Here is a 72089-nt window from a genome sequence, read left to right on the forward strand (position 1 = left end):
CCCTGGTTAGGGTTTGAAAAATTCATTAAAAAAATGGAAAATTAATAAAGACAAGTTTTTTCTTTTGGCTGCACCCCTCCATATGACACAGATTATATGTACTAAGTTTGAGATGAATCCCCTGAATAGTTTAAGATAAATCGTGCGGACAAAGTTTTCGGACGGACGAACGGACAGACGGACGGACGGACGGACGGAATCTTGGTATAACTATATACCCCCGACAAAATGTCACGTGACTCTGTCAGCCTATGGCTGTTGCTCAGATGACTGATGTCGCGTCACTGATATGTACAAACAAACAGACGGACTATTTCAGCCACCAAGACGATTTGCAGTACGTGTGCATAATACAGGTAACTGTTCCTCTTTTAACATAGTGGTTTTAGTAACGACAAGCATTAAAATTTTCACGAGAAGAGATATAACCTCTAGTTTACATACATGTGCCTGTCCACCATTCCTGGGTTCTCCTTGGCTTTTGACATGTGACAGGTATATGATTTTAACCCCCTTTCACTTTGTTATTTAATGCGGTCGTCTACCTCTAGCGCCCTCTTGGGACACTCGTGCACAAGATATAGTTACCTAAGCTTACTGGTTGAGATTTTGAAACTCAACTTCAGGCAGTTATGGATTTCTGTCACAAGGATCATACCCATGATAGTGGATTTCTGACACAGGTAAAGTTCGAAGACCTGCCTTGTTTTGAAAAACGTCCAATCGCAACGACAATTGTTAAAAGCGTTAAACCCCTTGTCACTAAGACACGGTAAATTCCATGTTTGTTTTTTATGGTTCCGAACATGCATATGAATGAACATTGTGTGTTTGGTAAATGCGATCGGTAATGATTAACGCTGACCTTTGCGACAGAGGTACAGAACAACTGACAACCATGGGTGACTGTCCGGACCATCAAGAGCCTGCCTCGGAAGATCAAGAAGTGCAAGTGGAACAAAATATGGGTAACTGTCCGGACCACCAACAGCCCGCATCTGATATCAGCCACAGCAAGCTCCTCTACACCATAGACAAACCTCCATCCCCTGTGTTCTGGCCCATCTATGGATTACAGGTAAACAAACAAACCCCTTCCCCTGTGATCTGGGCCATCTATGGATTACAGGTAAACAAACAAACCCCTTCCCCTGTGATCTGAGCCATCTATGGATTACAGGTAAACAAACAAACCCCTTCCCCTGTGATCTGAGCCATCTATGGATTACAGGTAAACAAACAAAACCCTTCCCCTGTGATCTGAGCCATCTATGGATTACAGGTAAACAAACAAAACCCTTCCCCTGTGATCTGGGCCATCTATGGATTACAGGTAAACAAACAAACCCCTTCCCCTGTGATCTGGGCCATCTATGGATTACAGGTAAACAAACAAACCCTTCCCCTGTGATCTGGGCCATCTATGGATTGCAGGTAAACAAACAAACCCCTTCCCCTGTGATCTGGGCCATCTATGGATTGCAGGTAAACAAACAAACCCCTTCCCCTGTGATCTGGGCCATCTATGGATTGCAGGTAAACAAACAAAACCCTTCCCCTGTGATCTGGGCCATCTATGGATTACAGGTAAACAAACAAAACCCTTCCCCTGTGATCTGGGCCATCTATGGATTACAGGTAAACAAACAAACCCCTTCCCCTGTGATCTGGGCCATCTATGGATTACAGGTAAACAAACAAAACCCTTCCCCTGTGATCTGGGCCATCTATGGATTACAGGTAAACAAACAAACCCCTTCCCCTGTGATCTGGGCCATCTATGGATTACAGGTAAACAAACAAACCCCTTCCCCTGTGATCTGGGCCATCTATGGATTACAGGTAAACAAACAAACCCTTTCCCCTGTGATCTGGGCCATCTATGGATTACAGGTAAACAAACAAACCCCTTCCCCTGTGATCTGGACCATCTATGGATTACAGGTAAACAAACAAACCCCTTCCCCTGTGATCTGGGCCATCTATGGATTGCAGGTAAACAAACAAAACCCTTCCCCTGTGATCTGGGCCATCTATGGATTACAGGTAAACAAACAAAACCCTTCCCCTGTGATCTGGGCCATCTATGGATTACAGGTAAACAAACAAACCCCTTCCCCTGTGATCTGGACCATCTGTGGATTACAGGTAAACAAACAAACCCCTTCCCCTGTGATCTGGGCCATCTATGGATTACAGGTAAACAAACAAACCCCTTCCCCTGTGATCTGGGCCATCTGTGGATTATTGTTTTACACCGCAGTCAGCAATATTCCAGCTATATTGCTGCAGTCTGTAAATAATCTAGTTACGTCCAGGGAAACAAGTGATATATAACATTATGTAACAATGACACACATTACGCCAGGTCACAGAGTCTTTGCAATCGTCCTGATAAGTCAGCACTGTGAATCATTCTGCTCAAGAATGTCAACTGGGCATCGTTTACCCACTCTGCATATTTCAGGAAACATTTTACCCGTGAAGATCCGGGGTAGAATAGGTCTTCGGCAACCCATGCCTGTCGTAAGAGACGACTAACGGGATCGGGTGGTCAGGCTTGCTGACTTGGTTTGATGCATGTCATCGTATCCTAATTGCTTGGATCTGTGTTTATGATGTCAATCACTGGATTGTCTTGTCCAGACTCGATTATTTACAGACCGCCATCAAATAGCTTGAATATTGCTTAGTGTGGCGTTAAACAACAAACAAACAAAAACAATCCTGAAACATTTAGGAATTTTCTAACACAATGTAGCTCTTTTGGTCACTAGTTTCTATCAATGTCAGTTTTTATTTCACATGTCAGCAAGCGCTTCTGGGAATAACCGGGGCTTTGTCAGCTGCTGTGTTGATAACCAATCAAATTGGAGCTGGCGAACTACCGGAAGTGAGGTCAGAGATCCTGAGTCTGTGCCTCTTCACCTCCGGCCTGGCAAGCTTGCTGCAGATATGCTTTGGGTGTAGGTAGGTATATCTGTTGTTATTAACTACAGATAATAAGAAACACATATAGATGAATCACTAAACGCGCTCCCGTACAGCTGACGTCATGAAAAATGTGTAAACCGTGTTTTCCGCTTGAAGCATGAAATGCTCGTGCTGAAATCGGGTATAAATTGGCGTAACTGAAGCTTTAGTATCACAGCTATGAAAGGAACATAAAATATGGTCAGACTGACTTCGGTGCAGATTTCGGCTATTTGTATGACACAAATGGGTGCTATTTATTTATATATTTCCCGAACGTTTGGATGAACCCCACTGACGGTAGCGACATTGTTACCACGACATAGCCTGTCTCAAGACGCAAAGTGGTAGACCACGTGTGTGTGTGTCCCAACAGCCCAGGAAAGCCGCAATATTTGAAAGATACATCTCCGGAACAGATTCGTGACCTTTTACCTTTGAGTGTACAGGCATAGTCGACCTAGAGAAATTATAGTTCCCGTTCCGAAATCCTCTCCAGGACCTTATAAAGTTCTGCAAACAACAACAGGACTATAAACAAACACAATTACTGGACGCATCATTAACTCATAGCCACTACTAGGCTACCTTGGATGTGTGTCCAAGTGGAGAGATATTCTAAAGCCCAACTACAGTTTTGTCGTAACTAACTGGAGTAAATAAATCGGTTAGTAATTATAATGGTGATTGGAGAATGTGGAGTGAGTGAGTGAGTATGATTTTACGCCGCGTTTCGCAATGTTCCAGCAATAGCACGGCTGGGGACATCAGACGTCACACATTGCACCCATGTGGGGAATCGAACCCGGGTCTCCGGCGTGACGAGCGAACGCTTTAACCACTAGGCTAACCCTAGAAAATGTGGAATGAAAACATTGTTTGCAGTGTATAATGCTAAGATGCATACAGTTTTGGTGTAAATTATTACCATTGCCTTCAGAGAGATACCCAAAACAGTATTTTTTAATGTTAAAATCTATGGCAGACAATGTTAAAGAAACGTGGGCTTTAAAGATTAAGAATATGCTGTAGATGTATGGATTAGGGTATGCTTGGCTATCACAAGAGATAGGCAACGAGAAAATGTCTTTGTTTGTCTTTAAACAAAGGTGAAGTGATGTGGCACAATAAAATTGGTGCTTTCTCTCTCTCTCTCTCTCTACCATGCTGCAGTTTAACATGAATACCCCACTCAGAAAGAAACCTGTGAGCAGGTGTAAGACAAGACTGTTAGGGTCATCCAAGCAGAGTGTGACCGGCTGATGTATGTTTTTAAACTGATACCTGCACTGGGGCTGTCCTCTTGTTCAGGTGCGCTCAGGCAGTACCTTCTTTTGTAAGTGGGTTACAGGTCCGATTTCACAGTCAATGATAAGAGGCAAAAAATTAAATCTAAAAAGCACTATGGTATGAATGCACATTTAGGTGTTGACCTAAAAAAGAACACGCATCCAATCATACAACAAGCTGACCTGCAAGAGTCCCTAATCTAACATGGTGCACATGAGATGGTTTTGGGGTGTTCAAGTCCCCTCAATTCTTCTGTCCCAATACGTATAAATAGAAAATCCCAAAGTCCAAGTGTGCATGAGCTAGCCATAATGTTTGACTAACACTAGTCTCTGTAAATATATATTTTTGATAGAAACAAGCAGCTACATTTAAGTGAAAAGGAGCCCCAGTGAGATGGGGGATTCAGAACCTGAACCTGTGGGAAATATAGACTTGCAAAGCATGTGTATTGCCAGTTGGGCGTTAACATGTTTTTAATCAAGATGCTCAAGTGATTTGATGCACTTACAATATAGATCTTGATTAGCGATCAGATCGTCTTGACTGGGCGCCGCCTTTTTGTTTGAAGCAATTGCAAGTGGTATGAGAGGTTGGTTGGTTTGTTGTTTAACGCCGCACTCAGCAATATTCCAGCTATATGACGGTGATCTGTAAATAATCGAGTCAGGACCAGACAATCCAGTGATTTACATAATGAGCATCGATCCACGCAATTGGGATCGATGACATGCATCAACCAAGTCAGCGAGCCTGACCACCCGATCCCGTTAGTTGCCTTTTACGACATGCATAGTCGCCTTTTACGACAAGGATGGGTGGCTGAAGACCTATTCTAACCCGGATCTCAACTTTCACAACAGTTTCCTCATCTTAGATGTAGTGCCGTGTTATATATCAAACATATCAAAGTAGTGAATACCTATTTGTCCATGTAAAATGACGTCATATTTAACACGGCTAACTTAAACACTTATTAAAATCAACATGAAAACATAAACCATATACAGCCAGTCATGTAATTGTGTTTTTTTCACTTGGTCCTATTAAACAATATAAGATAGCTATGCCACAAATCGCAAAGAACAATGAGGTGAGGTGAAATGGGTTTTAACGTCGCGTCCAAGATTATTGCACTTATATAGCGACGTGCATGTACGTGTGTGTGGCTGTTGTACTAGTCCGGACAGATGCCGATTTATAGTGCCAGCCCACTGAGATACCATGCCGCAGCTTAACATGAATACCCCACTCAGACACAGAATACTGACTCCGAGCCGACCAGTCCTTGTTTTAGCCCCTTAATACCAAGCGCCAGACAGTGTAACAACAAGTACCATCTTTCAACGTCTTTTAGTATGACGCGGCCGGGGATCGAACCCCGGACCTTCCGCTCTCCGGGCGGGCGCCCTACCACAAGACCACGGAGGCGTTCTGTGAAATGTAGATACCAAGGGCTTGTGTTGCAGGAATATTGCTCGACATAAAGGGATCTTCCACTATTGGAAAGTTGAAACCATCCATCTTGTAAGACAGTCTTGTGGATAGTGTTTTGTCCCTCTGAATCTGTATTCATTGATCTTAATATGACAGATGAGACCGTCTCACTGCTCTCCTTTATTTCTTGTTCAGGAGGGTAAATCAGTGGAAGGGTTTTGGAACATCAGATCATCGATCTACCTGAGGCTTATCAGTTTGCTTGCCCTAGTTACCTTGTTTTCACTTTGCCAATCCGAGTCTGATTCTTATGCATTAAAAAACAGATCAGCACAAATCGTAAAATGCCTAAATGCCTCACGTATATACGTAATATAGTTCCGTGTGAGTCGCCCACATGGGCCTTCAACAATATATCATAGTCTGATTACTTTAATTAAAAGCATATGACTGGAATATACCTGTGCATTGATATCGCTTATCACAGCAGTGAAGTTCAGCAACATGACGTTCAACAAATACCCCCGTGCAACAATATTTACCAGGGAAGACGCCATTAAATGACTGACCTATATTTTACATTCCCATAAATAACAATAATACGTAATGCGAGCATTTTATGACAACATAACATATTTATTCAGAACTAGGGTGAGATTTAATGTTTCTCAAATAGTCCTTCAATACCTTGTATCCAATACCTTGAGTCCATGTCACTTGATGGCACAGAGTTACCACCTCAAAATAAGAAAAGCACTCAGTAATATTCCTGCCATATGACGGTGGTCTGTAAATAATCGAGTCCGGACCAGACAATCCAGTGATTGACATCGATCCATGCAATTTGGATATGATGACATTCATCAACCAAGTCAGCGAGCCTGACCACCTGATCCCGTTCGTCGCTTCTTATGACAAGCATAGTAGCCTTTTACGGCAAGCATGGGTTGCTGAAGACCTATTCTACCCGAGTCACTGACCATTTGTTGTTGGGAGGGCCTATGATTTTGTCTAATATCCCAAATTCCACTAGGCGACGCTCTACTGCGCTCTACGCACTCTGAGGGAGCCTCATAGGTCTCCTAATTTTCCGCGATCTAGGGGCACTTACGATCTGATTCCGATCAGATAGCGCTCCTGTTGCGATCCAAAAGTGATCTGTGCGATCCGATAGCAACTTGAAGACCCTAGATCATAACCAAACAACCCAAAATGTGTCGATCTTGCACGATCAGTTCCCGCTCCTTTTGCGACCCAAGGCGATCAGGATAAGATCCAATGGCGCTCTATCTATGCTCTGATGGCGAACATTGTGATCTAATGCACTCCACTCCGACCAGATAGTGCTCTAGGCGACCTATGGAGATCCATTAGCACTCAATTAGCACTCTATGGGATTCCATTGCGACACGATCGCTGAATTTTGGGTCTGATCCTATAAAAAACTCGTAGCGTTGTGAGGCGCTCATCAGTTCTACGCTTGGTAGCAGAGGGGTAGGTCCTAGTCAGTCATGAACCCCAGAGACGCTGCCATGTTTCAAGTGCTCTTTAATTTCCTGAACCATGCTATCGTGATCCTACAGCTTTCTGTTTTGGCCCAACAACCTCAGGGAGTGCTTAGAAGATTGCTCCATCAACCTTCCTCATCCAGAAAGTCTGCCAAATGGTGACAGGGACGTCCCATATTTCATTCTTGCTGATGATGCCTTCGCCGTCAGGACGTACTCCCACAGAGGTATAACAAGGTCCCAGCAGATTGCAACTACAGAATCTCCAGGGGCAGGCGGGTGGTGGAGAACGCATTCGGCATCTTGGCCAGCAAATGGCAGTGTTTACTGATCTCGATGCAGCAGGGTCCTGATGTGGTCCGAGACATCGTCAAGACTGCCTGCCATCTCCCTGCACAACGTCATGAGAAACAGATATCCTGCTCTGCAGAATGCGGATCTGGGCAGAGAGGATGTGCAGCAAAATCTGATCCTGGTGAGTGGAGGCAGCACGCCAACATGCAAGAGGTGTACCAGAGAGTGGGGCCAGACAGGGCCACTACGAAGGCCAAACAGATGCGAGAGTACCTCAGACTGTACTTCAACAGTGAAGCTGGCTCGGTACCATGGCAGGATAGGATGGTGGCACCTGAACAACCTTACAGCAGTGCAATAACTGACTGTGATAGCGAGAGTGATGCTTTGAAATACAATAATACAGTGTATTGGAAGTTTAAAAAAGTTTTATTTTGCTACCAGTACATTTCTGTTCTATTTATTAAACACTAAAAGGATCAAAGTTTGTTTTTATATTCATTAAAAAAAATATTCAAATGCAAAGTGGACACTACTAGACTACTCCCAAATGTTACTATCAATGGGTACAGCTTGAACAAAATTACACACAAATGAAACACAATACCCCAAAGCATCGATCACTGTAATCTTCACTCTGGCTAGTTTCAGCCTGTCCCTGCTGTGGCTGCTGTTGGCCCTACTGTTGCTGCTGTTGGCCCTGCTGTTGCTGCTGTCTCTTCGGTGATGACGGGCCCAGTACCATGGTGACAAGGGGCGTGCCTGGTTACCTGGATCATCAAGCAAGGAGCTGCGGCCCCTGGAGGGGTTCAGAATGCTGGTATCCTGGACAGGCATGCTGAAGAGAGAGCAGCTGGATGAGCGACTGTACTGTTGGGGCATGGCCTGTTGCATGTATGTCGACTCCATGGACCCCAACACGGAGACTGGTGGCATCTGTCTGGCCACTTGGAGGAGTGAGGCTGCCACTGTTGGTCCAACTGAGAAGAAGAAGCTGGTTGCTGGTTCCAGCTTGATTCTGGAATCTGGTTCTGGCTTGTGGTTGCTAGTAGCTTGTCCCTGCTGTGTACAGCTGTACTTAAGGATCTGCAGCTGGGACCATGCAGAGGAAGAGCACGCTGGTTATCTCCCTCTGCGCTGCCCTGTAGTTGTCAGACTCCATCTCCTGGAGGACTCTGCTGACCCAGTCACAAAAACTGCCAGGGGTAGCCTGGGACTGGGATGGCACTTGAAGCACCTTCTTCATCACTATCATCACCTTCCATCTCCTAAGGCATAGGGGCTGAAGCCTGGGCCCTGGTCCTGTCACGAACGGCGACAATGGGCCTCCTTTGGACTTGCTGAACTATGTGCCGGCGGAGGAAGCCCAGGTTGTCAATGATCCATCGGTCCCTGTCTGAGTCGGCTTGTCTTCAGGGACCTCAGCATTTTGACCGCTTTTCTTCCAGAGAAGACGCCTGAGGCGGGTCCTGAGGTCACGGTACCACCGCTTGTTGCTTCAAAGGGGACCCCCATCTTCTCAGCTTGCTGTCGCCACACAACATCTTTTTGGGCGGTGTCCTTCCATCCTTCTTTGCCCTTATCATACGGCGCACTTGGTTTTCCTGAATAAATCCTGCCAGCTCATGTCCTGCTTTTAGGTTGACCCTGATGCGTTTGCTTGCTGGCTGGGGATGGACTCTCCTCATCATGATACTCTTCCTGTGACCCAGGCGGGGCTGTCTCTTCATCGCCATGCTGGGATGTCTCCTCTTGTCTGCTGGGACTGGGGTCTCTCGCCACTGCTACGGTCATCTGGCCCCCAGTCTAGTGGTCTATCCCTTGACACCTCTTTTACTATTGCCCTTGGGTGGCATCGTGCCACTTGAGACCAATTCAAGATCACTCATTGGTCTCGAACAGCGAAATGATGATTGCCAAAGGTAGTGGCACTCTTTTATAGGCCTTTGGGAAAGCCATCAGAGCACCATCAGATCATAAACATGGTGCGAACGGATCTCACTGGAGCGCCATCAGAGCGCCACAGAGGGGCAATCTAAATCGCTTACCAATCTGTGAAGCACCATCCGAGCGCAATCAGATCGCCACACAGCACCTAGGAACGCGTTTGATTGGAATATTCTACCCCAATTCCACTAGGCAGCGATCCACGGTGATCTACGCGATCTGAAGGAGCGCCATAGATCGCCATATAATGAGGCGATATAGGGGTACTTGTGATCCGATTGCGATCAGATACCGATCCAATAGCGATCCAATAGCGATCTGTGTGATCCGATAGATCAGTTCCCGCTCCATTCGCGATCCAATGTGATCAGGATGCGCTCCAATGACGCTCTATTGGCGATCCGATGGCGATCATTGTGATCTATGGCGCTCTTCTCTGATCCGATAGCGATCGAGTGCGATCTATAAAGATCTGTTAGAGCTCAAGTAGTGCTCTAGGCGATCCGATTGCGACCTGATCGCCGCAAAGGGGCCCGATCATATAAAAACCTGTGGCGTTCAGCCGCGCTCTTCAGTTCTGTGCTTAGCAGCAGACGGGTATCACCATGAACCATAGAGATGCTGCCATATTACAAGTGATTTACAATCTCGTGAACCATGCCATCGTGAACCAGCAGATTGCTATTCTGGCCCAGCAGCCTCCAAGAAGAAGGAGAAGGAAGGCTTTTTGGGTGAGACCCTGGAGCGCCATTGGAGCGCCATTGGAGCGCCACAGAGCGCCACAGGGTGGCGCTCCAAATCGTGAACCAAACAGTGAAGCACAATCGGAGCGCCATCGGAGCGCAATCGGAGCGCCAATGCATCTCCGAGGAGCGCCATCAGATCGCCATGGAGCGCCGAAGATCGGTAGGCCAGCTTTTGTGGCGATCGGCGGCGCTCTATGGTGATCCGATAGCGCTCCGATGGCGATCTAGGCAATCAATTAGCGATCTGATGGCGCTCTGGGCGGAGCGCCACGGAACTTTGTGCAGGGGAGTCAACCGGCGGCGACCTTGGCGATCATGGAGATCAGTTAGCGATCTGTTAGCGATCCGTTATCGCTTTTGGCGCTTTTGGCGATCTTGGTGCTCTATATGGCGCTCTATGGCACTCTCACGGAGCGCCGTGGATCGCCGCCTAGTGGAATGGGGGTATAAATCGCTTACCAATCTGTGAAGCACAATCCGAGCACAATCAGATTGCCACACAGCACCTAGGAACACGTTTGATCGGAAGGCCGGATTTCGTGGCGATCGCCGGCGCTCTAAGGTGATACAATAGCACTCTGATTACGAGCTTGGCGATCAAGTAGCACTGTGATGGCGATCTCGGCGATCTCGGCGATCAAGTAGCGATCTGACGGCATTCTGGGCGGAGCACCGCGGATCTTTGTGCAGGGGAGTCGACAGGCGACGATCATGTAGATCCGTTAGAGATCAGATAGCGATCCATTAAAGCTTTTGAAGATCTTAGTGCTTTGTTAGAGCGCCTCAGAGCGCTGCTTAGTGGAATGGGGTATAAGAAAAAATTATTTGTTCCAGAAAATACAGGACAAAATAATTTTGCCTCGGATTTTACCACAAATTGTTCCGTGGACGTGCTGGACGACTTGAAGAAACTGTGTTGTTTAAAGAATCATTCTGCTCCTGGTTTCAGAGAAATATGTGTTTCTCACAAAAATAACAACCTCTCCACCAGAATAATAAGTGGTCGGTCCCTTGTCCGCCAAGACCCTACAGCCACGTTTTCCTTGTCGCATTCTTGACATCAAGAACAATATCTCCTTAACAAAGAATTGGTCTAATAATTCAGCCATTTTGTTTTAACTTGCAAGCAAGGCAGGTACATTCTCATTCGGCGTTTCCTGAACACACCTCCATCGTGGAACGTCCTTCCTTAAGGAAGGAATGTGCTCCACGTCCTACGATCATTCCTAATCAAGACTAAATGAGTGTTCTTTGTTTGTTTACGCTGCTTTGTATTTCAGTTGTATAAAGGCGTGTCAGCTTCATGTGAAGAAAGTCTAAAGTGATGCAGGTCATAAACGTTTACTACTTTGGAGACAACCACGAACGTGGGTATAGATAGTGCTGACTAACATAATTAGTGCCAATCTGGGATTCGAACCCACGATCATAGGTTTTGGGCATGTCTTAGCAATGCAAATATGTACAGTGAATTGCAGCTCTTTAGACTACTTTGCGTTGGGTTACCCGAATTCCAATGGAACTGCACAGTTGTCTCGAGAATATAAGTTCGGGAATAGTTATCTTTAAGTATTTAAGGGATGTTAGGATTTTGAAGACAACAGGACATGTACAGACTGTGTCTCCATCATCCTTTAATAATGTTCACACTGATCTTCTCGCTGCTTCAGACTGCCACTTGTCCAGGGATCCAACAGTGCATTTATCATAGCTATCGCTGCCACCCTGAGTGACCCCAAGTGGTCAGATGGTAAACGTTCATACAGTATATTGATAAAACGGGATATTATCGCCTACCATCAAAGGACAAATACCATTTTAATAACCTGGAGGAGGTGGATATTGTGCATAAAACAATAGTTTGATTAGTGATTAGTTCCGTAACAGAACGTTTTACTCGCGCAAAGTAACCCATTTAATTTCAAATCAGAAACAAGTTTGTTTTTTCAAGAATCTTGTTTTACCAGATGATACCGAAGGAAACTTCAGAATAAATTTGTATGATGTTATAAATCAATTATCGAGTGCAGAATTTGAGATATGTTTCCTGGTCGTGTTTATTTCCACAGAGTCACTCCGGGAACATGCTGAAGGAAATGGGACATCGCCATGGAAGATACGGCTGAGAGAGGTTGTTAAAAATGTCACTAATACCACTGTGATATGAGAAATATTTAATTCGCTACTAGCTACATCGTTATTAGATCATGTACAACATTTGAGCCCGTGTGCGACATACGCTTTTAGTCGGAAAGCGCACGTTAAATCCCCAACTCCATCCATCCATCAACATTTGAGTAAAATACAGAATATGACTACTAAATATGCATTTATGTATATATGTGTATTGGAAAGTGTACAGGATTCTTACTATCTCCATCTCTCTTCCAACCTCCTTGAATATCACACACTCCATGAACACATTGTCGTATTTAGATCCAGGGCAACCTGATGCTGGCTTCTGGAACTCAGTTTCTTCTTGGAGTCTCGGGGATCCTTGGTTTCATCATGAAGTTCATTGGGCCTCTGACAGTTGCGCCAGGTGTAACCACCCTTGGGGTGACACTCTGTGGGTACATGATACCTCTGTGTGAACAACACTGGGGCATAGCAAGCATGTAAGTAGTCAGGGGGGTGCGCGCGCGCGCGCGCGCGCGCGTGTGTGTGTGTGTGTGCGCGTGTGTGCGCGTGTGTGTTAGCGCGTGTGTGTGTGTGTGTGTGCGTGTGTGTGTGCGTGTGTGTGTGGGTTAGCGTGTATGTGTGTGCGTGTGCGTGTGCGGGTGTGTTGGGAGGATGACATTTTCCCAAAGTGCCCGAATGTTTGGCAAATCAAGATGTGTTACAGTATGCAAAACGTGTAAAAATGGGACAAGTACCCTCAAATGGAAGGGGTTGCAATGAGACCTAAGAAAGGCAGTAGGCCCAAGAAAGGACACCTAGACAAGACCGTCACATTACATTATTTGCACTACGGAATAGATCCAAATCTGCTCCTGGTATCAATAGAGAATTCCTTACAATAACAGGAAGGCGAATTTCCCCATCTACCGTTAAAAACCTGATCTATGCATCCCGCCTAAAAATTAGGCGTAAAGTGAAGGATGTGACCCTAACAGTTTACTATAGGTGGCAAAGATTGGCTGTGCGTCAATTGCGTAAACCATATTTAAAGACGAATCAAGTCAGAAAGTGTTGTTAACGACGTAGTGGCGAGCGGTATGAAAGGGCGACAAATCAAGACCATGATAGGTATGGTGGACGGTAGTGTCATGTTGTGGGGTGGTATCACAAATGACAGACGGACTGATTTGGTTATTGGGATTCCAAAGTGAGTTAGGTCATACTCTTTTTCCACTTTGGTGAAACCAACGATCATGGGTATGGTTGCTGACAATCTAAGGATCATAACATGGACGTGCCTTGGATTCGAACCCACTATCACTGAATCCTGACACTCCTGGGAGATGCATCTCTGCACAGCAAATAACGGTGCATAAGACCATTCACAAAAACACTCATCATTTGACAAGCGTGACCTTTTATTAATTAAAACATTTTCATCTATTTCAATCCAGCAATGGTGCCATTAACCATCCCTGTTCTCCGCATTCCCTGAGGGTTGGTTTCGGACAGGAGTACAAAGCGACTAAAATCAAATCAGTTGTCCACAATTGCATTTGTGCATCTTAAACATCTGTTATTGTATTATTGTTTTCCCGTAACCAGTGTTTTTATCATTCCACAGGTCAACGTTTCTGATCATAGTGTTCTCACTTTTTCTCGTCAAAGTGAAACTTCCGTTTCCAGCTTATAATGGAGAGAAGTGCCACGCTACGTGGTACCCTTTGTTTCAGCTCAACGCTGTAAGTATTCGACAAATAGTGTGTACACAGTAAATACATCACCACATCATTAGACCCGTGAAGATCCGGGTTGGAATAGGTCCACAGCAACCCATGCTTGTCGTAAGAGGCGACTAACGGGATCGGGTGGTCAGGCTCGCTGACTTGGTTGATGCATGGCATCGATCCCAGTTGCGTGGATGCTCGATGCTCATGATGTCAATCACTGGATTGTCTGGTCCAGACTCGATTATTTACAGACCGCCGTCATATAGCTTGAATATTGCTGAGTGCGGCGTTAAACAACAAACAAACAAACAAACAAACACTACATCATTGCTTAATGCCATTTCATTCACTTTGTAGATTTTTTAAAAAAAGTTGATGAAATAATTACTCACTATCCATCTGATTCGGGTACACTGTACACTTTGGATACAATTCTTCAAAATAATGTTATTAGTTACAGTATACTTATTCTTATAATCACAATAATCAAAGCTTTTGAAACTGATCTCTCTTTGCAAAACGAATTGCTTCAAGATTCTATGATTGTCTGCCAGAAATGAAAGTTCAGTTTTCTTCGGGTCTTACAGATGTTTCATTAACAGATGTTTCATTAACAGATGTTTCATTAACAGATGTTTCATTAACAGATGCTTTTAGCACTGGCTGGATCCTTCCTGGTATGCCACGTTTTGACTGTGACAGACACATTGCCTAGCAACTCGACCATGCATGGTCACATGGCCAGAACAGATGTCAGAATGAGCGCCCTGTACGATGCAGGGTGGTTTTACTTCCCTTTACCATGTAGGTAAAACTGATGAGAACAAATCGCGTTCCTCAAAGTTAAAAACAAACATATGGTTAATTGTTGAGTTTCAAACTAAATCATCCACTTAATTTTATATATAATGTGATTTTCGTTACTTAACATTACTTGCATGTCAATTCGAGATAGAAAAAGGGGCGGTCGGGTAGCCTAGTGGTTAAAACGTTCGCTCGTCACGCCTAAGACCCGGGTTCGATTCCCGACAAGGATACAATGTGTGAAGCCCATTTGTGGTGTCCCCCGCCGTGATATTCCTGGGATATTGCTAAAAGCGGCGTAAAAACAAACTCACTCACTCAACCTGAATTGTTATTAATACATTACATATTCTTGAAATTATTAGCTTTAAATTTTCTTAGCTTTAAATGGCGTATCATTTGTATACTGGATGTGTTATTGCATTTGCAGTTCACTATGGCCCACCAACCATCAGTGGCTCAGGCTATGTGTCCATGTTAACCATCACTATGACAATGGTGATTCAAATTCCTGGCGTCTATCAAACTGTTGCTCGTGGAGCAGAGATGCCTCCCCCACCCTCCCACGCCATCAACAGAGGTATGGCAGTGGACGGGTTGTCTGGCGCTGTCAGCGGCATGCTGGGGGGCGTGTGTGCAAGTGTTGTTTTCGTGCAGAGCCTGGGCCTTATCGCTGTCACAAAGGTAAACACACGAAACTGAGGTCTGTTGCAAAGTTGGGTAGTCAGGATATCGCATCCCTCACAAGGATAAAACTCATGGAACTGTGGCCAATCACAAGAGTGGGTATTCATGATCTCGTAGCCGCCTCAAAGGTAAAAGGAAAGACTTTTTGATCATTCTGTGAGGAAATATTTCTTTTTGCAATTCCAGTTACTTCAATCAGAATTCTTTCTCCCCTCTTTACGTTTGGATTTCTAATTCTCTCAATGTTTTCAAACTTTGGGATTTTTCGTCAAAGATTAATCACACAAACGTTCCTTCTCAAACACATGTTCCACAACAAGTTTCGGAGAAAGGGTATTCCATCCGCACTTGGAAAGAAGATGAGATGCAGGTCCTAAGAGGCCTCGAAATGCCTTCATGTCAATCTAAATATAGGTACAGCCAGCCTTCTAGAAACTGTCCCATCCCGAAACTTCTCAAGCGATGAAGTTTGTCATGTTCATAAATACGTTTGTAAATAAACTCACAGCAGCAAACTATATACAACAAGCTACAACAAGCATAGATGTTCATGGTCAGGGGATCGTTACAAGGGTAGATACAATGTATTCCTGATCTCTGACCCATCATAATTTTTGGTATTCATAATTATTTGAGCTGCCACAAAGGATAGAAATGCATAATTAAGTAGCGGTCACTAGGATGTACCTTCATATTCAGGTGGCAACCCAATGGGAAGGTTTTCATGATCTGGTAGCTGCCATAAGGATTGGTAGTAAGGGTGTTGCTAGAGGGGTCGGTCTTCCCGATCTTAGAGTCGTTACAAGGATAACCCTTCATGATCTGGGAGCTACAACAAGGCTAGCTATTCACCATCTTGGATTTGTTTGTTTGTTTGTTGTTTAACGCCGCACCCAGCAATATTCCAACTATATGACGGCGGTCTGTAAATAATCGAGTCTGGACCAGACAATCCAGTGATTTACATCATGAACATCGATCCACGCAATTGGAATCGATGGCATGCATCAACCAAGTCAGCGAGCCTGACCACCCGATCCCGTTAGTCGCCTTTTACGACAAGCATAGTCGCCTTTTACGGCAAGTGTGGGTTGCTGAAGACCTATTCTATCCCGGGTCTTCACGGGTCACCATCTTGGAGGCACAGCAAGGGTAGATTTTCCTGGTGCGGGAACTGACACACGGTTAGGTCTTCATGATCTGGAAGCTGTTACAAGGATAGGTCCTTATGATCAAGAATCCTTGACGAAAGTACTTGTAGGAACCATACATTCTTTGCCCTTCCTTCCGAGGGCAACAGAGGTACCACATATAGGGAAGTGTTTCTTGGACACTGATCTTAGAATTTAATTTGTCATCAGGTTGTGTTCTGTTACACCGGAGTAGGGCAAAATATTTTCACCCCAGAACATAACTTCCGGGCAAAACTAAGTATACACCCATGTTTGATGGTGACTAAAAACGAAACAAACACGAAATTGTTATTCGATGGTGACGTATTCTTTCTTTTACCCTCAGTTTATGTAGGTGGAAAACTTAAAATACCTTGATCTCACTAGCCTAACTGCAACGGAATCAATTTCATAATACTTGGTATTGTGTAAGTACCAGATGGTAGAATTCCAGTTGCCCCAAGCCCCAGTCCTAGTAATGAAGCGACCATTTCAAAAAAAATTTGTGAGAAGATGTTTTCTAAAAACATTTAATAGTGTCATTAATTATAAGAAAATAAAGTATGTCTGCAATGGAAAAAGTAACACACACACACACACACACACACACACACACACACACACACACACACACCACCACCATCACCACCACCACCAATCACAATGGTTACTCCCTACAGCACTATGTATCGCCTCCAGGTGGCCAGCCGTGCTGTGTTCATGACAGCTGCCATCATCACCCTCCTCGGGGGCGTCATTGGCAAGTTCGGAGCTGTCTTTGTTCTTATTCCTGACCCTGTGATTGGTGGACTCGGATTGGTGACTCTTGGAATGGTTATTGCCATGGGCGTGTCCATGTTCCGGTTAGTGAACCTAGCATCCTCCCGGAACCTGATGATCATAGGGTTCTCCCTGGCTCAGGGCCTGCTGCTGCCGAGGTGGGTGGACAACAACAGTGACTCCATCAATACAGGTACACACCATACAACGTCCCGTGGGGGGTAATTTTGTCATTGTTGGATCCAAGCAAAATATACTTATTGTAAGTGGAGACTGGGTGCAATTCGCTGTTCCTTAGACATACCAGAAATCTTGAGTCGTTGGTCGATTCTGAAATTCGGCCTGATGTTTCTAGAGTTGTTAGCACCTTTACTATGCTCGTGGTAAACGTCCAAGAACTACATTACTTCGGGCCTCCTCCAACATCAAGATGACACGCCCTGATATAAATAAAATACACTCATTCACACATTTGTCATCATGCTCTTTTCACATCAGGAAATAAAGGACTTGACCAGGTGATCGTCATTCTGCTGTCCACCCCTATGTTTGTGTCAAGTTTTGTTGGCTGCACCCTTGATAATCTAGCTCCAGGTGAGACAATATTTTGCTGTCTTGTTATTATTTGATTTAAGGGGCGGTCGGGTAGCCTAGTGGTTAAAGCGTTCGCTCGTCACGCCGAAGACCCGGGTTCGATTCCCGACATGGGTAAAATGTGTGAAGCCCATTTCTGGTGTCCCCCGCCGCGATATTGCTGGAATATTGCTAAAAGCGGCGTAAAACCATACTCACTCACTCGGTGAGTTGGTTGAAGTCGTGTTGTCGTACCATGACGGCGTGGAATGTTGCTCATAATATCAATCACCAAATGACAACAGTCACTACTATTAGATCTGATCTCAAAATGATATATGAGTACATTGTCCAATGCTTAATAACGTTAAAGGGTAATTAAGGACGCATGGTTAATAATTATGAATTTATGAAATATATGTCTTCCGTCGCCTATTTCCTCACGCCACATTGGTCCAAGACTGTTTGCAAATTTGTATACTACGGTTATAACGAACACGCTTATAACGAACTGACGGATATAACGAAGTTACTTTTTTGGTCCCGACTATTTGCTGTAGTTATGCTGTATATATGCTTATAACGAACTACGGTTATAACGAACTAAAATTAGTAGTCCTTTTGAGTTCGTTATAACCGTAGTTTACTGTACTTGAATGCATTGCAGGTACTCCAGAAGAACGAGGCCTGTCAGGGTGGCGTGACAGTATATCAGGACAAGCAACTCAAGATCTGTGTAAAGATGACCCCTACAAGCTGCCATATATCACCTCGCTCCTAAGCAGACTCAGCTGTTGTAGTTTCTTCCCAATATCTCCTTCATACGACACTGACATATCAAGCAGACTTTGTCAGAGGAAGGAACGGAAGCCCTCTCGGTATGCCCTGGACAATCCCGTGGTGTTGAATAACATAGATGCGGGTACTGTTGACCAATAGAGTATTATATAAACCTTTGGTAATGATATTAAGTTTACGTATATAAATACATGCTGTCAGCAAAAGCAAAGGGATGTACTGTTTGTTGTTCGACGTTGTGAGTGGGCGAGTGAGTTTGGTTTAACGCCGCTTTTAACAGTATTCCAGTTATATCACGGCGTGTCAGCTTAATGTGGGAGGAAAGCCCGAAGTGATGCAGGTCTCAGACGTTTACCACATCGGTGAAACCCACGAGCAAGGTTATGGTGCTGACAAACCTAGAAACATAATCGAGCCATAATGGACCGGGATTTGAACCCACAATCATAGGTTTCTGGCGTGCCCAAGGGACGCGACTCTGCATAGCTAATCGCGGCGCCTTAGACGACTGGGCCACCCGTGCCCCCTATTCTGTGTTGTGAAGACAACGGCAAAACAAATGGAGTTGTGTATATGACCTCCCTGTGTGCGTCTTACCAACTAATAATAGCATGTGTAGAGAAAGCATTTAGATAATTCGAAACCTATCGCTGATGAAGAGTTTTGAAGAAGATGAAATGAAGATGTACTTTGACATAGTGGATTGCTGTTGTTTGTTTGTTTGTTTTGTTTAACGCCGCACTCAGCAATATTCCAGGTACATGACGCCGATCAGTAAATAATGGAGGCTTGACCAGACAGTGATTGATATCATGAACATCGATCAGGGACACGGTGACATGAATCAACAAAGTCAGCGAGCCTGACCGACCGATCCCGTTAGTCGCCTCTTACGACAAGTATGGGTTGCTGAAGACCTTTTCTCAACCCGGATTGAGTCTGGATTGCGATAATAGCCCACTGCAACTGAAGGCAGTTTTGCAAGACGTTAAGTCGGCAGTTATGAAGTAGGACGGACCTATTATTATTAAATTCCCAGTTAGAAAAAGGCACTAACACAACAATTGTCTCATATGTTCACACTGTTTCACAAGAATAGTAAACAGTTTATGTGTAGTGCTACTGAAAAGAATCCTACCCTAACGTTTGTGTGACCCGTGAAGATCCGGGGTAGAATAGGTCTTCAGCAACCCATACTTGCCGTAAAAGGTGACTATGCTTGTCGTAAAAGGCGACTAACGGGATCGGGTGGCCAGGCTCGCTGACTTGGTTGATGCATGTCATCGATCCCAATTGCGTGGATCGATTGTCATGATGTCAATCACTGGATTGTCTGGTCCAGACTCGATTATTTACAGACCTCCGTCATATAGCTTGAATATTGCTGAGTGCGGCGTTAAACAACAAACAAACAAATAAAGTTTGTGTTCACACAAGACGGCGAGCTTCATCCCATCTTATTATAAGAAGTATGTGGAAAGAAAAACGACAAAACCCTTTCTTTAATCATAAGAAATGCGGCGTTAAACAACGAACAAACAAACAAACAAAGACAAGAAATCTCTGTCAAGAGTCAGTTATACGATTCCAACTATAACATAAGCATCTGTTAAGAATCACTATCAATCAGTGATAACACCAGGTGTTCTCGAAAGTGTAAGCGTAACCTGCCCAAACGGTGGCATGTAACAAACACATGCAACGACAAGTCAAGTATTCATCTGAACAAATACGGCAACATATAGTACATGTAAAAAAAAGCGAATTGCAGTCATAACAATATTTCATATAATTGGAACATAGCAGAGTGCGGCGTTGAATAATATTCATTCATAATTTTCGCTTCTACATGTTTATTTTTACCACAAAACAATCGTCTTGTACATATCTCCTGTATCTACATAGCGGTACACCCGTGAATATCCGGGTCAGAATCGGTCTTCAGCCATCCATGCTTGACGTAGAAGGCGACTAACAGAATCGGCTGGTCAGTCTCGTAGACTTGGTTGATGCATGTAATCGAATCCCCAAATTTTTTAGACCGATGCCCATGATCAATCAATCACTGGTGTTCCGTCGAAATGATGGGACAGTAAAATGCCAACTGTGACGTTACATCGCAGCACGACATGCACGTGCAGCATGCTGCCCGTGAAAACATGGCCCTACTTCTGCTGGTACGTCGGCCTACAAATGCAACATCTGTTCTGAAGCGCCAGTGGTCAGTCAATAGTCGAATGTCAACCAGAACAGTGAGGAATCGACTGAAATCGGCAGGAATGAAGTCAGAAGCGACATCAAACGTCCCCTCCTTGCCGACCATAGTCGGAGAATTCGTTTAGCATGGTGTTTGGCCCATATATATCGGAATCTGAGGACTTGAGGAAGAATCCATTGGTCCTACTCTATGTTACAGATAGCCGATTGAGCGTTGTGAGCCATAATGATACACGCCCTCGAACATAAGACCTACAACCCCGTATGGGTGAGGTTCAGTAAAGGTTTGGGGTTGCCTGTCACACGATTGTAAGCGGGGTCTTGTCACCATCCAGTGAAATCTCAATGTGATCGGTACATCCGTAACGTCCTGCAACCAGATGTAATTCAAAATTTCTACAACCACCCACTCGTCACCCGAGCTGTGTACATGGATGACGAAGCAGGGCCACATCTTTCCTGAGCAGTAACAGCTTATCCCCAGAATGACACCGTGACGACACTGCCGTTGACTGCAATCAGCCCTGACCTGAACCCATTGGAGCATATTTGGGACATCTTGGGGCGTCGAGTACTGGCACTGGACCTACCAATACAGAGTCTGGTTCAATTGGAGGCACCCTTCACCGGGAACGGCTGCAGTTGCCTATTTAGCAAATCAGAGGACTTACTTGAGGGATGAGATAAAGGCTGGCAGTTGTCATCCGGGCAGCTTGTGGGTTTACCCGCTATTGATGGTTTGTGTCATGAATGTCATCTTTGGACTGAAAATGACATTTTTCATCATTAATCATGATTTGGAAGTGTGTTCCTGACTCCATCCCGCCATACTTATTGTGGTAACATTGCACAAATACACTGCCTCTGAGTTTTTGTTCGTATCATGATTAAAATCTCTAAACAGGATAATGATTTATTTTTCTTATTGTCAGAGATGCCTTCTTGCAAACCACATAAGTCTTTCCTACCTTGTGTTACCAGGGTTTTAAAACTAACGCTCGTAGGGCCAGTCAATCTAATCTTTGTGTATAGTAATGTACGTTGGTTTGGTATAAGTGTATGGTGAGGCAAGTGTATGCAGATATGTGTATATATAACAGTGTATGCAGTGACATGTAGGCTGGTCTATATAATCCGCATTTGATGGGTGCAAGGCCATGTGGGAGCTGCGGGTCAGAAAGGATCTCGAGTGTATCATGCGAGTGAACTGAGGATAGTTTTACCTGGATTTGTCACGTGCCTGCATAGTGGCTTGGATCATTTGTGCAGGCTTTTATTCACTGAGTCGTTCCACATTCGAATATTTAGAGGTCGAGCTGATAAAAGTTGAATTTTGTTGACAATGGCGTTACAAACCCTCTGACGCATTCTTACCTCAAGCCTCAGTGGTGTAATTGTGAATGCTTCCCCGGTCAAGATAACATTGTACGCGACGGTAAACCACATTTCACCTCACCCCTTACAGTGACAGGAAGAAGGCATTGTCGGGTTGTGAGGCCGGTGGGAATCACGTGATGTGCTTCTCCTTAAATGTTTGATATCTCTTTGGGATTGAAGTTAAAAATACATTATGTGATTTGTTGCTTTTCAGATTGTAAGGGAGGATCGTCATGGTATTACAGATAGACGATGTTACTTAGGATAATAAATACATTTATCATCTGGTGGTTATATCCAGATTGGTGAAACAATCTGATATTACTTGTTTGAGACTTTACTATGGTGAGCTGTGCGTTCATATGAGTCATTGAGGAAGGTAGAAACCACGATAAATGACTATTATTAATGATGATGACTTTTTTTTACAGTCCCATGTCAACAACGCCTTCCCTCCACAACCACATATCCCAAATCATCATCTATCCGAAACTAATCACTAATCATTATTACACACAGATAATATCTCAGCCAGGGCCTTGACTCCGACGTATATACTTGGATTGTAAATAGGCACCACACAGTTTTTTTTATTATTCCTCATTTAAGGCGATTATTCTAAGCATCTTTCGAAACCTACAATTGTTTTCTTTGAAAGGAGGAGAAATGTATTTTCTCTGAAAGGAGACAACACAGGAGAATTTCACAATCCTGTCAGAACATTCAGCATGTCCCGTGATGGTCTGAGGATAAATTATTCATTTCCAGAAATTTCTGGAATAGGTGACTTCTTTTTATAAATCCCAAGTCCGTTTATAAACAAATACTGCAAAGTCAGGCTAGTCAATGGTAAGGATGAAACATGAAGCGTTCATATCAAGGTGGTGCGTCATTTACAGTATGTTAATCCTTTTTGAAAATGGTATCTTGGACACTTTGGGAAATGATACACTTGCACGCATAAATATGCAAGCGCATGCATGAATCGAACGGGGCGTTGAGGTTAAACTCGTGCCATTGTGACTTGATCGGACAAGGCATTTGAAAGACACGGGGAGACTAGGCCATGCACCTTGGGTCAGGACCTGACGCGATATATCTTCAGGACAAAGAAGCTATTTTTATGTGTGTCGCACTTTAGCAAATTATTTGTACTGGAGAAAAAGTTTACTTTTCACCACTGTGAAGTAACTTGAAATGTCTAAATTATGATTTCAGCTATAAATATGAGACTTTTAACTCCAGGGCGATTTCAGTTAACATTTTGAGTGAGTGAGTGAGTTGGTTTTACGCCGCCTTTAGCAATATTCCAGCAATATCATGGGGGGGGGGGGGGGGGGGGGGGGGGCACCAGAAATGGGCTTCACACATTGTACCCATGTCGGGAATCGAACACGGGTCTTCGGCGTGACGAGCGAACGCTTTAATCACTAGGCTACCCGACCGCCCCTGTTAACATTTTGTGGATAAGGTGTTGGGATGAGTCCATTGGTCGTGTCAGGATTCGCTGATTCTATATTTCTATCCAAGTTTTGGTTCTCGGTTCGTCAGAACCCTTCCCGATCTCGCGGATTCACCAAAGGGGTAAACGTCTTTGAGCAGAGTCACCTTGAACTTTCCAAATGCTGCTGACAGTGACAATTTGCAACCGTCGCAACATGATTTCAACTTTTCCAAATGATTAATTTACGAAATGATTAATACTTTCACCCTATAAATTTGTCAACGAAGGTGACTTGCATTAGATGTTCTTAAGAAAATATCACAGGAATGTTCGGAAGTATTAGATATTTGGTCTAAATTCAAACAAGAACACATTCTTTTCAGTTTCATCACAACCCGGGGACAGGGCGCCGCGATTCGCTGTGCAGGGTTGCGTCCCTTCGGAACGCCAGAAACCAATGATTGTAGGTTCGAATCCCGGTTCGCCCCAATAATGTTTCTAGGTTTGTCGGCACCTTACCCGTGCTCGTAGGTTTCGCCGAAGTGGACGTCTGAGACCTGCATCACTTCGGGCTTTCTTCCCACATTAAGCTGACAAGAATAATGTTAAAAGCGGCGTTAAACCCAACTCAAACATCACAACCCAGCTCAAGTTGTGTTTACTTATTTGTTTGTTGTTGCTGCATTCAGCAATGTTCCAGTTATATGACGGTGGTTTGCAAATAATCGTGTTTAAACCAGATCCGGTGATTCACATCTTGAGCATAGGTCTACGCAATTGGGATTCGATGACATGCATCAATTGAGCCAACAAGCCTGATCACCGAATTCCGTTAGTCGCCTCTTACGGCAAACATGTTTTTTCAGTTTTTGAAGATCAATTCGAACCCGGGTCTTCACGGGTACTCAACAAGTGACCGAGGCAATCTTATACACGCACATATGTCCTAGTTTTGATGAGCCCAAAGGTTTAGAAAATATATGACAAGTCATGCAAATTTTTTATTCATTCATCATCAGTCTATCGCTTATACAACAATGTAGAACTACTTTTACTTAAAAGTTTGAATAACGTGATCAAACAGCTAGAAAACGACGCACTCAGAAGCTTAACAATATACATTACAAAAAGACAATAACAGATATATAATAGGAAGTCAAATATATGTTGGATTATTTGAAAACATTCATAAACATCTTGCAGCGCACTCACAGTTTCTACTGAAAGTCAAGATCTGATAGCTTCCGCCACATTGCCCCAGAAAACGTCCTTCCCAACGGGGTCTTCTGGATATTCCAGATAATTGTTGTTTCGTATCATCACCGAGATATCCTTCCATAAACACCTGATTGGTGCATATTTATACATAACAACAACCAATGTGTTATGGCGACGATCATTCCCTTCTATGCGGGCCATATTGAAGACGAACTCCCCCCAGTGGCTATCCAGGAAAGACGGTGACAAAACGATCAGCGTCTTCTGGCTCCTTCTTATGACGTCAACAATGGTGTCAGCTATTTGATCACCTGGAGTGGAGTCTCTGTCGTGTATCCACACTCGCAGTTCCCGATTCGTTTCAAGCTCTGGGAGCAAGGAGCCAGTGACAAATACCCTATCTTTGGACGCATACGAAACAAAAACATCGTACTGGAACGCACCCCTACCATCATCGTCTACAGCGTGTTGAACTCGATACTTGCTTCTACTTACATAGTAGAGGTACCTTATCTTCCATCTGTGGCGATAACCAATGGTAACGCCAATGGTTCCAAGGATAAATATGAAAAGGGACAACGAGGTGGCCACTGCTATCACGTTTCCAAGGTTACACCTTTTGCTGAGGGTTTGAATAATAGCATCAAAATTGGACAAAGGAATCTCATGGCCAGGTTCAAGTTCACAAGTCATATGTTCGAGGCCATGTATACGATGTTTGTTTTCACTCAACCATTTTAAGAAGTCCACCCCCTGACATGTGCATGATATTGGATTGAACTGTAGGTACAATTTTAACTTGGGTAAATTGTCCAAATTTCTCAGAACATCTGGAGACAACATTTGTATTTTGTTCCCTGACAGGTGAAGCTGTTTCAGAGTGATGGGGAGGTCAACTTCAAATGACTGCAGATAGTTATCATTCAGGTTTATCACCTCAACGCTCCTCAGTCCTGTGAATATGTGTCTTGGTAGGAATGCAATTCTATTCATTGAAAGGTCAATGATACGGGCTTTGGTTAGCCTGAGAAACATATACCCCTTTGTATCTTTTGCTAGAGCTCCTCCAAGGATGTTGTTTGTAAGGTTCAGTTTGGAAACTGAATTGTTTTCAGAGAAGTAATTCATTCCAATTTCTTCAAGGATGTTGTTCGAGAAGTCATAAAACTCGACTTTTTCAAGACCAGCGATGGGTCCGTGCAGGGCTGTAAAGAAGTTATTATCAACAATTATTTGTTTGATGTTATTGCGCATAAGGCCCCCTGGAGTGATTTCACCTCTGAAATAACATTCTGACGCAATAAGAATTTCAAGCTTTGGAGGAACGGATATATATGCCGAGAGAAAGTATGGAACTGACTTGGCACTTCGCTTAAAAAATGGCATTGGTTTCATTTTGTTAATTTCAGAAACATCTAGAACCTTCAAGTTCTCAAGTTCATTCCCTAACATCATGTACTGTCCATACTGAAATTTATTAGCACGAACTGATAATGTCTCAATACTTTTCGGCAAAGAAGAAACAGCTTCAGATTGTACTACAATGATTCCATTTCCGTCCATGTAGAGCTCCTTCAGCGTTGTGTTTGCAAGGTGCTTAATGTGGTTGGCTTCCAAGTGCGTGCATACATCATACACACGGTATATGCGGTTAATTTTCAGTTTTTCTAAAGACGAATGTTGTAGTCCATAGGTAGCATTGGTGAAGTTGGTGAAGCCAAGATTGTCATTGTCTGACATGTCTATTGATTTAAGAAGTTTCATTGGTTGAAATGTAAGGAGGTCTGAGTTACGGATGCGACAGTTGCTGATGTTAAGATGTTGAACTGTTGGTACATTTGTGAATGTGGTGTTCTGCAGCACGGGTAGATAACAGTACGTCATATACCCTGATAAAGTCAGATTCCTCAGATTCCTCAATTGACCAAATCCAGGACCAAAGTCAGTCGGAAGTCCATCAAGATACAGCACCTTCAAGGATGTCAAGTGTTGAAAACTCTGGTCTGGGTATGTGTCGTGAGGGTGGACTCTGTTGTCAACGTTATCCACGATACTTAATTCTTCTAATTCCGTGAGATCCTTGAACACGTTCGGGTGATACGTTTGCGAGTCCAGCACCAACTGATTGAACTGTAGGTTTAGCTTCTTCAGCTTTGAGATTCCTTTAAAGCCATTTTCATGGATCGTGACGATCGAATTATGAGAGAGGTCAAGAGCTCGAAGATGAGGGAAACGTTGAAACATCTGTTCTGTCAGATTCGTCACCTCGTTGTTGCTGAGAAGTAATGTCGTGGTATTGACGGGAAGCTGAACAGGAAGGCCCTTTAAGCGCAGTCCCATGCAGTTGACCATTACCCCTTTGTAACTTATGTCTGTGTCACACGTGCATAGGGAACACACGTGAGGGGTCTTCATTCCATCAGCGAAAAGCAAACATGCCAAGGATACGTACATGCATGTAGCTATACATGCAAGGGAACCCATCTGTAACCGGAACAAACATGTGTTTGAAAACGCTTGAAACACTGGAAAAGTGTTTGCAAGTACTAGCTGCAATAGACACAACGCTTTCAATGCCATATAAGGCCCCATCAAGAATTACATACCGCCACCTATTCACAGTGTGGTAAATATGTTTAAAGGATTTCAAATGTTGAAGGGGGACACGGGTGGCCCAGTCGTCTTAGGCGCCGCAATTCGCTGTGCAGAGTTGCGTCCCTTGAGCACGCCAGAAACCTATGATTGTTGGTTCGAATACCGGTTCGCCCCGATTATGTTTCTAGGATTGTCAGCACCATACCCGTGCTCGTGGGTTTTACAGAAGCGGTAAACGTCTAGGACCTGCATCTCTTCGGGCTTTCGTTCCAAATTAAGCTGACACGTCGTGATATAACTGGAATACTGTTAAAAGCGTCGTTAAACACAACTAACTCACTCACTCAGGTGTTGAAGATTGTGTGGGAATTACGACTGGGTGTGTTCTCATTGCTACGTGTACTCCAATGACTAACAATGACTTGAGACGTGTGACTATGTTTCGTTGGTATTATGCAGAATCCAACACAAGGTGGTTGGACTGTAAAAATGTGAAGTCCAAACAATTTAATCATGTCAAGTATTAGAGCGTATCACCTAGATTGTGGGTCATAGTATGTTCAGCCTGTTTACTGCACAAGCGGCGTGGTGTGTGAACTGGAGTTATAGTTGATCAGATGGATAGAGGTATAGATTATCAGATGAATAGTCTAATAGTTGATCGGCTGGAAAGTTATAGTTGATCAGATGAATTGTGGTATAGTTGATCAGATGGATAGAGGTATAGATTATCAGATGAATAGTGTAATAGTTGATCGGCTGGAAAGTTATAGTTGATCAGATGAATTGAGGTATAGTTGATCAGATGGATAGAGGTATAGATTATCAGATGAATAGTGTAATAGTTGATCGGCTGGAAAGTTATAGTTGATCAAATGAATTGAGGTATAGTTGAGCAGATGGATAAAGGCATAATTGAGCAGAGGGATTGAGGTTTGGGGGAGTGTGATGGGAAGGACATGGGTCAAAATAGAGACATTTTGGGTTAGCTTGGGTTTAGAGGCTCCGGCTTCTAAAATATTTTTCCTAAATCCACTTAAACTCTTATTTGAACAAAGGGGATTTTCTGATTGTTTGTTTGTTTGTTTGTTGTTTAACGCCGCACTTGGCAATATTCCAGCTATATGATGGCGGTCTGTAAATAATCGAGACTGGATCAGACAATCCAGTGATTGATATCATGAGCATCGATCTACGCCACTGGGATACGATCACATGTATCAACCAAGTCAGCGAACCTGACCACCCGATCCCGTTAGTCGCCTCTTACGACAAGCGTAGCTACCTCTTACGGCACCAAAGACCTATTCTACCCCGGATATTCACGAGTTGATTTTCTGATTGAAAAAATTTATGTTCCAGATAATGACAAAACAATCAATCTGTTTTTTTATGTTTTATAAAAAATCGGCTTCTCCTTTAGAACGGTTACTCAAATCGACGTTCTTTGTGTCTGTATCTAATCTTACTAACCCCTAGCAAGAAGGCAACTCGTCTCAACGCCGATGCGATTGCCTTTATCAGAGTTCAGAATCATTTTATGTATATATGCAAGACACTGGACACATAGTAATCATTCAACAACACATATTATGAACAATTGTAAATTAAGAACGTAGCATACGGAGAAAACACACCAACCTTGCACCCTTGAAGACGCTGCAGATAAATAGGCCAGGCGTAATCTTTCTAACCACAGTCCTGTTAGAAAAACCCTATCGTCTGTCGATTTTGTAGCCAAAAAACTTTGTTTTGCATTGAGTGCGTGACGTGAGGATGGTCACGGCTATATGTCACTGTGCTCCGACCACATTTAGTAAATCAAATGCTCAAAGGACCCGTGTGGATTACAGGTGCGAATATAGGTCCCCAGCAGCCTATGCTTGTCGTAAATGGCACTTAAATGGTTCGGCTTGTCAGGTTCGGCGACTTGGCTGTCTTGTCATGTCATCGTGTCTCCTTGCGTTGATCGATGTTCAGGTCAATCACTGGTCCGGATTTGATCATTTACAGATCGCTGTCCGATAGCTGGAATATTGCTGAGCGCGGTGTAGCGATATGATTGCTTTGAGGGACAGTGGCATGAAAGGAAGGGAATATGTGAGGATGGGTTTAAGCCACTTTTATTCATAAATATCACTGTTGCGATGCTCGTGGTAAACGTCTAAGGTATGTATCACTTCCGGCATAATTCCCACATCAAGCGGGGGACACGGGGGTAAATCCAAGGCGCCGCGATTCGCTGTGCAGAGTTGCATCCATTTGGCACGCCAGAAACCTATGATTGTGGGTTCGAATCCCGGTTCGCCCCAATTATGTTTGTAGGTTTTGTCAGCATCATTACCGTGCTTGTGGGTTTCTCCGAAGTGGTAAACGTCTGGGACCTGCATTACTTCGGGCTTTCCTCCCATATTAAGCTGACACGCCGTGATATAACTGGAACATTATTAAAAGCGGCGTTAAGCCGAACTCACTCACTCACTCACTCCCAGATCAAGCTGACACGTCCTGATTAAACTGTTCAAAGCGGTGATATACTGCCTCACTCACATGTACACAATATAATAAAACTATGCTTGATACAGATGCAGTTCGAAAGCAAAAATCACAAAACTGTTCAAAATGTTCTTTTTGAAATTTCCTAACGACTATTCGACATGAGTCATGGATGTGAAACGTCTCTTCGCAGAGTCAGCTACGGCGATATAGACAGGGGCCTACATCGAAGGCCACAAGCGCTGGTAAAATACCTGTGGGGTGCCGTTTTTGACAGATTGTCAAACGTGGGAGACAGTTCACGTATTTTTAATCCCGGATTCACATTATTTGTATCCGTTTCTAAATACGATTTTTTCACTCTCCTTTTGAACGTATAGGTGCAATCTTATCGCAGCATCTCTATTCGCAATCTATGTGTCTTTCCTGCCAGCGTGTTGTCTTGACAGAATGTACATTGTCGTATTTCAGAACGTCTGATTGATAGGAAAGATAATAAAAAATAGTTAGATATTGTCAGCCCATTTATTACCTCACTTTTCATTTTTCTTCAATGGTTTATAGTTACAATCTTGCAACAAAAGTTTATGTCCTCGTTTCACTGTCCTTTCAAGCTTCAACACACACACACACACACACACGCACGCACGCACGCACGCACGCGCACACGCACACACACACTGTGTTGCTGCATTACTGTGTTGCCGCGCTTCTGTGTTGTGTTGCTGCATTACTGTGTTGCTGTGCGACTGTGTTGCTGCATTACGGTGTTGCTGTATTAATGTGTTGCTGCATTACTGTGTTGCTGTGCGACTGTGTTGCTGCGTAACGGTGTTGCTAAATTACTGTGTTGCTCATTACTGTGTTGCTGCATTACTGTGTTGCTGCATTACTCTGTTGCTGCATTACTGTGTTGCTCATTACTGTGTTGCTCATTACTGTGTTGCTCATTACTGTGTTGCTGCATTACTGTGTTGCTCATTACTGTGTTGCTGCATTACTGTGTTGCTGCATTACTGTGTTGCTGCATTTCTGTGTTGCTCATTACTGTGTTGCTGCATTACTGTGTTGCTGCGTTACTGTGTTGCTGCATTACTCTGTTGCTGCATTACTGTGTTGCTCATTACTGTGTTGCTCATTACTGTGTTGCTCATTACTGTGTTGCTGCATTACTGTGTTGCTGCATTACTGTGTTGCTCATTACTGTGTTGCTCATTACTGTGTTGCTCATTACTGTGTTGCTGCATTACTGTGTTGCTGCGTTACTGTGTTGCTGCATTACTCTGTTGCTGCATTACTGTGTTGCTCATTACTGTGTTGCTCATTACTGTGTTGCTGCATTACTGTGTTGCTGCGTTACTGTGTTGCTGCATTACTCTGTTGCTGCATTACTGTGTTGCTCATTACTGTGTTGCTCATTACTGTGTTGCTCATTACTGTGTTGCTCATTACTGTGTTGCTGCATTACTGTGTTGTTGCGCTACTTTGTTGTTGCGCTACTGTGTTGCTGCGCTACTGTGTTGCTGCATTACTGTGTTTCTGCATAGCCTGTGCCTTTAGTTGCATTAGCAAATGAAGAGTTTTCTTTAAACTTTATTGTCTCTTTGAATATTGGTGATAGGAAATTTGATTTTTTTCTAAAAATAGATTGAGATGGTATACCCATTCTATTCGTTTATTCTCAAAAGATGTACTTGAGCAAAAGCCTTCTAAAGTATTATGGGTTTTTTAATCTTCCCGAAGCAAGGGCGTTAACTGACTATAAAAGTCCAGTTTCCATCCTTGCCGAACAAGGCTGGGATTTACATGGCTCGATCGTAGCGACACCCTTCTATGTCCCTCCTACTGACCAATCAAATTCCACCTCTCACATCACTTGCAATTGTTTCAAACAAAATGGCAGCGCCAAGTCAAGACGATCTGATCGATAATGCATAGTTCAGACCAGGAGCCATTGAACCAATCAGAGCTCTGCTCTCCTTCACTGCCGATTAGCTTGACACAAGGGCGCCATCTTGTCCCCTAAGCGCTAATGTTATCCAAGGCCTATCAGCCGCTTGTTATAGTGTGGTCATTGCACAAAGGCGACTTTTTAATTAATTTAGTGAATCACGATATATTACAAACAGTGCCTTTCTTTTGACCGCGTTGGTACAAGCAAACCATTTGAAGTCTTTAATATGGACGGACATTTTGGCGTACGTTTATACGCGCGCCAATTGGAACCCGCCATGGCTGCTTTCATCTATATTTTAATTTAATTTACGGTAGTTGTTTGCGTCGGATTCGAGATTTCGTTCCACGAACCGAGGCAGGAGAGGTTTATTGTATTGGAGATGCGGAAAAAAACTACGAAACACTGAAAAGAAACCTTGAGAACTGTCAGTGACTTACCGACGCAAGTTGGAGCAAGCAGTGTTACTTATTCCTCCTGACTGCTGTTATTGTACGTGTATGGGTGAGCAGTCTTTTGCGTGTTATGGTAATATTATGTAACAGGATCTATATTGTAATAAAACGGGACCTACCTCGCGAAGTGCATCAGATCACTTGAGAACTATGATTAAGAATACGAAAAGATTTGCAAAACACCTGTCGACGCTCAGTTGGCGGCCCACATGCATTGCAAATCCTTCAGTCATGGATGTAAAAATTCTGAGCTGCAGTTTCTCGAGGATGAATGAATCAGAGTTGTTCAGGAGGATTGATTCTATACCCCAGATTTGACAATCTTATAGGTTTACTGGCTTGATGAATGTTTTGGATAATTTGGAAGCAGGAGTTATATGTATATCTTGGTTAAAAATGGAGACTGAAGCTTGTGGTAGGCCTAAGGGCCTTTTTAGGGAGAGGTTTAGCACTATTTTTAAGTTTACTATTTGCTTCAAATGTAATTCCTAAGAAATTATAACTATCAATAACTGGTATTTTGTATCACCAACGGTCAAAGTATTTTTGTAATTTTACTTGAATTGTCAAACACAACATTTTTTATTTTGTCTCTATTAATCTTTAGGTTATTTGTTACAGAAAATACACGCCCATCAAGTAACGAGGGGCGTTCAATAAGTTTTGCAACTTCAATATAAGACCCAGTCGCAGAATATCTTTTGCACTTTTATTTTTCAATATAATCTCCATTCACCTCAATACACTTATTCCATTTGTCCTTCAAGCTTTTAATACCACTTTTATAGAAATCCGCAGATTGGCCCTCTAACCACGCCTCTGTGGCAGCCTTTATGTCCTTGTCATCCTGGAAGCGACTTCCATGTACGGCAGATTTCATTTGCCGGAACAGGAAATAGTCACTGGGGGCTAAGTCTGGACTGTACAGTTAAATCACCCACCCTACAGCCCAGACGTAGCAAGTTCAACACATATGTGACTAAATGCTAGCGTCTTCTACCTCTGGGGCGGTCGTGTAGCCTAGTGGTTAAAGCGTTCGCTCGTCACGCCGAAGACCCGGGTTCGATTCCCGACATGGGTACAATGTGTGAAGCCCATTTCTGGTGTCCCCCGCCGTGATATTGCTGGAATATTGCTAAAAGCGGCGTAAAACCAAACTCACTCACTCACTACCTCTGTATTTGGTAAAGGTTATATTTGTGGCCTTATATTATGATTGTACTGTTAATAGACATTTTAACGTTTGATATGTGTCTTTCACTTTGTGATTTTATCCTATAACTACCATCCTTTCATCTACTGACTTCGCTTGAAAAGGGGAAATCCAACTCACTCAGCCAACAATCTGCATACATTTAAACCACGTGGTCTAATGTAGACTGAGAGGCACTGGTGCTCTACATGGTCCGGCTATGCAGTGTGGGTAATATGTCAGAAGGTATCTGATTACCTGATTTTGATGGCATCTCTTCATTTTGCCCATGAGTATTAATAGATCACACTGTAATCTAACTAAATTACTGTCCAGGGTCGTATCAAACCAAACCCAACCACTCATGAATTGACGCTTGTTCTTGGTATATTACCAGTATGTTTCTTAGCGTTCCGGATCCGTGAAGAACCGGGGTAGAATAGGCCTTCAAACACCCATGCTTGTCGTAAGAGGTGACTGACGTGAAAAGGTGGTCAGGCTTGCTGACTTGGTTGACGCATGTCATCGATCCCAATTGTGTGGATCGATGCTCATGCTATTAATCACTAGATTGTCGCCTCTTACGACAAGCACAGTCGCCTTTTACGGCAGGCATGGGTTGCTGAAGACCGATTCTACCCCGGATATAATTAGATATATGACGTCATTATAGTGACGTATGGCGTAGAACGAACATTGCATGACTTACTTTGTTTCTTCAGGATTGCCCACGTCATGTTAGCTTATGAAGTTGCTGTGCTATATGCTTCCAATGGATGCCATGTGATCGTGAAGTACCATGGTATAAAACAACTGCTCGAGCATATAGTGTCAGACGAAGAGAAAAACACACCCACGTTCATAAAAAACAATGAACAAAACACAAACACTTTCCTCTGAAACACGTGTTATTCAAAATGGCGGACCGGAATTAAGAAACACAAACGCTGTTTTTTAACAGAGCGATGTAGCTGAAGATTGACACTTTTTTAACAAGAGTATATCCATCTATGTATCGACAGGACTCAGTGATAAACATGCTTAAACACAGTCATAACTTTTGTTGAATTTAGCTGGTAGGAAATTGCTAATAAGGGAAAGGAAACTACCATTATCCAAAGCCAATTTACCATCATATTTGTAATTCACTCGATGATAATTAATATTCGTGTATGATATTCTGTGATATTTTCAAACATTCGATAGTGTATGGCATAAAGGCATATTATTCAACACTATGGTATTACTGATACATTATTAGCTTGATGTCGTGGTTGTCTTTCAGATAATTGCCAGAAAGTATTTAATAATGGTAGCTTATAGTAATCAGTTCATCATAGCAGGGGTCCCACAAGGCTCTGTCCTGGGGCCGTTCCTATTTCTAGTTTACATGAATCACATTACTGATCAGCTTCAAAATATTTCTTGGTTATTCGCCGGTGATACATGTATAGGAACTTCCTCTACTGATAGGGGTTTAATTGAAGATGTTTTAAATCAAGACTCACTCTCCCTTCATCAGTTGGCAAGGACATGGCTTGTAAATTTTAATCCAACTTAGACAAAATATACGCTTTTTAGTCACAAACAGGTACGGAATTATCCAACTATTTGTTATACTAACAGTGTCATTGAACATGTAGAAACTCACTAACACCTATGTCACTTTATCTCAAGATACGAAATGAACTTAACATGTTTCAATTATTGCTAGGTCAAACAGGACAAATTGTTTCAGCTATGGTAAACTTAAATACAAATTAAGTAGATACAAATCTGTCAAAATTCTGTCTGACGTTTATATGACTTTTCATGAATACTCATCTGAGGTGTGGGCCAACGGTCTGCCTATAATGAAAATACGCTTGAATTAGTACTTTTTGGTGCTGCTAGGGCTGTTACAGGTTTGACCAAATTTGCCTCAAGAGAACGTTAAATATTTCGAAATGGACTGGCTGCCATTAAATGAGAGACGAACAATGACGACAGTATACAAAATAATACTGAACGAATATCCCTCATGCCTGACTGATTTGTTACCTCACAAGTGATCAACTGCTTCAAATTATAACCTGCGTAACAAACATCAATAATGACATCAGTGTTCCTTTTGCCAGACCAAGTACGTTTCAAAAGTTATTTATATTAGATTAAATAAAACAGTGGAATTCACATAATGAAAATGTTAAAAATAGTTCTTCTATTCTTCTATCTAATAGTTGAATTAAAAAATATCTCAATGTTATTTGAGCTGCATATTGTTTCAGTTATGGTGTCATGGAATGATTGTGATAATGATGATGTGATGTTGATGATGATGGTGATGATGGTGTAATAGAATGGTGATGATAATGATGGTGTAATGGAATGACGACGATGATGATGATGACGGTGTAATTGAATGATGATGATGATGATGGTGTACTGGAATGATGATGATGATGATGGTGTACAGGAATGATGATGATGATGATGATGATGATGATGATGATGATGGTGATGATGACGGTTTAATGGACTAATGATGATGATCTAATGGAATGATGATGATGTAATAGAATGATGATGGTGATGTAATGAAATGATGATGATGATGATGGTATGATGATGATGATGATGATGATGATAATGATGACGGTGTGATGGAATGATGATGATGATGATGTAATGGAATGATGATGATGATGATGATGATGATGATGATGATGATGATGATGGCATGATGATGATGATGATGATGTAATGGAATGATGACGATGGTGATGATGATGATAACGACGACGATGATGATTGTGTAATGGTGACGATGATGATGATGATAGTGTAGGGATGATGATGATGATGATGATGATGATGATGATGATGATGATAGTGCAATGGAATGATGATGATTGTGTAATGGCATAATGAATTAAACCGGGATGTTTCAGATCAGAGAATGACAAGTTTTATCACACATCTGCCCATTAGAAAAATGAATGTACATTAATTTTAAGCTTACAATGCCTGATATATTTAAGGCATTATCAAAAATAATTGGTTTACATTCCATGGATTTGAAATTGAGATATTTACTGCCGTTATCTCCTGACAGATGGGCGTGGAGTATTGATGAGTAATAAATGCAGGCTGTTGAATAACAGTAGGATAATCTTGTAATCCCCACGACAGGCGGACATGAAGTTTTAATGCGTGTTGAATTGGAGTTGTTGCATCCCACAAGGTAAGAATAAAATCTTTCGTCATCATGAATTAAATGTATGGTTAGGAAAATCTGTTTTGACACCACTCACCCTGCCCAGATTAAATTAAATTATGTATAATATAGGTGTGAAACATAACTGTGTCTTTTACGGTACAGCTTATTATAATGTCTCATACTTGATAACCATGATAACGTAATACATATGTTCATTTTAGAACACATTTATTTCAGGAACAGCTTTCTTTTTTAACTCTTTTAAAACTACGTTTTGCCGATCAAGAAGACATAGACAGTGTCATGTGTTTGTTCCCAAATTGAAACAATATGTTTACCAAGAAATCTGTACGTAAAAGAACTTAGTGTGAAACCAACAAAAAACAAACAAATGGTATAACGGGGATAAGATATCAGTTCGCTATATCCGTTAGTTCGGTGTAGAGAGTTCGTTATGTACGTAAATTATATATGATAATATATAGGACATAAATCAGGGATTTTGTAACAGTTCGTTGTATCCGTTTGTTCACTATCCGAGTTCGTTATATCCGTGTTCCACTGTACAATGTATTACAAAATTCAATAGATTTACAAATCAATATAAATTACTGCACAACAATTACAATGGCAGTACACAATAGAGTGGCATCCGTCACCACTCTCGCCCCTTTTCGTAACCTGCAAGAAGACTCGTCCCCCTATCGATGAATGTTATGTGCGAAAATACGACAAACCAATCAGAATGCGCATCTGATTTCAAGTTCTTAGTCAAAGAATCCCTCAGAAATATTTTTTGATTTTACATATGTCCTGCATCTAAAAATATACCCAAGACACATTTAAATGTGTTCAATCATACTGTAGAATTCCGCACGTTCCGATGTGTTTAAATTGCTTCTGAAATATATATATATATAATCTATGGGGAAATATATGTGAGCCATTACACAACGAGTTGACAATGCGCACGTTTGCGCTAAGACGGAACCCGGTCGCAAAAATTGCCATGAGAGGGGCACGAGTCGCTATTCGGCTTGTCCCGGATTAACACGAGTTGGTCACGAATGAATAGAGTGGTAGTAATATGATGACGGTGATGAGTGTCAAATACAAAAATACAGTAGTGACAGGAAAAGTCAGAGATATTAATGTATTCACCCACCGGCGATAGTGGTCAATCTTCCGAGAAAGGACAAAGCAGGGAATCCGGGGTTGCAAGTGATCTTCACACGAAAACTTGTGTTGGTGTAACGAATTGTGTGATAGATACGTGAGGCACGCTCTTGTCCCCTTACATGCAGTCTAACTAGCTTCAGGAAATTTCTACACAGTGCCAACACATCACAAAATATTCCACATGTTTCTATAACTTTCAGTCCACGGTTTTCCGGATGTTTACACATCACACTAGCATTCGTGACAAAAACTCCGTGTTATTCCGGGACAAGCCGAATAGCGACTCGTGCCCCTCTCATGGCCATTTTTTACGACCGGGTTCCGTCTAAGCGCAAACGGGCATACCTAATACAATTGTCAACTCGTTGCGTAATGGTTAACATATATTTCCCCATAGATTATATGTATTTCAAATGCAATTTAAAGCACATCGGGACATGCGAAGTTATGTAGTATGATTGAACACCTTTAACTGTGTCTATATTGCTAGATGCAAGACATATGTAAAATCAAAAGTTATTTCTGAGGGATTCTTTGACGAAGAATTTGAACTCATACGCGCATTCTGATTGGTTTGTCGTATTTTCGCACATAACATTCATCGATAGGGGGACGAGTCTTCTTGCAGGTTACGGAAAGGGGCGAGTGGTGACGAATGATCACACTAGCATATAAATATAGTAACTTCCTCACAAGTACTTACTTTAAAAAGTACTACATTCTTGACAACTAATCATTGTCCCAATACAATGTAATATAGTTAGGATAATTGTTTAACAATGAAATATACTGCCATATGTCCACATGTCTTTCATAAAATGTTTTGAAAGCTTTATAAGGGACTTGAAATGTGAACCCCTAATGAAACGACATTTAAGCAAAAGTCTCGTGACGCTATTTGAATATACGCAGAAAGGGCATGCTCGAACGTTTCGAAATGTAGACAACAACGGCTAGAGCTGCTGGGCGTAAAATTAAATATTGGAAAGTTAACGAAATTGAAGTCCCGCTTGTCATACAATATTTAGAACTATCACTCGAATTCAAGCAAACCCTTTGAGTTTTTGAGAATCTATATGTATTAATTCCGCTTGTTCTAAATATTCTGTGTGAATATAAAAAAGAAACGTTAGAAATAAATCAATCAAATTCATCATATAAAAACATATAAAATGATATCTGCTAAGCAGGAGAGTGAATGAGTGAGCTGGCTTTAACTCCGCTTTGAACACTATTCAAGGTATCACGGGGAAAGCCCAAAGTGATTCAGGTCTCAAATATTTACCACTTCGGTGAATCCCACGAGCAGGGGTATAGTGCTGACAAACCTAGAAACATAATGGGTTTCGAACCCACGATCATATAGGCGAATTGCTCAGCGAATTGCGTTTCGACTAGGACACACGTGTCCCCTTAGAAGAACAGATAGCATTAAACAAGATACTAAATAATTACACATGCGCAGACGAAAACCAGGCAGACGGTTAACTGGTTTGCGGTGGTCCAAACAGATTTGTGGCTTTGAAAGATATTACAACACGCAATCAACCATAAAGAAGACAGCGCAGATGATTGGTGAATTCAGAAAGGGGTGTGTAGAGGGATATTTGGAGTGAGTGTATATACGTTATCGGAGATCAGTTGGACATCAGTTTCCACTGGCAACCTGCATAGAAGACAACAGACCAAGAAGAAATCCCCTAGACACCGGTGACACGATGACCAAGGTAGGCTTCGTGAAATCTTTTTCTCGTTCAGGTATTTTCCTGCACTCGCCTGCATATTCTTTTAAGTGCAGCTATCAAATTAGCGAGGGCTACCTCGGCAATATCTCGGTAGTGGTATATATGAAATATGGAACTGTTTGTCCTCTCGTCACTTCTTTGTTGTAAAGGCTCTTTGTGAATTTTACCTATTTGGGTTTACAGAATATGTAGATTAGATGGGTCACCTGAGCAAGCATAGGGACATATGTTACAAGTAAAATAGGGAATTGCATAAACATCATTTTTTTCTCTGATGCATTAAATTTGGAAATATTTTCTACATGTCTACCAGAAATCGTTATCAAACCTTTACTAAAGCCTTGACTTTCGATGGGTCACCTGAGCAAGCATAGGGACATATGTTACAAGTAAAATAGGGAATTGCATAAACATCATTTTTTTCTCTGATGCATTAAATTTGGAAATATTTTCTACATGTCTACCAGAAATCGTTATCAAACCTTTACTAAAGCCTTGACTTTAGATGGGTCATCTGAGCAAGCATAGGGACATATGTTACAAGTAAAATAGGGAATTGCATAAACATCATTTTTTTCTCTGATGCATTAAATTTGGAAACATTTTCTACATGTCTACCAGAAATCGTTATCAAACCTTTACTAAAGCCTTGACTGCTGTATCCCTGATCAAACAACTTTTAAGCAGGAGCTGCTCAACGATTTTTGAAATCTTCATAGAAAAGAGCACGCCGCTTGCACCCAAAAAGCACTGGAGCTGCTGGAATATTGCTCGAAATAAAGGGAATAGTTTTTGTCCCTCTGAATCTTTATGCATAGATCTATACATGAAACGGATGAGGCGGTCAATGGTTTCTTTCATTTCTAGCTAATGTGGGACAATCAATGGAAGGGAATTGACTATGTGACCATTATTTATCAGATCATCAACATACCTTGAAGCGTAAATTAAAGTTCTTGGCCGAATTCCCTTTTTAATTTTTTTTTAATCTGAGCATAAATTCCGTTCCATATGCCTAAAGAAAAAGATTAGCAAGAAGGGGACAGAAGAAGTATAGATATAACTATATCTACGTTCACCACATTGGTAATTAGGGAGACATAGGTCAAGAAATAAACTTTTCCATTGAATTTGTCATGTGAGGTTCCTTTCTGGGATTGCAAAATAATCGAGCCAATACGTTAAGGTTTTGAGAATCCACAAAATATGAATTCTACTTGGTTAGTTGTACGTTTGCTGGGCCCAGCAATATATCTTGTAAGGATTTTTTTTGAGCTTTGGAATTTAATACAAAAGAGAAATGGACATGTTTTAGAGTCAATCAAAAGTTGATAGTTTTGACTTGAAGCGTGGTTTTGAACATATTTCTTTAACATTTTCTTTACTTATAAGCAGCAGAAGCCAAGTTTTTGTACACAGTAGACGTAATTAAAAATAAACAACGTTTTCAGTTTCGACAAAATCAGTATATGCCCGACCCGTGAAGATCCGGGGTAGAATAGGTCTTCAGCAACCCATGCTTGCCGTAAAAGCGACCATGCTTGTCGTAAGAGGCGACTAACGGGATCGGGTGGTCAGGGTCCCGTTCCACAAAGCGATCTTAGCGCTACGACTGCCGTAAGTCTATGTTAAATTATGGGAGTTACGATCCACTTAGCGCTGAGATCTCTTTGTGGAACGGGGCCTAGGTTCCCTGATTTGGTTGATCGTATCCCAATTGCGTGGATCGAGGCTGATGATTTCAATCACTGGTTTATCGGGCCCAGAGCCGGAATATTGCTGAGTGCGGCGTTAAACAACAAACAAAACAAAAAAAGTATATGCGCTTTCGTGTCACTGGATTTTCTGGTCCGTCATTGGATTGTCTGGTTTGTTTACTGGGCGCCGTCGCATGACAGAGGGCCCTTTTCGCGAACACATGGTGTCACTATTGGTTTTGGGTGATCCATTCCTATAGTTTTGCCTTTTACGCATAAGGAATCTGTTAACACTGACTTTTCTTCCGGTGACGTTGTATAACTCTCTGAGTGAGTGAGTTGAGTTTAACGCCGCTTTTAACAGTATTCCAGTAATATCGCGGCGTGTCAGCTTAATGTGGGAGGAAAGACCGAAGTGATGCAGGTCTCAGACGTTTACCACTTCGGTGAAACCCACGAGCACGGTATGGTGCTGACAAACCTAGGAACATAATCGGGGCGAATCTGGATTCGAACCCACAATCATAGGTTTCTGGCGTGCCCAAGGGACGCAACTCTGCACAGCGAATCGCGGCGCCTTAGACGACTGGGCCCCCCGTGCCCCCCGTATAATTCTCTGTAAAATCTGAAGGACGGCACAAACAGCATGTCTCGCCCCAGAAAATAAAATGTTCAACCAACATACCGTTTTAGTCAAGACAGCAGCCGGACAGAAACACGTGTATGGATGGATGGGTGTGGTATGCCCCCCTAAGTAGTCATACAGATAACCACGATGTTGCCAATGTTTTTAACTCTTTTTTTTCTTATTTCCATGTACAGATGCTGATGCTGTCCATTTTGGTTGCAATTTTCTTCAGTGCATGTATGTGTGACTCTACTGGGCAAAACGTAAGTATAATTAGTTTTATATGGTTGTGAGATTGACATTTGTGCTCTCGTTCAGATGTGCAATATTGTTATTATAATAATAATAATAATAATAATAATAATAATAATAATAATAATAATAATTATTATTTCGAGGTCTACGTTAAACTTACCTACATCGACCATCTATCTGATATTAGGGCCATTTATTGGGTATAGTTGTTCAATTAATACATCCATAGAACTCGTCTTACTTTATCACTCCAACTTCTAAATGCCACTCAAAGAAGTAATACATTATCGGTGCCCATAAAATAAAGTTTGTTGTCATAGTGATGTTTCAGGTCCATATTGTCTTGCCTTTTAGGAGTGCACAGTAGAACGACTTGAACCTACAATAGAAGCAACGACATGCGGTGGATGCACAACCATCCGATACACCAACGGGACACTCATTGAGATACAGTTTTTCACAAACGAGGTACATGATCCATAGATGTTCTGAACACCTTGTCTTTTAAGAATTAAAAGTAACTTATTTAAAAAGAAAACAATCGTAAAGCTGTGTTTCAGTTGCAAAGGGTAAGGGTTTTTGGAAAGGAGGGGGTGCAGTTCACATACAACATGCTAAATGAATGCAAAGGAAATTGCGAAACAATCAGCGTTTCGTAGATGTGTCATTTCTGGAACATGTCAGGGACCGACCATTTGACATTGTGGGGTAGATGAAGAGTACTTAGTGATTTTTCAATACTCACCAGTTTGTGATCCAAAATATTATTTGATACTCTCAGACGATGACTGTGGCCCAGGTAGGAGATGACACCAACTCATGCTACGTACAACGCCTGACCCTGATGCCAGAAGGGGTAGGTTACACACTCAGTCATATCCTGTTTCCAAAATTTAACCAGTAATTTCATCAATCAATTAAAAAGCAAAATATGTTTTGGCAAATTATTTTCATTTGCTACAGATTGATTATGCTGAGACTACTTTGACTGAGGTTGCTGAGGATGCTGATGAAGATAAATCTGCCGCAATCCAAGCTCTTGTTCCCGAGTGCCAAGGTCGGAACATCAAAATCTTGGAGGAGGCAACTGAAGAACCTAACACAAGTACGTGGATTAAGCCGTTATATTTTGTATGTCACCATTGGCATGAAAGATTGGGTATTGGTGTATTTTAATCAATAGAATAACAAAACCCAAATTATGAAACGTTGATTCTTAACCATCTTCTTTACTTTCATTACTGGGGACCACAAACGTAATGTTGTAACCAAAATATGCATGTTTGAACATCAAAACTAATTCATAAACGGGTATATAATATATTATTCTATTATATTTCAATCGAAATTTGAAGCCGACCGCCTCCGTGGTCTAGTGGTAGAGCGTCCGCCCGGAGAGCGGAATGTGCGGTGTTCGAACCCCAGTCACGTCATTACAAAAGACGTTAAAAGATGGTAGTTGTTGTTACCCTGTCTGGCGCTCGGCATAATGGGGCTAAAACAAGGACTGGTCGGCTCGGAGTCAGTATTCTGTGTCTGAGTGGGGTATTCATGTTAAACTGCGTCATGGTACAATTACCCTTGTGTTCGAAAGAGAGCAGTTTTATCAATTTTTTTCTGATCCTGATTAGAGGCAATCGACAACCGTAAAACTGACCATCCCTTTTCAATTGAAATTTGGAAATGTCATTTGAATTTGTCCGTGAGAAGCAATGACTTCATCTTTTATTGGCTTCCCAGTAATGTTGGCATCAAAGGAAGTTCTAAAGCAGATTCTGCAGCTGTAGCTGCTCTTGGGAAATCGGTATCCAGAGGTACTTTTCCATATACTGACCAAAAACCTGCTGGTTGCAAATATGTTGCAAATGTGTGACAGCCAAGGTGGAATAAGCTTTAGTAGTATTAAATATGCTTCATGCCATACACCACTTGATTGGGTATCATGCCCTCTCTGGATTAAGGCGTCAGGATGAAGTTGTGATCCGAAGATCCGAAGATCCGAAGATCCGAGTCATTTTACTCATTCTTTTTGTTGTTGAAGGGACGGGATCCCCTCAATGTAATCCTACTCAATGTCCTTTCACTATCAAGTATCTGTTGTTGGAATGTGTGGATTTGGCACTTATTCGTCAACGTTTTTATGTTCAAACTCATTCTGAACTCAATGCCGTTTATAACTCCTTAAATTTATCCTATTTGAAGGAAATTAAACTTGTAAATTTTAAATTTTGAATTGTAGTTTATGCTGTTTACTGTGTTAATAGACTGAAGTTTAAGTGAACTTCGTAATAATTTTTATATAATGTTCTTGTCTAAAGGAAACTGATTTTTTTTTATTGCCGCGAATAGCTGGAATATTGCTGATGCAGCCTAAAACAACATGTACTCACTCACTCACAGTATTCTTGAACATCCATATATCTTATCCCTACTCAGTACTCCAACTTCTAAATGCCTCCCAAAGAAGTTGTTATCCGTATATCTTGTCCTTACTCAGTACTCCAACTTCTCAATGCCTCTCAAAGAAGGTGTTTATCCATAGATCTTATCCTTACTCAGTACTCCAACTTCTCAATGCCTCTCAAAGAAGGTGTTCATCCATAGATCTTATCCTTACTCAGTACTCCAACTTCTCAATGCCTCTCAAAGAAGGTGTTCGTCCATAGATCCTATCCTTACTCAGTACTCCAACTTCTCAATGCCTCTCAAAGAAGGTGTTCATCCATAGATCTTATCCTTACTCAGTACTCCAACTTCTCAATGCCTCTCAAAGAAGTTGTTCATCCATAGATCTTATCCTTACTCAGAACTCCAACTTCTAAATGCCTCTCAAAGAAGTTGTTCATCCATAGATCTTATCCCTACTCAGTACTCCAACTTCTCAATGCCTCTCAAAGAAGTTGTTCATCCATAGATCTTATCCTTACTCAGTACTCCAACTTCTCAATGCCTCTCAAAGAAGGTGTTCATCCATAGATCTTATCCTTACTCAGTACTCCAACTTCTCAATGCCTCTCAAAGAAGGTGTTCATCCATAGATCTTATCCTTACTCAGTACTCCAACTTCTCAATGCCTCTCAAAGAAGTTGTTCATCCATAGATCTTATCCTTACTCAGTACTCCAACTTCTAAATGCCTCTCAAAGAAGTTGTTCAGCCATAGATCTTGTCCTTACTCAGTACTCCAACTTCTAAATGCCTCTCAAAGAAGTTGTTCATCCATAGATCTTATCCTTACTCAGTACTCCAACTTCTCAATGCCTCTCAAAGAAGTTGTTCATCCATAGATCTTATCCTTACTCAGTACTCCAACTTCTCAATGCCTCTCAAAGAAGTTGTTCATCCATAGATCTTATCCTTACTCAGTACTCCAACTTCTCAATGCCTCTCAAAGAAGTTGTTCATCCATAGATCTTATCCTTACTCAGTACTCCAACTTCTAAATGCCTCTCAAAGAAGTTGTTCATCCATAGATCTTATGCTTACTCAGTACTCCAACTTCTCAATGCCTCTCAAAGAAGTTGTTCATCCATAGATCTTATCCTTACTCAGTACTCCAACTTCTCAATGCCTCTCAAAGAAGTTGTTCATCCATAGATCTTATCCTTACTCAGTACTCCAACTTCTCAATGCCTCTCAAAGAAGTTGTTCATCCATAGATCTTATCCTTACTCAGTACTCCAACTTCTCAATGCCTCTCAAAGAAGTTGTTCATCCATAGATCTTATCCTTACTCAGTACTCCAACTTCTAAATGCCTCTCAAAGAAGTTGTTCATCCATAGATCTTATGCTTACTCAGTACTCCAACTTCTCAATGCCTCTCAAAGAAGGTGTTCATCCATAGATCTTATCCTTACTCAGTACTCCAACTTCTCAATGCCTCTCAAAGAAGTTGTTCATCCATAGATCTTATCCTTACTCAGAACTCCAACTTCTAAATGCCTCTCAAAGAAGTTGTTCATCCATAGATCTTATCCCTACTCAGTACTCCAACTTCTCAATGCCTCTCAAAGAAGTTGTTCATCCATAGATCTTATCCTTACTCAGTACTCCAACTTCTCAATGCCTCTCAAAGAAGTTGTTCATCCATAGATCTTATCCTTACTCAGTACTCCAACTTCTTAATGCCTCCCAAAGAAGGAAGAAATGTTAATCAGTCCACATAATTTTTTATTACCTCAGATTTCAGTTTCATTCATAAAATATTTTTCTTTGCAGGAAGAAAGAAGAGACGGTGCTTTTATTATCTTCGCTGTACACAGGTGTTTCGTTTAGGGCTTGGGTGGTTCAGTTACTGTAGATATGTGTATATTTGCAGACCATTTTGGGGTTAATAGAAATAGTTAGCTTGAATAACATTATGACCATTTTGTTATGTTCTATGTTTGTCTCAATTCAATGACTACAAAAATACATATTAATAATTTCCTGGCAGGTGTCAAATTGTATTATCCAGTCGAGTTCTAGTGATATTTGCAAAATATAATATTTTTGTCCATACTAATTAAACTAGGTGTTTTGACAATGCGAAATTCTGTACTAGTTTTGCAAATATGTTTTTAATTGAATAAATATTCATCATAGACAAAGAGTATTGTCGTTACTGTGTTGAGGGTCCCATCACCACTATGTCGTCTCTGTGTTTTGGGTGCCAAGCAGTTACATAAACGTATTGCCGTTTCCGTGTCGCCATTGTCAGTTGAAGACATTACTCTGCCACTCGCATGGTCGTGAGGGATTCCAGCATTGAGAGGGATGATGGCGTTTGCTCCTGATTACCTACCTAAACATTCATGTACCAGTGCACACGCATATAAGTATTAACACAACACAAGGTATGATACCATGAAAAAACTATAAAAAAACTATACTAAACTCTTAAGACCACCCCTTAACACTAAACTACTTGGGCAGTACAGGTTTATTCGGAGTGGGTAACTGGAACGACCGAGGTTCGTCTCGACAAACCGACTGTGAGACCTGACCCGCTCTCCTAACGCTGAAACCGCCTCGAACCAAGTGCTCGGGCGTGACCCGCTTTTGTCACATGTCCAGATACATCCTTTTTTGATTTCTCATAAACCATATCAGACCGTACCTTGACTCCCTGTTTGTATCGTGATCGGAAAAGTACCGGTAAGTCATCCCATATAGATTCCTTTCCAGATCGATGTACTGCCTATCTCACTATTAATACGGGGCGGTCGGGTAGCCCAGTGGTTAAAGCGTTCGCCCATCACGACGAAGACCCGGGTTCGATTCCCGACATCCGTACAATGTGTGAAACCCATTTCATTAATACCTATAAAAGAAAAGGCGAATATGCCCATATGCCAAATATACTTACATGCCAGGGAATAGGAGAAAAGATCCAGTGTTACTTCGAAAATTACAAAGCACATGCATCACATATCTTATCAAGACACAGTAAATAATTAAGTAGGCGGTGAGGTAGTCTAGTTGTTACAGCGTTAGCGCTTCACGCCGAAGACCCGGTTTCGATTCCCGACATGGGTACAATGTGTGAAGCCCATTTCTGGTGTCCCCCGCCGTAATTTTGCGGGAGTATTGCTAACAGCGGTGTAAAACAATCCTCACTCACATAATTAAGTAATCATGATTGTTCAATGTCAAATGTCAATGCACACGGCCAAAATATGGCACCACCATTCACGAATGTTCACATGTCGCTGGTCATAATCGGATCCACTGACCATTTCCTTATCCCAAACGTTACGGTGTTTGTGTCGAACGCTGTCAAGGGTGTGCGTGGCCACAACGGAAAGATGAACGTCCGAATACAATGCTTCTCGCATCACAATGAATTATTCATTGTTGAGACATCGAAGGTAGAGTGGAAAAGTTCTGCAGACTGCGGGAGTGTTCACAGTTTATTGTCTGGGGATGTACATACACTGTACATACATCTTGTCCCGTGAAGATTCCGGGTTAGAATGGGGGGGGTCAGCATCTGCAGCTATAGAGTTCTGCAGTGCGTTGACAGATTTGATTACCCCGAGTGGCTTGTGGTATGTTCAGCGACGGCGGTCGTGGGACAGTGTTTGGGACCCACAGCCAGAGATTAACCAGATGAAAGATTTGGTGTGGATATGACAACAGCGGGGCAAGTACTCGACTTTCCCCTCATTGGAATGGGTTCCGGCCATAAACCACGACCAACGTGTTAGTTGTACAATGCGAAGTAGAGAAAGCATTTACACATGTAGAATACTGACAAATTCAAGTAAGTCTTCTTCCCGTGAAAACATCATTATGTGATCAATACATAGTATTCTGCAATATGTTTTTGTGGTTGTTGTTTGTTTGCTTGTTGTTTAACCCCGCACTCAGCAATATTCCAGCTATATGACTGCGGTCCTGTCAATCGACTGCCAGGGTTATGCCGAGCCTGTGCGTTATCTTTTTTAGCACAGATTTTACCCAATATCCTTCTCATTTTGCATATTCTTCTTCTGCATGACCAGTCGATTGATAGGACCGGGCCATCCTACCACCTGTCGAAGCGAAGTAAGGGTCGAAGTGGTGTATTGGAAAAAGGAACGCTATTCCTGGAACCAGTGCCCTCAACTGCCAGAATGCCTTTCCCCACCTAAACAGGGGCGCAGCCCACGACAAACGGGTTGCCCAATTCGGTCGCCTTTTGCAATTTTTAAGGATACAACGGGGTTTTGATCCTCATCATAGACATTAACATATGTTTAAATACAACGAAGTACGAGTTAATGATCTACTTGTACGTATGTGCAAATGCAAATTATTGCCACTACTTACTGTATACTTTGTCACGATATGTCTGAAATATTGCCGATGTGACGGTAAATTGAAACCACCATCAGCGGATCCTGACCTCTAAGGGACGCAACTCTATATATCATATCATGATCGAGAACGTTGGCAGTATTCTAAAACTGTTGAAAGCTCCGTAAAAGTCACTTACATGGACATCGCGGGTGTCCCCAAAACAGCCGCACAGCTATTCTAGATCTGTCAGGGTAGATTGTGGGTAACAGCTTCTCTAGATCTGCCAGGGTAGATTCCGGTAAACAGCTACTTTAGATCTACCAGGGTAGATTGTTGGTAACAGCTGCACTAGATCTGCCAGGGTAGATTGTTGGTAACAGCTGCACTAGATCTGCCAGGGTAGATTGTTGGTTATAGCTGCACTAGATCTGCCAGGGTAGATTGTGGGTAACAGCTACTCTATATCTGCCAGGGTAGATTGTGGGTAATAGCTACTCTAGGTCTGCCAGGGTAGATTGTGGGTAACAGCTACTCTAGATCTGCCAGGGTAGATTGTGGGTAACAGCTACTCTAGATCTGCAAGGGTAGATTGTGGGTAACAGCTACTCTAGATCTGCAAGGGTAGATTGTGGGTAACAGCTACTCTATATCTGCCAGGGTAGATTGTGGGTAATAGTTACTCTAGATCTGCAAGGGTAGATTGTGGGTAACAGCTACTCTAGATCTGCCAGGGTAGATTGTGGGTAACAGCTACTCTATATCTGCCAGGGTAGATTGTGGGTAACAGCTACTCTAGATCTGCCAGGGTAGATTGTGGGTAACAGCTGCTCTAGATCTGCCAGGGTAGATTGTGGGTAACAGCTACTCCAGATCTGCCAGGGTAGATTGTGGGTAACAGCTACTCTATATCTGCCAGGGTAGATTGTGGGATCTCTAATGTTAGAGATAACTTATTCTTTTTAAATTATTTTAAAGAAAGCCTCGTTGATAAAAGGTACAGGCAGACTACAGCTCGTCAACATTAATATGTAGTTGGCTATAGTGTCATTTATAGCCGACGGCATGATATCACAAAGGCATGATAACGTTTTTCTCTTCTTTCTATTTAAAGACAGATACTATTTTTACCGACCGTCTCCGTGGTTCATGAAACAGAGCGTCTGGCCGGAGGGTCATTCGTCAGCTCCAAATCGTGATATTTTAGACCTCTTGCGATACTTACAAATTTGATTGCAACAGACCAAAATAAAGTAAAGATATATGTTAAACATAAGTCATTTTCATACAGATAAATTGAATATTATTTTGTTATGAGATATTAGAATTTGTGGACATGTAACTATAGAGATAGCTGAAATTGCTCATTCCTTTTTTTCATGGTATTCAGGGATCATGTCAAAAGTACAGAATGTAAGTGTATGTGAGTTTAGCTGTCTTTAGACAGGTGTATCAAATGTCAGTTTTTATTAATAAAAATCAGTATATAAATGTGACTTTGTCAAACATTGCTCTGGGTATTAATTCAATGTAATACAGTATAGCATTGACATATATGGAGACAACCCACTTTCATAACTAGTGCTTTAACAATAACAATTTTGCTTTATTAGCATATTAACGGGTGGAAATGTGTGGATGGATTATAAACATCAATATTAGGGCAGCGGTAATATATTTATAACGTATTTAATCGCTATTAATATTGGGTAGTTTACTGTTTCTCCCGGTTCGCCCCAATTTTGTTTCTAGGTTTGTCAGCACCAGACCCGTGCTTGTGGGTTTCACCGAAGTGGTAAACGTCTGAGACCTGCATCACTTCGGGCTTTCCTCCCACATTAAGCTGACACGCCGTGATATTACTGGAATACTGTTAAAAGCGGCGTTAAACCCAACTCACTCACTCGAACAAAACAATTCGATATATGTAAAAGAAAACTGTCACATAAAAGGAAGCTATCGTTTACAAGATCAGCACTAAATACTTACAGACATTGTAACACAAAACTTAATGTAATCAATATTAAATGACCAAATGGGTGACGTACATATATTCTGGTTTATTAAACCCGTAAGAGATTATGTTACACGCACACAATGTATTCAGTTAAATACCAACTGTACCAAAGCTATTTATTTTATATCCAGAACGTTAGTTTTAACTCAGCGACACGTCTTTATATTAGTTGATAACATTGTAATTTTCCTTTCATAACACCTTAAATTTGAAAGCCGCACAAAGCAATATGCCATCTGTCTGACGGCTGATACGACATAATCAAGACTTGAGGCAAACTAGTAATTGATCTTTTAAGCAACGATCGACGCGGTCGAGACACGATGATACGCAATCAACCAAGCTACCGAGTCTGACCATCCAGTCACCTCTTACGACCGAGTCTGACCATCCAGTCGCCTCTTACGACCGAGTCTGACCATCCAGTCGCCTTTACGACCGAGTCTGGCCATCCAGTCGCCTCTAACGACCGAGTCTGACCATTCAGTCGCCTTACGACCGTGTCTGACCATTCAGTCGCCTCTTACGACCGAGTCTGACCATTAAGTCGCCTCTTACGACCGAGTCTGACCATTCAGTCGCCTCTTACGACCGAGTCTGACCATTCAGTCGTCTCTTACGACCGAGTCTGACCATTAAGTCGCCTTACGACCGAGTCTGACCATTAAGTCGCCTTACGACCAGCACAGACTACTTTGGAGTCCCCGCGGGTTTTGAATATTGCCATGGTCTCACTGTGTTGTTGTATTATGTTTTGAAATATTTCGATCTCTAGACACGTTGGATATGACATTCCTTAATAATCTTTTGATAATCAATCATATGAAATGTGAGTACTATTTGTTGACGTTTTACATGAGGACATAGTCAGTCATGAAATATATGAGTTACAAAATTGTCGTGTCAGCAGCAATGAAAAGACAGTGTGAAAAGTGTAAGTAAAATTCATTCAAACCCAAAACCAACTTTGTCCTGTCTGATTTTAACATCTTATCTAATAAGAGACATCAGAAGATGACAAATCCCCCAGCACCCACAATAGCAAAAGGCAATCCTGCAGCACCTGGTTAATACGTGTACCAAGGTTGGATGAAAAATCTTTCACGGCTGTCAAGTTATGCTCCGGAAACGAAATACAGACGGACGAACGGGAAAACAAACCTGGTCATGACTGTGGTAAAACTGAGAATTAATTAGTTGAATGGCTTGCCAAATATACAATTTTTAAACTTATCCTATCTCACACTATGCATCTCTCTTTCTTCTTTCGATTCTGAGTGGAAACGTATCTGAAATAAAAGTTTCCAGCTTCTTAAGTTAATTTACCCCGTCATACCTCACATCGTCACGGTCACCTCCAAGATGTGGGTCATGCGCGCTATGCATGCTGGTTGACCTTCTTGCACTGATCACGTGTCTATCCCAGTCAACTCATTCTCTTTCAAATCGTAACGCAGTGGTAACGTGTTGTTATTACAGGAATCCATTTTGGGTTTTTCTTTTCGCTTGCAAGCGATCTTCATATTTTTGTCGTCTAATTGCCTGCAAATTTACTTATATCCCTGTTTGGGATAGTTATTCATCATAATGGACGAGCAGTCCACACGGAGACCTGTCTGCACTTTGTGCCGACGTGTTTTCTCTCCGTCTGACCCTCATGCCCAATGTTCGGATTGTCGTGGATTATGCAGTTTTTTAGAGCGTTGCGAGCTCTCCTCCGATCTACCAGATGAATCCTTCAAACTGTACCTGCATAAATGTCGGCGTCGGGTGTCAGATCGTCTCTCTAAGACTGCAGAAAAATCCACGAAAGCCAAGAAAACACCGGTCAAGAAAGCGGGTTGCCCGATCACCCTCACAGGCGGGCCAGAATACTAGGGATCAAACTGGTCCCATGATCTCGTTAGACGATGAGGGGGTCTCTGACTCTTTTCTCACATACGACATGTCTAAGGTATCCACGAATCCACCTTCAAAGCCGAACCTACTCTCCACATCCCGAGACTCGGACATTCGACGAGTCCTCTCGTTAGACACGAGTGTGGATGACCGGCTTACGTCAGCCAACGTATCCAACCCGACCGAGGTTCGTACTTTCGACTCGTCGTGTTCTACGACTAACAGGGAGCTCGCTCCTGTTTTACCTTCGGAGGGTACACATAGTACTGGTACCTCGGTCGACCCTATAAGTTCGGTCCGTCGTTCGAAATCTCCCATACGACGATCTTCGCAGGATCGATCCTCTCAAGACCAGGAGTCGTATGACGACTCATCGGATCAAGGTTCACGAACCTCCCATTCCCGAGAGGATTCACAAGACGATAGACACTCGTCCCGGGATCGACTAGCATCGATAGTCAGTGCACTTTATTCAGTGCAATCATCGGGGGATCGGCATTCAGACTGGGACCAACGGACTTCTCACTCTCGACACCGAGATGATTCACCGAACATCCCGCCATCGAAGGTTCCTCGTACTTCCGAACACCGAACCTCCGAACTTGGACCCCCGAACCTCCGAACCTCCGAACCTCGAACCTACGAACATCGGGCCTCCGAACCTCGATCCTCCGAACTTCGAACCTCCAAACCTCGAACCTCCGAACCTCCGAACCTCCGAACCTCCGAACCTCATCGCACCTGCGAACATAACCGACCCTCCGAACCTCGTCAAACATCCGAACCTCGTCGAACATTCGAACATCGTCGAACCTCCGAACGTCGCTGTACTCCCGAGGTGCGACAGTCACGTTCGAATCGTACATCTTCGGACAAACAAAAGAGATTCGAGCCTCGTCGAACCTCTGAGGTTCAACGAACATCATCGAACCGAACTTCGAAGGACATACGGACTCCTAAGTATCGACACACTTCAAAGGAGGTTCAACGGGACACGAGAGTTCATAAAACCTCCAAGGAACGGAGACATTCGAGAGACTCCCCTAATATGCGACGTTCACCTACAGATCGTTACTCGTCTTATGACAGGCGAGCGGATTATCGCTCATCCCCTTATCATGTCTCACGCAGACACTATTGAGACCCATCACGTCTAGGCTCGGAGGATGAACGCTACAACGAGTCTATTAGCCATTCATCCTACATGTCTCGATCTTCTCCTTCACTCACCCATCCTGAGTTTCAACTAAGAGATTACCCTCACACTTTTGATTTTCATCAACGTGGTGATTACCCATGGAACACTACTTCATATAGTGCCTACGCACATGAGTTGGAACGACACCCACACTACAGGGATCCCCACCCTCCATGGCATGGGTATCCTCATGATCCAGATTACAGACTTATCGGTCAAGCAACATTTCCTCTTCTCGTCATGAGGATTCTCCTCGGCGACATAGAGATAGACCACTCAGATCAGCTACCGTTAGTAGATGTCCTCCACCTAAAGATAGGCAGAGTTCTACTTCACTCCGGTTCGACGCCCTCCTGTTTCCTCTGAATCACAGACTCCTGCAACATCACAAGCTCCATCTCAAGCTATCCCTACATCATGGATCCCTAGCGAACTTTCTGCTATTCCAGCAGAACAGATTCGTTCTCTGTTACAGGCTGTAACAGCAGCATGTCTTCCCCAACCGGCACCTGCTGTACCAACTACGGTACCTCTATCTACACCCACTACATCCCTTTCAGTGGATCAACCACCAGAATCAGAGTCATCAGACCATTATACCTCCCCAGCTTCGTCTTCTGGGAGCTTCGACATAGCAGATCCGATCACTGTACTTATCTGGATAGCAGATAAGTTACAATTGTTAAAAAGCACTTCAACGGAGGACACTTTATCATCATTTGTTGTGCCTTCAGCCTCGTCGCCGAACATCACACTCCCTCCGAGACCAGTCCTACAGGATATGGCCACCAATTTAGACAAAGCATTTGGATCCTTTCGCCGTCTTCGTGATCGGCTTCAATCTCCACGCTTTGTATTGGCGGATGCAGGACTCATGGCTTGTCTACGATTTCTCCTGAACTAGATGGTGACATCGCAACATTAGCTCCTAAGCGTCCGTACTCAGCTTCTTCAGTGGATGACAGGGACCTCGTTCACCTCGACACCACTGTTCGAAGGACCCTCCCGTTGGTCTCCACTATTTTATCAGCAACTGAAGCACTTTCGTCGGCTCTAGCTCTTGCATCTTCCTCGGAAGAATCCTGTATTCGAGGTGCTGTGACCCTCATCCAGGATAAAACGACAGCTATACTAGACCTCCTTGCTCACCATGCGGGATCTATCACTTCTCTTCGTAGACGGGGGGTGTTACAACATTGCTCATGGGATGATCAATTTAAGAACAGGCTGTACCAAATGCCATGGTCAACACCCTCCCTTTTTGCTGGGCGCATACAGGAGGTCACCCATGAAGTCCAAAGAGACACTTCCCTGCAAGTCACTGTTGACTTACTTCGTCTCCAGAAAAATCAACTGGAAGAACAAAGGAAAGACCGAAGACGGCCAAACCTTAGAGAAGTTTTGAGTAATAGGTCTGCTTTTTTTCGTGGCCGTGGCCGAGCACGCCAACATCAGCGAGGAGGGATCAGGCGGACGCACCGTCTCCTTTTCAGGGACTAAAGGAAACACTAACTCTCCTAAGCCAGGAGACACTAACCACAAATGACTCACTACAACAGCAGAACGACTGGGACCTTCCGACTCCAGCCATTCCGATTTTCTCGTCTCCCGTAGGCGGAAGAATAGGCACGTTCGCTTTAAACTGGACCATCCTAGACGACCCATATGTGTCTCGTCTCCTACAAACAGGTTATCTTCTACCTCTTGCCACCACACCTCCGACGACGTGCAAACCGCCTCAACATCTGTATCCAGCCAAACAACTTCCAGTTCTCATAGACACCATAAACACGTAACTTGTAAAGAACGCAATAGAGTGTCTGGGCACTCAGCCAATGACACCAGGGTTCTATTCTCCAATTTTTCTGGTTCCCAAGAAAAACAGTCCTCAACTACGTCTCATCTTCAACATGAAAACCTTCAACAAACTATACCTAGAGACTCCTCCACACTTCCGCATGACATCAATTGCTCTACTACGAACGATTATTCATCCCGGCGAGGGGCGGTCGGGTAGCCCAGTGGTTAAAGCGTTCGCTCGTCACGCCGAAGACCCGGGTTCGATTCCCGACATGGGTACAATGTGTGAAGCCCATTTCTGGTGTCCCCCGCCGTGATATTGCTGGAATATTGCTAAAAGCGGCGTAAAACCATACTCAGTCAGTCAGTCAGTCAGTCATCCCGGCGACTTCATGATCAGCCTAGATATACAAGACGCGTACTTACACGTCCCTATCCTGCCAGAGCACCGCCAATTTCTTCGGTTTGTGTTCCTAGGCAAACACTACCAATGGCGAGTGCTCCCATTTGGAATTTCTTCGGCCCCGTGGCTATTTACTCGCCTCACAAAACCCATCGTCAAGTTCTACACACTCGCGGCATCATCTTAGAAACGTACATCGACGACTGCATTCAAGCCAACAAGGATTCGAACACTCTACTTCATCACCTCGATTTCTCTCAACACCTACTTCATCAACTAGGTTGGATCATCAACCCAAAAAAGTCCGAAACTATTCCAACACAACGTCTCCAGTTCATCGGAGCCCTCTTTGACACGAGTCTGGGCAAGATGTTTGTACCCCAAGATCATTGGGAGAAAATCCAACGCCTCGTCCCATTGGCACTCAAACAGCCAATTTCCTTACGTCAATGGCAACAACTTCTCGGTCTCCTAACATCAGCACAAGCCCTCACCAAGAGAGGTCAACTTCACTTACGGCCAATCCAGTGCTTCCTCAAGCCCTTCCTTCAGGACGACGATTGTCAGGTTCTAATATCTCTTCCAAACCATCTACACCCACACCTCAAATGGTGGTTAACTCCATCAAATGTCTGCGAAGGAGTCTCCTTGCAACCATTCAGCCCGACCCCCCACCTGTTCGTCGACACCTCAACCGTCGGATGGGGAGCTCATTGCCAAGACCTACAAGTGGCATGGCGGTGGTCATAAGAAGAAAGCCAGCTTCACATCAACAATCTAGAATTCAAAGCAGTGATTCTGGCAGTGTCTCATTGGTCAACACTCCTTCAGTCCTCCACACTAATGATTCAGTCAGACAACCTATCGGTCGTGTGGTACATAAACAAGATGGGATCCACCAAGTCAACGTCACTTCTATCTCTAGCACTCGACTTCTTCAAACTGATCGACTCACTCAACATTCAAGTTCGAGCGAGACATATTCCCGGCATCGCCAACCTCATAGCCGACTCCCTGTCCCGACCCGACAAACCATCTCCCACGGAATGGCGTCTACATCCCGTGATTTTTCAGTGGATTTGCCAGTTATTTCCGTGCCCAGACGTCGACCTCTTCGCAACCCGCTTCAATACTCAGCTATCCCGGTTCGTATCTCCTATCCCAGATCCCCTAGCCTGGGACCACGATGCGTTAGCAATCCCATGGGAAGGACTACATGCTTACGCCTTTCCCCCAACCGGCATTCTACATCGGGTTCTACAGAAGATATCAACGACCAATCGCCTCACTCTACTTTTGGTCGCGCCCTACTGGCCAACACGCAGTTGGTTCATAACGCTCATTCGTCTCGCAGACAGAAAGTTTTACCATCTACCTGTAAGGGACGATCTTCTGCATCAACCACACTCTCAGCTCCGTCATCCGTCGCCAACAACCCTCAATCTATGCGTTTGGCGCGTGGCCAAGACCATTGCGGGGGCGCACAGGTCATCTACTAAAGCACTATATGACCATAAATGGAAGGCATTTGAATCGTTTTGTCATTCACATGACATTTCCTAACCTGCCACGGCATCCCCGCAACAAATTGCTGAATACCTTCACTATCTTCGACCATCTCGTAAACTAAAAGGTTCGACTCTAGCTACCTATTTAGCTGCGATCAATTCTGTCATCGCAACTACAACGGGCACTAAGATTTCAACAATCGCCGAATTACAATCATTGATCAGATCGTACAAGTTGGCGGACCAAACATCACGTTTTCGACGACCAACCTGGGATCTAAACATCATACTTCGCCATCTAACGTCGGCCGAGTACGAACCTCTCGCCGAGAAAGATTTCGAACACATTTCTTTGAAGACAGTTTTCCTTCTGGCCCTTGCAACGGCGGCTCGAGTGAGTGAAATTCACGCTTTAGACGTCAACAGAGTGCGTTTCGAACGAACTGCACATGGGAAAGTATTTTTGGGACTACGATGGGATTTCATCGCCAAAAATCAACTCCCTGGTCAACCCGAGACTATTCAGTATCCCACCGTTGACTGCCCTCTTAAACCCTGACGAAGACATATCGTTGTGTCCGATAGGTGCACTTCGAATCTATCTGGAAGCGGCGAAACCACTTCGTCGATTACGTAAGAGGTTATTCATCCCGCTCTCTGCGGCAGCTACTACGGAGGTATCCCGTACCACAATCTCGTTTTGGATACGCTCAGTTATCCTTCGAGCCTACACCTTCGCTGGCCTACCTGCTCCAGTCGCATCTAATCCTCACGAAACCCGTGCTGTCGCTTGCACCATGGCACTTCACAGTAATTGCTCCTTGACCGCAATTATGGAGGGATGTTTTTGGAAATCCGATACCGTGTTCGCACCCCATTACCTCCGAGACATCTCAGTGACGGACGTTCAAGGCCTTCACCAGTTTGGACCCTTGGTACTCGCACAACAGATCTCCAAGACACACCTGCGCAGATAGGGAGATGTATAACCAGATTTTCATTACATTACATCCATCTCTTTTTATAATAAACATTTGTCATGATTATTGGTGTTTATTGTATTCATTCGGGCTTCCCAGACTGAGTATCCGGTTGGAGGGTATAATCACTCGTCTGTAGAGACCTTGGTCTTCAACTTGAAGTCGATTTCGGTGTCCCGATCCCTTATTTCAAACACCTCTACTTTAGGTATGTGTGATGAGTAACGGATCGATGATCCTTTTGTGGATATTGTTGATCGTTTCCTCTTCTCGTTTTTTACCCATGGATTCAATCACTGACATGATTGAGGGTTTGACGAAGCGATAAAAGAGATGCCGAGCGGGTCCAACCTATCGTCCTCTGGAGATAGGAATACCCCGTTTTGTAGATTCGACGACTGGATGTATACTCTCTCGAATATAAGTCGTACTCGTTCGTTTTAGACATGCGATTACGCTTGATTACGTTTGAACATGTTACACATGTTGTACCCGACTTATTGTGTTTCAGTTGTTCGCGTATCAGGATCTCAACATTCCTTTGAGAGTGTTCTTCTTATCCTGTCTACGAGTTGTTATTTTTGTGTGTTGTTTTTTGTTTTTTTGTTTTTGTCTTACGACACTTAACTGTGTTACTGTATTAAGTATTGTACCACTGTTAAGTTCCAGCTTCCTCGTAAATATCCTACGGTTGTGATCTATAGACAAGGGAGTTGCGCCCCACCATCCAACCATGGGATAAAATGCATAGTGTCAGATAGGATAAGTTTAAAAATTTGAAAATTTTATTATAAATTGTATATTTATATACTTATCCTATCTCACACGTTATATGCCCACCCGTCCATCCCCACATCGCAATTCCTTAGTCTATATGCTCTTGAAAGAGAATGAGTTGACTGGGATAGACACGTGATCAGTGCAAGAAGGTCAACCAGCATGCATAGCGCGGCGCATGACCCACATCTTGGAGGTGACCGTGACGATGTGAGGTATGACGGGGTAAATTAACTTTAGAAGCTGGAAACTTTTATTTCAGATACGTTTCCACTCAGAATCGAAAGAAGAAAGAGAGATGCATAGTGTGAGATAGGATAAGTATATAAATATACAATTTATAATAAAATTTTCAATTTGTACAAAAGAATATATTTATATCATAGAGGTTTAATACTTGTACAACAGAAATAATCGTAACGCCAACATTAATTTTACTATACGATGCGGGTACAATATGAATTCTGATCGTTCTTGTTGGAAGTAGTTCTCGTGTTCATACGCCAATGTGGAAACCTTCGATAGACATTCGTCACCACTCGCCCCTTTCCGTAACCTGCAAGAAGACTCGTCCCATTATCGATGAATGTTATGTGCGAAAATACGACAAACCAATCAGAATGCGCGTGTGATTTCAAGTTCTTCGTCAAAGAATCCCTCAGAAATAATTTTTTGATTTTACATATGTCTTGCATCTAGAAATATACCCAAGATACATTTAAATGTGTTCAATCATACTGTATAATTCCGCACGTCCAGATGTGCTTTAAATTGCTTCTGAAATATATATAATCTATGGGGAAATATATGTGAACCATTACGCAACGAGTTGACAATTGTTTTAGGTATGCCCGTTTGCGCTAAGACGGAACCCGGTCGCAAAAATTGCCATGAGAGGGGCACGAGTCGCTATTCGGCTTGTCCCGGAATAACACGAGTTGGTCACGAATGCTTCGAGAGAGTCACGAGTCTCCATTCGGTTTGCTCCGGAATGGCAGTGGTTGGTCACGAATGTCCTGAGAGCGGAGGGTCGGTTGTTCGATCTCCGAACTTACAACTAGATTCATACCAAAAGACGTTAAAAGATGGTACTTGTTGTTACCCTGTCTGGCGCTCGGCCCAAAGGGGCTAAAACAAGGACTGGTCGGCTCGGGGTCAGTATACTGTGTCTTAGTGGGGTATTCATGTTAAACTGCGGGATAGTATCTCAGTTAGCTAGAACTATAATACCGGCATTAGCCGAGACTAGTACATACACATACGTACATAAATGTGATAACCTTGAACGCGACGTTAACCCCCATTTCATCTCATCTCACATGTTATTTCTCTTAGTGCTATTTGCTTAAAGCGGGGTAAAACCAAACTCACTCACTCCCGGTGCTATTTCCCCTCGTTTCCCGTTAAGCTGAGGCTACTTTGGCTCTGCAGTAAACATCGCGTACATACAGGTACAGCTTACAAGTAAGGCATGCGAAACACGAGCTTCCCCTGTGCGTGGCGCCGTCTCACAGTGGTGTATAACTCAGTAATTAGTGGAATCTCTAACGCCAAGAGATAACATAATCTCATACGCCCCAAACAGCGATATATAATCATGTTATTATGAAATCCCGGTATCAAATATGAACGTTGTTTTCATATTTATCAGCATGTCAAAAGGTATCGCTGTATTTAGAATCTTAACGAACGGCGTAATGGAAGATAACTGACATGTAACTGGTTTGTCTTCAAAGGCCAAGGCTAAACCGATGAAAGACAGTATGACCTATCGTACCTTCGAATTAAACTTCATTTGCTACAACGCCCGAGTACTGGCGCAGAAGCAAGGACACACCTGGAGATAAGAGTGTCGTCTGCTCCTCAAACATCAGACGACATTTTAAACAAGTGAGTAAACCGGTTGAGCATTTCGCGCAACTTACAAAAAAGGTTTATTTACACATATCCGTGCTGCACGATTGAGATAACAGTGACTAATGAAGAAAACGTCTGCCTGCGAAGTTCTCCTTGTTTAGCCCATGCATGGTATTGTCGAGATATACCTCTCCAACGCCCGAAGCGTTATTTCAACTCATATCCATCGGACTGTTTAAACAACACTATAAAGACGTGTGTTGGTCTGTGTCAGGAGCTGCCCCAAAGCCAGAGCTTTCGGTGATATAGACCGGCGTACTGCCTTCAAAGCAAAGCGCGTGCACATCTGTCTGGTGTGTATTTCACATTAAATATCAACCGGCAAAGCTAACGGCAGCAACATGGCGATGCAGGAGGATATCGAGCTACCGTATCTCACTGATGGATACCTGGGCAAGCAAATGAAGTTTGACAGCTATGGATTAATCACTGTTTCCCACCCTGATCCCTTTATCAAAATGGATTCGGATCGGGTCGAGATAATCATCGGAACATCAGAAAAGATTCGAATGACGACGAAAATGATTTCCATGGGGACGAAAAAGGAGTGTAATGAATATAGCCTTGTCAGAATTCAAGGTCCCAATTTCTGCTTTCTTCTCCGGCCACCAGTTCAAGGATTCTATAAATTCCAAATCTACGCCCTCCCGTCGGGCGAGGCTGGACCTCAGATGCAAGGAGTCATCAACTATGTTGTCTATTGTCCAGGGCTGGCCGCCGATGTCCAGCCTTTCCCGAAACAGTACCCTCAGTGGAAAGATGGCTGTTACCTTTTCGAGCCCTACAGCATCCCCAAAGGTACCAGAGAGCCTGTTGGGTTCAAGGTCTACGTTCCAAAGGCCAAAGACGTGCAGGTGAAGGTGGGAAATGATTGGAACCCGCTTGAACAGACCGAGCCAGGTACATTTGAAGGCACTGTGGACCTCAGTAATAATTACCCCCCAAATACTTTGGCGAAACTCAATGTTAAATATATGGGGAATAACTACAATACATTGTTGGAATATAAACTTTGAACTTTCAACATTCATTGTTCCTTGTTGGGCTGTGCCCGTTTTACGGATTTTCACGAATTATTTTTGGAGTGTTTTTTAGTTGTTTCTCACATTTGTTTGTGTTACACAAATGGCCGCACTTCTTCATGGGATGGAAGGTCTCATTTGCAACAGATGTATGGGCACAAAGACATTCTGATATTTTCCACTTGATGCTGTGACTTTTCTCGAACAGTATCCCTCTCTCGAAGTATACCGTGGGTACGACAAAAAATGTTTTACAAAGTATCATTGAATGTTTAATATTCCAATATTTCGGATTACTGCAGGTCTTGATTCTGAAATCAGGTACGGGTTTATTGTGTGTATGATAATTTAATAAGGCTCTGTCAGCTAACATATCAAATGTAAATCTCCACTTTTTACACAATATATTTGCATAATATTCTTTTTAATCATACTGTTACACACTGATTTGTTCCAAACGGAATAAAATTTTGCATAAAAAGCTTTCTTGTAAATTATGTTTACGCATGGGATTTTCACACCTCATTGTTAGTGGTACTGACGTGCCAGCAGGGCTGAAGACTATGTGCGTCATACCAAACGACGTTAAAAGATGGTACTTGTTTATACCCTGTCTGGTGCTCGGCATTAAAGGGACGAAACTCCGGTGTATTATCTCGGCACGTCGAAATGATCTTTCGCCATTTCACCTCATGCGCTGAACTGGTTTGCCTGGGCCAGAGTATTCACATGCAGCCGTACTGCAGCTGGGATGTTACCGGTAACAGCCTCCCCTCACTCACTGAGCTTAGCAGTTAAGCGTTCGCTCGTTACGCCAAAGGCTCGAGTTCGATTCCCCACATGGGTACAATGTGTAAAGCCAATCATATGCACTATTTTACAGCTGAGATCTATGAATGAAGTTTTGATCGTAAGATTGTGATTTATTTATAGACTGTATATTGTAGTCCTCGCCCTATACCCCGCCACGTGGTGTAATTAGAGAGTCTGCCCGGGGAACGGAAAGTCGTGAGTTCGACACACGGCTGCGTCATACCAAAAGATGGTATTTGTTGCTACCCTGCCCTGGCGCTTGGCATTAAGGGGCTAAAACAAGGTCATGTCATGTATATGTGTGTGTGTGTGTGTGTGTGTATGTGTGTGTGATGGTCGGAGTCGTGTGTGTGTGTGTGTGTGTGTGTGTGTGTGTGTGTGTGTGTGCGTGTGCGTGCGGCCCCCGTTCAATAAGTTTTGCAACTTCAATATAAGACCAAGTCGCCGAATATCTTTTGCACTTTTATTTTTCAATATAATCTCCATTCACCTCAATACATTTAATCCATTTGTCCTTCAAGCTTTTAATACCACTTTTATAGAAATCCGCAGATTGGCCCTCTAACCACGCCTCCTATTCCATTACACAGACGTTCATACATCTTTAGGGGCGGTCGGGTAGCCTAGTGGTGAAAGCGTTTGCTCGTCACGCCGAAAACCCGGGCTCGATTCCCGACATGGGTACAATGTGTGAAGCCCATATCTGGTGACCCCCGCCGTGATATTGCTGGAATATTGCTAAAAGCGGCGTAAAACCATACTCACTCACTCACTCATACCTCTTTCAGTTCGCAACAGATTGATGCTTCATGAACCTATACATTTTCTTAAAACTTTTTATTTATTTTATGAACCTATACTTGCCAAACAGCAAAGCATACAATTCTAGAAACACTGCGCCTTAAAAAAGTAGTATCGCTCAAAATCCCCAGTAAAATACTCTTTTATCTACCCTCTTTCGATGTTGAATCAACACTGAGCTGAAAAACCCCCAAAGTTGCTTTATTCAAGATTTAGGCAAGGAATACGGAATTTTGTGTGCTAAGTTATTCATCAATGGTTTGTGATGCAAGGCACAGCAGGGACAACATGACACCCTGCGAGGAGGTAGAGAGATGGCAGCCGTGACCTTTGAACCTTGAATACAAGTATTTGTATATCTCTGACAAGCTAAAAGGTCATCAGTACACGCATCACGTACTTGTCTAAAGCGCTTTATTTGCCCTTGTGCTGGGATGCAGAGAAACACATGCGAGGTATTGTCAGTGCGGAAAGCTTGGAACTGCAGATTCTCTGTAAGTTGGGACTGCGTTTCGGTTTGCGCACATATTTATTCGCGGAGAAATGGTTACTTGAACCCTTGGTGGATTGTAACAAGCTTACCATTGTTGATAAAGGTCTATTCGCCATAATTGTCAGTCCTTACACTTGGGGCAAGGGAAATCTGAGGCACAGACACTTTCGGTTCACTGTTACGCCCCTTCGGCGTACATTGACTGAAGAGATTGTCTGGTCCAGATTCGAATGTTTACAGACCGCCGTCATATAGATGGAGTTTTGCTGAATGCGGCGTTGAACAACAAACAAACAAAAACAATGATTGAAGGATCGTGGATTCGAATACCAGATTCGTCCTTATGACGACCCCTGGCCTGCTTACAGGTAACGACCCGTGAAGATCCGGGGTAGATAGGTCTTCAGCAACCTATGTTTGCCGTAAAAGGCGACTGTGCTTGTCGTAAGAGGCGACTAACGGGATCGGGTGGTCAGGCTAGCTGACTTGGTTGATGCATGTCATCGATATCCCAATTGCGTAGATAGATGCGCATGATGTCAATCACTGGATTGTCTGGTCCAGACTCGATTATTTACAGACCGCCGTCATATAGCTGTAATATTGCTGAGTGCGGCGTTGAACAACAAACAAACAAATGCTACAGGTAACCGTCTAAGATATGCGCCACTTTTGGATACCTCCACAGTATGCTGGCACGACGTGACATGACTTGCAAACTGCTGAAGCGGGGTTAAACCAATCTCATTCACACAACCACGCAGTGGTAAGACTCGCTGCACGTCATCGTATCCTAATAGCGTAGGTTAGGATGCTCATGTTGTCAATCACTGGATTGTCTGATTATTTACAGACCGCTGTCATATTGCTGAATCATTGCTCAGTGCGGCGTAAAAAAACAATCAAAAGGTGATAGTGAGGTAACCTAGTGGTTAAAGCGTTCGCTCGTCACACCAAATGTCCGGGTTTGATTTCCCAATCGGGCACAATGTGTAAGCCCATCCCTGATGCCCCCAGTCGTGCTATTGCTGTTGAATATTGCTAAAATCCTAAAACAGTCCCATCCCATGTTAAGTAACTTAATATTTGCTATGGACAATCAATATCGCGAATTCGATATCTATACTTATTAATAGTAATCTTATTCAGTACCCATTTTGACCACATCCCCATAACGTCGGTTCTATATACAACTCATGAGGACCGACTCATTTAATAAAAAATTACTGTTATTAAAGTATTATTTAGTATTTAGTATTAAAGTGTCTCATGTTGTTGTTGTTGTTGTTGTTGTTGTTTATAAACGCCGCACTCGGCAATATTCAAGCTATATGACGGCGGTCTGTAAATAATCGAGTCTAATAACTTGGTTGATGAGCCCGATCTCGTTAGTCGCCTTTTACGACAAGCATGGGTTGCTGAAGACCTATTCTACCCCGGATCTTCACGGGTCCAAAATGTACGTAAATGGTTGACCTCATTCTGTTTATACGCCCACAGAGAGATAGACAACGTGCAGAAGAGAGCAGGCAGGTTCTATTTGGTGTCCAGAAGGACACAACTATCTGGGCCCCGTCCCACAAAGCGATCTTAGCGCTACTATTGTCGTAAGTCTATGTTAAAGCAAGGGAATTACGATCGCGTTAGCGCTAAGATCGCTTTGTGGAACGGGGCCTAGTGCGCAGTTCGAGGAAAAATGGGATGGACACCGTGCCTAACAAAACAAGAATAGAGCGTTTTAGATGGTTCGACAAGGTCACCAGATGTAAAAGAATGACTCCCCACGTATTTTTATGATTAAAACCCACATCACCCGACACCACAACGACCCCCCACCCCACCCCACCCCCACCCCCCACCCCCCCTCCCCGAACCCACCCCACCCCCGTGCAATCCGTTCGTTCCTCAGATGATCTAATCTAGTCTTTGTCTGACCACGCCGGTCGAGTTTTGAAGCTAGAAGTATTACATAACGCAGTACAAGCTCATCGACCCACAGACACATGCATACGCATACGGGAATTTATGATATTTCCCATAATGCCGTACATTAAAACGGTTTTTGCTGATATTTAGTGATCCTGTAATTCTCACCGCTATTTTGCCTCTTATGATTATATTTTTTAAACACCTTGTAGTAGATAAATATGTTACAAAATACACACGTAATTTTTTCTCGTTTAGCTTGCATATTTTCTTGTAGTGTAATAAATAAGCAAGATTCAAAGAATACAGATAGTCACTGTTCATATTTTCATTTTGTTCATAGTATCCCCCCCCCATTCCTCCATCAAACTTAAAACTGATAAAAAGGAGATCATATATGTCAGTTTTATTAGCCAGTTTGTATTGTTTGCAACGTCCAAAGAATTATTTTTTTCGGTAATTAGATTTGGAATTGAAGCCGAATATGTGCTCGTCCGATTTCGGGATCACAATTATGTTCATTAAGTTGTATGTACATTATGCATGCATGTACACAGTTGTTTCCCTTACAAAATACAGATGGATTAGATATATGTCTCTACCTTAAGTCACATATACGACTTTCGAGAGCGTCATTAACCCGTAACCCCATTCCTTGGACAATAGAAATGAAATGCGTTGTAAATATTTTTTAAAAACAAGTCGTTTCTTATAATGACTTTCGATCAAACTGTCTTCGGGAATATAAATTTAATGCTAAAGTGCTTGTAAAATAAAGTTGAACTTTCACGCCAGGAGAGACTAGATATCCAATTATAGTATAGGCTCAGGCAGGAATATACATATTTATGTAGCAATTCTCTCTCCATTTAAACTGTATGGTTAACAATTGTGCGTTCTGATGTGAGTTATGTTGTTATCTACTACCTTTTTACACAGACAATGAGTCGGACACACACACACATATCAACTGTGGTAACGCCACAGCGATGGGGGCAGTGGGGTAGCCTAGTGGTTAAAGCGTTCGATCGTCAAGCCGAAGACCCAGTTCGATTCCCCACATGGGTACAATGTGTGAAGCCCATTTCTGGTGTTACCCCTGATATTACTGGATTATTGTTAAAAGCGACGTGAAACCATTCTCACTCACTCACTCACTCACTCACTCACTCACTCACTCACTCACTCACTCACTGCGGTGTTTATCAAATTACTATATGCAAGTACATATATTTGTAGATTTGCACAAGACAAGAAACACAATTCAAGTTAAACATACATCAAATGTCAAAAAGAACATTTACGGACAACCTTATGACACACTGTAACATCATATACTACCGAAAACAAGTTATAGAACACCCACAATTATAAGATTGTATTTTTGCAAAACAATCAGCCATGACTAATTAACCATAGTCTTCTTAACTTCTTTTGAAAAGTATATATTTAGATTTTAACCTGATTTATTTAGAGCGTATTGCCATGATCTGCCACCTGCATTCGGCGTGATGGTCACATACAACTGAATAGGGCCATAAATAATTGCAGCAGATATCACATGCGGCCCCTGTAGTGGTCAAGAGGGGATATTGCTTAACCGCGAGAAAGCGAGAAAGCGATAGAGCGAGAAAGCGAGTAAGCGATGTCCCCTCTCGGCCACCATAGACCTGTACTATGCTTATCGTAAGAGGCGACTAACGGGATCGGGTGGTCTGGCTCGCTGACTTGGTTGATGCACGTGCGCTGCACACGCTGCTAAATATAGCCGGTAACCTAACTTCCCATCCGCTGTCGGGTTGTGACCACGTGATCTAAACTCAATGATGCTGTTCATGACGTTTTCCACTTTGGTGAAACCCAGTAGCGCAGGAATGCTGTTGACAAGCCTAGAAGCATGGTCATATTTAGTCTTTCTTACACACCTTGCTACAAATATATCAAATACAGCCCATGCAAGTCTATAATGTTTGGCAAGTCTAGATTACTGCAGTATCTGAAAATGAAGAGAGCCTCTGGGCTCCTTTTTATCATATTTTTATTAAGATAATTTAACAACTGTTTTTTCTGTACAATATGTTCATTTCAGAGACTAGATGTTGTCTAGATTAGAGCGGCTATGGGATTTTAACCTATGGTAATGGTTTTTAGAACGCCTAAGCAGCGCTGTCGATTTGACGAGTGGGCGTCAGGGCTTGTAAATGCATATAATACAGTGGGCGAATACAGAATGTTATTTAGGTCACTGCTTGAAGACATGTCATGTTATGTCCTCTGAAAAGACGGGGAACAAATTGTTTTTACAGCAGATATATTTCAGAAGTCATCAACAATAAGAATATCCACCAAACAGGATAAAAGCGGCCAATAGTGGAGGAAGCGTCGTATAATCATAGATTTGACCGTGAACGCTTGCTTTGTAGAGCATCAATTTTTAAAGAGCAGTTCAAAAGTTCTACGTCGTAATTCCTTAGGTTTGCGACATCTCCAAAAAGCCTAAAACTTCATTGTGAGTGAGTGTGAGTGAGTTTTATTTTACGCCGCTTTTAGCAATATTCCAGCAATATCACGGCGGGGGACACCAGAAATGGGCTTCACACATTGTACCCATGTCGGTAATCGAACCCGGGTCTTCGGCGTTACGAGCGAACGCTTTAACCACTAGGCTACCCGACCGCCCGCTTCATTGTGAAAATGTTGGTATGCTCGAAGAAATTTCTGAGAGAAAGGTTACGGAAAAATACAGACACGCTCTTTCTTGTATTTCATCTGGTTTTACATATCAAGGGGACGTTCATTTCAGTATTAAAACCTGTTGTCAATTGACTTGGACTTTGAAAACCCTGAGAACAGTTTATTTTATCAGGTTGAAAATTTGAAGACTCGAGTGATTAATGTGGAATTTGTTTTGTGTTGATGTCATGTTACGATGTGCTCAAATCACTTCGGGATTTCACGTTACACAGCATCAATTCGTTATAAATAACATTCAGCTGTACCATTTGAAGGGCGGTGGGGTGTGCAGAGTTGCGTCCCTTGGGCACGCCAGAAACCTATTATTGTGGGTTCGAATCCCGGTTCGCCCCGATTATGTTTCTAGGTTTGTCAGCACCATATCCGTGCTCGTGGGTTTAACCGAAGTGGTAAACGTCTGAGACCTGCATCACTTCGGGCTTTCCTCCCACATTAAGCTGACACGCCGCGATATAACTGGAATAGTGTTAAAAGCGGCGTTAAACCCAACTCACTCACTCACTATCCGATATATACTGGGCTTTAATACTTACAGATGCATCGCTAATCCTCCCTGCGTAACGTTTTAATAGAGCCCATTACTGATTTTGCCCCGGCCACCACGAGCCCGGTCAGTGTGCACAATGGAGAATATCATGGACATTTATTTGTATGCTCCTTACTCCCAACACCATTTGTGGTAAAGTATGTGAAGACAGCGACAAGACCCTTTCCATATTCATAAGAGTGAGTGAGTGAGTTAATATTTAAAGTCACATCGGCATTATTTCAGCCATATCGTGACTTGAGCAAGTTATGCATTTATATAATATGTTAAGACCTGTCGTCGAAGGACAGTACAACAACTAGCAATATATCACAGATGCTAATTGTAAAACTAGTTTTAGAACAATAAAATAATCAGATTATAACAGACGACACAATATAAAAACGGGCTATAGATCGTCAGCAACTGAAGGTAGACCACCATACTTGGGATCATGGGGACTTACAGTACCTTTGCTACCTGCATGGACCCCAGCAGGATTTACATCATCCCTTCAGCAACTGGCGATTGTATGCAAAGTTAGCTAAAAGTTAAAATACAAATATTCTACGTTTAAAAGAGTAGTAGGCAGAATTATTCTTTGAATGACATGGACTTACGATATCCTCTAAAGGCATATTCATTAGACATCTCTGCATAGGCTCAGTCACACACTCAGTATATTTACTGCCGTACCTTATGGGGCTATTCCCGATTAAAATTTGTTAAAAGTCTGATCAAGATCCTGTGATTCGTGGCGGGAAATTCACAAACAAGCAGATATTGTTCCGGAAGCGTCCCGATTCAGCCGTTTCCAGCCGAATTCGTCCCGATTCTCCCGTTCTCAATCCGAATCTGATCCGATTTGTATCTTCCGCATGGTACAAAACGACCGAATCTGTCCCGACAGCGTCCCGATTCTCCCGAATGCGACCCGACAGAGATCAGACAGTGACCAGACAGTGAACCGACAAAGACGGTTCGCATTCGGCAAGATCTTGACGCAATCTGGACTAAATCGACAAGAAACGGCAATGAACAATTCATGCCCGTTCATCACGACAGCGTCCCGATTCACAGGACACCGTCCAGACAACACTTGACAGTTTACAATTTTGATCCGATACAGAAGAATCTGTCACGACAAAGACAAGATTGTAATCCGACTAGACAAAATCGGCTGAGTTTCCCGAATGTTACGGGACGCACCATACTGTCGGGAGTGCTTGGCCGACCTCTCTGGACCTTTCCCGATCCGCAGGAGTATGTTGCGAACGGAGACGACTGCGTTCATTTTTCGTGTCGTAGCGCTGTCTGATCTCAAACGGGAGCCATAATCGGCACTGTGCGAACCTGGCCGTAAGCAAAGTCGATTGTACAATTCCGACTATCATGAGCATGTGTTTATGCATCTTCCCGAGGCAAGAGAGTTAACTGACTATAAAAGTCCAGTTTCCACCCTTGCCGAACTAGGCTGGTATTATGGAGTTTTGGCTGGACTAACGAGTCTATGCATAGTCCAATCAAATCGCGCACCGAAATCGAAATCCGGTTCGTAAACTGTCATGCAGATTTCGGTCGATTGCAGGATTTGCAAACCATGTGCACCGCCAACTCGTTGACAGCAGATATTTTCCAAACCTTTTCACGTTTTTAATCAAGGTGCTCACGTGATTTGATGCATTTCGCGATGTAAGACCCGTTTTATCACAATATAGATCTTGATCAGATCGTCCTGACTGGGCGCCACCATTTTGTGTGAAGCAAACGCAAGTGATACGAGAGGTGGAATCTGATTGGTCCATAGGAGAGACTTAGAAGGAACATAACTGGTAATAGCCACTGGTGGCGTTACGATCGAGCCCAGAAATTCAAGCCTAGTTCGGTTTTAAAGTCAGTTAACTATCTTGCCTCGGGAAGATGGTGTTTTTTAATCACTATCAAATAGTGATGATACCAGGTGTTCGCGAAAACGTGAGCGTAAC

General features: G+C 42.8%; 4 protein-coding genes across 4 annotated transcripts; 3 read left to right on the plus strand and 1 right to left on the minus strand.

Annotated features, from left to right (window-relative positions):
• Positions 1 to 270: 270 nt before the first annotated feature.
• LOC124117966 (solute carrier family 23 member 2-like) lies at positions 271 to 19101 on the plus strand. The gene is made up of 12 exons (XM_048393547.1): positions 271 to 356; positions 877 to 1078; positions 2813 to 2970; positions 11866 to 11945; positions 12265 to 12326; positions 12632 to 12813; positions 13941 to 14058; positions 14694 to 14850; positions 15281 to 15534; positions 17409 to 17682; positions 17988 to 18083; positions 18730 to 19101. Exons 2-12 carry the CDS (start codon positions 899 to 901, stop codon positions 18999 to 19001), a joined length of 1833 nt encoding a protein of 610 aa, XP_048249504.1. The 5' UTR covers positions 271 to 356; positions 877 to 898; the 3' UTR covers positions 19002 to 19101.
• Positions 19102 to 24896: 5795 nt separating this feature from the next.
• On the minus strand, positions 24897 to 29730 carry LOC124117468 (toll-like receptor 4). Its single transcript, XM_046479384.2, has 2 exons — positions 29353 to 29730; positions 24897 to 27600 (listed from the first exon to the last, which is right to left on the minus strand). The coding sequence occupies exon 2, from the start codon at positions 27598 to 27600 to the stop codon at positions 25126 to 25128; it is 2475 nt and encodes an 824-aa protein (XP_046335340.2). The 5' UTR covers positions 29353 to 29730; the 3' UTR covers positions 24897 to 25125.
• Positions 29731 to 39757: 10027 nt separating this feature from the next.
• LOC124118151 lies at positions 39758 to 47100 on the plus strand. The gene is made up of 6 exons (XM_046480259.2): positions 39758 to 39913; positions 42451 to 42519; positions 42866 to 42979; positions 43293 to 43367; positions 43475 to 43616; positions 46730 to 47100. Exons 1-6 carry the CDS (start codon positions 39905 to 39907, stop codon positions 46843 to 46845), a joined length of 525 nt encoding a protein of 174 aa, XP_046336215.1. The 5' UTR covers positions 39758 to 39904; the 3' UTR covers positions 46846 to 47100.
• A 14383-nt stretch (positions 47101 to 61483) lies between these two features.
• LOC124117477 lies at positions 61484 to 63272 on the plus strand. The gene has a single exon (XM_046479396.2). The coding sequence runs from the start codon at positions 62111 to 62113 to the stop codon at positions 62783 to 62785; it is 675 nt and encodes a 224-aa protein (XP_046335352.1). The 5' UTR covers positions 61484 to 62110; the 3' UTR covers positions 62786 to 63272.
• Positions 63273 to 72089: the final 8817 nt, after the last annotated feature.

Source organism: Haliotis rufescens, unplaced genomic scaffold (assembly GCF_023055435.1).
Source record: "Haliotis rufescens isolate VD_foot unplaced genomic scaffold, xgHalRufe1.0.p SCAF_12, whole genome shotgun sequence".
NCBI lineage: Eukaryota > Metazoa > Mollusca > Gastropoda > Lepetellida > Haliotidae > Haliotis > Haliotis rufescens.

What these genes read in the sequence shown, in the direction of transcription:
- LOC124117966 (XM_048393547.1), top strand. Translation starts at nt 899, where the DNA reads ATGGGTGACTGTCCGGACCATCAAGAGCCTGCCTCGGAAGATCAAGAA. An exon ending in GGCCCATCTATGGATTACAG is followed by an intron (nt 1,079 to 2,812) that starts GTAAACAAACAA and finishes TTCACATGTCAG; the next exon opens with CAAGCGCTTCTGGGAATAAC. An exon ending in GTTTTACTTCCCTTTACCAT is followed by an intron (nt 14,851 to 15,280) that starts GTAGGTAAAACT and finishes TTGCATTTGCAG; the next exon opens with TTCACTATGGCCCACCAACC.
- LOC124117468 (XM_046479384.2), bottom strand. Translation starts at nt 27,600, where the DNA reads ATGGGTTCCCTTGCATGTATAGCTACATGCATGTACGTATCCTTGGCA.
- LOC124118151 (XM_046480259.2), top strand. An exon ending in TACAGTTTTTCACAAACGAG is followed by an intron (nt 42,980 to 43,292) that starts GTACATGATCCA and finishes TGATACTCTCAG; the next exon opens with ACGATGACTGTGGCCCAGGT. An exon ending in AACTGAAGAACCTAACACAA is followed by an intron (nt 43,617 to 46,729) that starts GTACGTGGATTA and finishes TTTTCTTTGCAG; the next exon opens with GAAGAAAGAAGAGACGGTGC.
- LOC124117477 (XM_046479396.2), top strand. Translation starts at nt 62,111, where the DNA reads ATGGCGATGCAGGAGGATATCGAGCTACCGTATCTCACTGATGGATAC.